The sequence below is a fragment of the Uloborus diversus genome, chromosome 1 (genome assembly GCF_026930045.1).
Source record: "Uloborus diversus isolate 005 chromosome 1, Udiv.v.3.1, whole genome shotgun sequence".
Classification (NCBI taxonomy): Eukaryota; Metazoa; Arthropoda; class Arachnida; order Araneae; family Uloboridae; genus Uloborus; species Uloborus diversus.
Genome location: NC_072731.1, coordinates 243,593,110 through 243,646,195, shown reverse-complemented (window position 1 = coordinate 243,646,195; position 53,086 = coordinate 243,593,110). Strand labels below are relative to the sequence as shown.

The following is a 53,086-nucleotide window of genomic DNA, read 5'->3' as shown; positions in this document are numbered from 1 at the left end:
TAAACTTTTCCAGATTCACCCCTGTAATTTTTTTGTAAAAACGATCTTGTTTACCTACTACCCTTCCCTTTCCCAGGTCCCTTTACTGACATCTGAAAAATAAGATAAGTAGTGGAATTGTTTGATGTTTTGAGATGGAGAATTAAAATTAATTATTTCCCTCACAAATTTTAATAGATGCTTTTTTATTTCAAAAATATTTTTTTGTAAAAAAAGGATTTTTTTTCTCAGTGAAAGGAAAGTACGGAAAAAAATGCTGCTGTGAGAGTTCAACCCTTCATTTTAAAATTTGTTATTTTATCTGCGTAAAACAAATGAAAATGTTCCGCAAAAAATTGCTGTGACAAAAATTTGTTTCCAAATAAATATTTTTTCACTAAGCGAGTAAAAGCACCTTTTCTGGCAAACGTTCTTTCAGTTTGGCGACAAAATGATTCAGTGGGCTGCGGCGTCTGCTTGTTGTCGTGGCCAGAAACGAGAAAATGTCCGTCTCGCCGCGCCATCAGTGAATCAATTTGCTAGCCGGGTTTGCTTGTTAAATTAAATGCGACTCTAATTTCATCTTGTTCAATCAAAAAATGACAAATCTTCAGCGGTATGATTCACAGCATTCTTTTAGAAATGTTCATTGTTGGGAAGAGTAACAAATTACAAGTGCACATCTTATTTCAACTGTAGTATTATTTATTACTCGAATCATAAAAATGGAATTAAGTCCGATGTCGATGAGCAATAATTATGAAGGTGTGTCTGGAAATTCTAGGACACCCTGGTATCGGAACAAGCGAATTTTGATGATGGCCTTTGCTGCAGTTGTAAGTATAAACATAATATTTCTTCTCGCTGATTCTTTTCTCTGGCACTCTTGCCGTTTCAAAACATTGACTTTGGCGGTAGTAGGGTTAACTGCCCGTGTTTGGTGATTAAATTTAGGCGCCAAAATCAAGGTGTTTTGCTGATTAAGGTGACAAAAACTTTAAACGTTACAAAAAAAAAAAAAAAAAAAGGTTCAATGCTTGACAGTTTAGTATTTGAGTTCAAAATTGAAATCTGAGTTTCAAAAAGCTTAAAATTTTTTTTAAATGTTATTTTTAGTATTAAGAATGGGGAATAGGTTTGAATGCATGAAATTCAACAACCATATGTGAAAATAAATAAATAACTATAAACAAATGCAACGCATTAACGCAGTGAAACACGACGTCTATCTTTGTGTGTGTGTAATAATACATGAGATGTTTTAAAAGAATAAAGTGCAAAAATATTGCAAACACTTGTTTTGGGGTTCCTAGAAACCTTTTTATCAAAAAACTAGCTTCGTTGCCTGGCTTTGCACAGGGTCTACTCGAAAATAAAAATTATGTCAAGTGACGCATGTTCAACAATCAGGTTTCAAGTGGAGAAAAAAAATTACTATAAAATATCCCGTCAAAATAACTATTCTTAAAGAAAGAAAACGGCAAATCACAAAAATTCCCGATTACATTTCACCAAATAATAATCAAAAGGGCAAATTTTTACCTCTAAACAAAAACAAAATTTTATTTAGTCGCAGTCGTGAAAAAAAAAAAAAAAGAGAAAATTAATTTGAATTCTGAAATTTTGAATTCAAATTATGTTTTTCGCAATCACGAACTGAGACAGGACCCTACTCATTGGAGTTATTGTTTTTAGAAACGGCTCCTGCAACAAAATATGTAGGGCCCCTCCCTTGTGACCAGCAGTGTCTATTTGTCAAGTGAATAAGTCTTAGTGCTAGTTTTTTTTTCTATTTTTTGTCTTCAATTTCTAGGGCCGTTAGCCCCTTTAAGGACGCGGGCCCCTCGCTCTGCGGGTACGCAGATCTGGGCCTGCTAATGAGTAAAGTTACATGTTTTTGGTGCAAGGGATTAAGAGATAGGACATTTTAATTTTGCCTTTATGAACTGGGAGAGTCACGCTTATTGCTCTTTGTGCTATAAGTTGTACAAAAAAGGCTTGAAAAAGAAAGTTAGTTGAACTTGAGATTAATAAAAAGTATGAAATATTATTATATTAAAATTAATCGAAAATGGAGAAAGCCAGAGAAAATTAGCCAGCACATATGGAATTTCTAAAACTGGTGTCTAATATAGTTAAAAACAAGGGAAAAAAAAACAAAATTATTTGAATAGTATTTTTAATTATTGTTTCACTTTCAATAATGTTAAACAATGAAAGTGAGTTGAACAGAAAGAATAAGGGTGAATCACTCAAAAAATGAATACATGGTGCTAGAAATGACAAAAAAATTTAAAAAATCATTACCGCCCTTTATAAGTTGACCACCAAAGTACTGCACTGCGAGTGATCAACTTACACGGGTTTCACTGTAACTATTATACTCCATCTGAAAGCATGTTGCACCCGGAAACATTTTCACTTGGACGATAACACGTACCTTGTATGAGAATACACAGTGCAAAATCAAATTAAATATTACTCTTTTTTAGCCTACTTTCCAAGTAAGTCAGACAATAAAGATAAAAAAGCATGGGGTGGGGTGCCTTATTGCCCCCCCCCCCCCCCGGAATCGCCGCCACTGCGGTAGCAGTGCCTTTCATTTTTGCGATCATGATTTTCGTAGAGGTTGCGTTTTCGCGATTGCGATTTTTGTTAATTGTTGTTATATTGTTCTAAATTAACACCAGTAAAAGTTTACTTTTTGCGTGTAACATTTATTTCTTTTTATATATTCATATAAATAAGTGAGCACGATCTGCTGAACAGAAAGTTCGCGAATTCGGCGTTTTGCGCACTTTTCACTCATTTGATCTTGAAGTAGAAACAAAATTTTTTCGACATTACGGCTCAACAAACGCAATTTTAAACAATATTTATTTAATGTTAGGGGAAGGGTATGAGATTCAGTAACTCTCTTTTACCTAAAAATACAAATTGAAGCTTTCTTTGGTGGATGTTAAACAAGAAGGGATATGGTTCTCTTCCGAAAACTGTTTGAAATTGAAATCCCCAACACGGCCATGTTTGACTACGTTAGGGAGAAGGGGCGGGTAAGGGGTTCTCCTCCAGAAATTAAGAAAAAAAAAATAATTCAGGAAATGGAATTGTAAATTATCTTTGGCGACATTCAGAAGGAGAGTCGGAGGCTTTCCTTCGTACCTTTTCCAAAACGGAAGGCCTAAATTGCAATTTTGGGCTTTCCAGTCTCGTCGAGGGGGTCATCAACCCCCTGTTTGGATCCGGACTTAGGCGCCTCATTTCTATTTGTATTTGTCCTCTTCAAAAGAGGCCCCCCCCCCCCCGACTAAAATCTAACAGTGACATTTTCTATGAGAATAAAAATGAACGGTCGTAAATGAATTTTGTGTAAAATTAAAATTTATTTTGGTGTATGTTTCAACAACGATGAAGGACCCTTTTAAGTAGTTTTAAATTGTTTTAGATGGATGTATTATATATCAAAGTTATTGAGCGATATCTTCGTGATACATGTTCCATTGTCTTCAGAAATTTAATAGAGAAATTACTAGGTATGTAAGATTAGCCTAATTTCCGTTGACCCGAATTCTATGTTCGTACGTACTTCGGTACAATTTACAGCAAGAACTGAATTCCGATTAAGAGCAGATGGAGAGGAGGGGGGGGGGGGGGTGATTCGCATCGGTAGATGCATAAGCGTAACCAGAAGGATGTAAGGGAGGCAGCTGCGTCCCGCCCAAAACAGAAAATATTTAAAATAAAACCGGAAAAAAGGGTTAAAATTTCGAAAAAAAAAAAGTTAGTTGACGGTTGCTTCAATTCCTTAACTTATCAATGAGTTCAGCTCCAGCAACGGTGGATGATTTTGAAAATGTACATTTCTTCAATGGGAGTTCCGTGAGAAGGGAAAGTTAAATGTAACGCAAGGTCTACAGCTTTTCAATAACTCCCCACTACAAAATCCAAAAATCGGTTATAACGAAAATTGAAAAATGCCTCCTCCCAGGCTCGTCATATCAGAATTTTCCAGGGGGAGGGCAAAAAGGATAAAATGCATTATATTAAGGAAAAGCAACAATATACATACACAAATTCATGACTGCGTTGTTTTGAAAAAGTGGTGGCCATCACGAAACTTTCTTCTATATCTTTCTTATGAATTCTGATCCCTCCCCATGCTTAACGTGAAAGCAATATTCCCAGCAAAAATAAAATTACGCACATAAAAACTTAACGACCGTCCCAATTTAAGAATTATCGCAAAAGCAAAGTAAAGAGCGAATATTGAAAGTTATTTTAAAAGAATTGCTTGAATTAATGACAAATATTTTATTTATTAACAAACATAAGATGGCAACAGTTAAAGATTTTAAATCAGTGAGATAATATTTCCGATCATTTTAAAATCACGCTAAATACGCAGTCTATTACGATTTATCTTTCATATTGTTGCTTTAATGAAACTATTTTTATTCGCACAAAAAAAATCAGCCCCCCCCCCTTGGAGCGATCTGTGCCAAAATTGAACCAACGCATGTTCAAATATTGGTTCACATTTATTCCAAATTTCATCCAGAACGAAATTTTAGTTTTTGAGATATAGCACTCGCAATGAAAACGAGAGGACGTTCGATTGTACCATCCCCATTTCAGCTCTTGATATGAAAATAGAATCAGCTTTTGTACCCTCTAAGGGCTACTTGTCGATAAATTTTTGTTTGATTCCGTTCATTATTTCTTGAGATATAGCAGTCACAAGTGACGACAAAAAACGTTCTATAGCTCAACCACCGTTTAAGCTATTGACACCAAAACTGAATCAGCACCTGTACATTTTAGGGGCAACATATGGACCACATTTTGTGTGATTCCGCCAGTTACTTTTTGGGGAATAGTGGGCACGCATAACTCAAGAAACGTCCCATTGCTTCACCCCCCTTGGAGGAATTCGCGCCAAAAACCAATGGGCGCAAGTTCACATAGGGGCACATTCGTGTATCAAATTTCGTTTGATTTAATGCAGTAGTTTTTGCTGTAGAGCGGCTATACAAAGCCGGTCACACACACGGACACACACTCAAAACGTTCAAATCCGTCAAAATTCGAAAATTTGCACGAATCCAATACTTTTTTCTACATATTAGATATAGAACAAAGTAAAACAGACTAGGGCAATTGACTCCTTTTGCCCAAATGACGATCTTGTCCCTCTCTAATTCCATTATGCCCTTGGATAAATGTGTTTTTAAAAGTACATTTAACTCCTTTTTGCATTATTATTTAGAACACTCAAAACTCAGGCTATTCAAATCCTATTCCAAAAGTTTCTAAATTTACTAGTGTTGTTTACTTGTGTGTTGTGAAATATTCTTTCAAGAAGTGGTATTAAGCCTTTTAAAAAACTAAGGATGTGCACGAAAAAAAAAAGGTACCAAGGCAAAGTGAGGGGGTGGGGGGTGGCATAAATAATCCATAGAAGTTAAAAAATGAAGTTATGTATTTTCTTTCTTTTTTCAAACATTGCTTCATCTTCATTTTGTTAAAATTTGGCGTTATAGGAAGCTTTCTTTCTTTTTTTCCCCAGATATTCATAATTTCAATTGGTGCTCTTCTAGCAAACGTAATTCCACGTTTTAAAGGTAAGGGTAAAGGCGATCCAGAAGTTAATTTTATGCGGCGAAAATCATCAAAATCAAAAGGTACATAAAATATATTTCCTTTTATGGTATAACTTTTTCTAAATCATAAGTTCATTAAATGCTGTAATATGTTCTTGCATGCAAATATTTTTGTTTTAGTTACTTCTTATTGTATTTTATACAAACGAAGCATGATAACTGTTGCATGTAAAAGTAGTTTTCCCTTTTCCTTTTATGCTCGTAATATTTTCAATTTGACATTAGGTTTAATTTATAATGTTAGACATCTTTTTTCTGTTTTTTTTTTTAATTAAATACCTCTGTAATAAACATATCTTTGTATTTATATTTGTTTATCTTTAAAAAAAAAAAGAAAGAAAAAGAAAACGTCAAGGAAATTGCGAAATTCTGTCTGTGGCTGGCCCGCGCCCAGGATACACCATAGCACCTTCAGCCTTTAAAATTAGTACAAAATTATTTTCAACCCCACCGGGGTTGTACCCGGGGTTTTATTTTTTTAATTTCGGGTTAGTTTTTTATAATTATTTTTAAAGCTAAAATTGCGCACGAATTGCCTAAGGATGAAAAATTTCTCACACCTCTTAATATCTTATGTCATTTGACAGAGACTTTTTTTCTGCGTCAGATTGAGCATATTCCAGTGTTCTTAGTTAATTAGAACATCATACGTAAGGGTTTCTAATTTAGCGGAAATCCTAGGCTCAACTCAATTTGAACCGGAGCTAAGAGTAAAGTATTGCTAAAGATCACGAATTTGAAAACGACTTTTCAAAACGAACGGAACGACCGCTTTGCTGCCTTAAGGAGGCCTGTATGCCGTGAAATATGGTGCAAGTTAGTTTGGACTCTATGGTTTGGACCCTGGCAAGGACGGATCTAGACAAGGAGGGGACGATTGTTTTTACTCTTTGCAACTTCAGTTTCTAAAAATTTTCGAAGAGTGTCCTGAATCTCCCATAGCATCCTTCCTTATGTAATCAAAGATGTCCTACAGCTGTATTTCTTTCGAAAAAAAATACAAATGAAGCCATTGAACCTACCTTTACTATCATCAAAGATCGTCTAAAATTGAGATTTTGAAACTTCAATTTCGGAAAAAATCCCATAGAAAGTTCCGGTCTCTATCCCCAAGAGATAGGTTACGATTGTGTTTTCAAGACTTCAATTTCGGATGAGTTCCGTGGAAGAGCCCCCTTTCTTCTAACACCATCGAATATTAGGTAATAGCGTTTTTAAAACTTTAATAACGAGTATATACGCGAAGAAAAAGTTCTTATCTCTCGCTCGGCTGAAGGAAGGGGGCGATCGCCGCCATCTCCCCTCCCTTGTATCCGTCCATAAACCCTGGAGAAGGGATTCTCTTTGAGACGTTTCTTTAAATTCTGTCTGTGGCGGGCTTGCGTCAAGGAGACAGCATAGCACCCACAGCCTTGAAATTTTGTACAAAATTACTTTCAGCCCCGTCCCCAGGGGTTAGCAACAGGGTTTTTTTTATTAGCTTTTTCCTAATTAATTTTTTAAGCTAAAATTTCACATAAATTGCCTATTAAAGGATTCGAGAGAGATTTTTTTTTTTTTTGCATCAAATAAAGCTTGCTCCAATTTTCTCAATTAATTAGAACGACAAATGTTAGGGTTTCTATTTTAGGAAAAAAGTCATAGGCTTAACTGAATTGAAGCCCAAAGCATTTTTTTTTAATACCTCGGTTATGCATATTTCTATTAAGTACTTTTTGTCTTCAGATGGGAAAGGGATTGTGTTCTAATTATGAGCTCTTCACTTATATTCTATTTGCTACGGGATGGAGAGGGGAATTTTAACTTTTGTTTGAAGCGGAACTCGTGTAACGCGTTTCTTATTTCTTTCTAATACAGGATTTAAATCTTTGCGAATCAAATATGATTGCGAAGCAATCTTCGGGGGTTGGTGAGCGTCAACGAGCAGTGGACGGAGCCCCCTAGTCTCTTCAAATAATAAGTTGCTTAGGGGGCAAATAATAAGTAAATAATAAGTAGCTACCCCCCCCCCCCTGCTCTCCAACCGCCCGGATCTCGATCGTTATATACAGTAGAAGACCGTTATAACACATACCTTGGGACCACAGCTTTTGCGTTATACAGGATTTTGCGTTATATAGATCATTTCACAAATTTTGAAACTAACATTCAGAATATATCTATATAATAGCACTTCAGAATGAGTTTAATCTGCAATGAATATTAAAGCACCAATACTACAATTAGTTATTCCCAAATAAATGTTTCACAATCAAAAGAAAAAACATTATCCTGCACTTCTGCTAGCTTCATGGTTTGCATAACAGCTGCATTTTCAAGAGCCATCTGGTATTTTCTGTTTATTATGGTTACTAATTCTAAATTTAAAAGCTTTGAATTAAGATGGAATGATGAAAAATTTTCAAAATTTAATTTGCCTAACAATTTTTATTTTTGCAAAGCAAAACAGAGTGATTTTTTAAGCTTCAAAATTTATTGTTTACTTCTGAAAAATTGTGCGGTTTATAGAGAATTGCGTTATATAGGTCGGCGTTACAACAGTCTTCTACTGTACTTGCTTTTCGAACAATCATAGGCTGGTCTACGGCCAGGGATGGATACAGACTGCAATTTTAGCGGAGTGTGTCATGCTGAGAAATGACCCCCCCCCCCTCCTTCCCTCCCAACGAACCTACGTTTTGAGTGCAAAAAATGGTTGAGACAAAAAAACTAATTTGAATTTAAAAAAAAAAAAAAAACCTAGGTTTAAATCCCCCGGGGGTGGGGCTCAAAGTAATTTGGTGCAAAATTTCATGACTCTAGGTGCTATGGGGGTCTCATGGACGCCATAGACAGAATTTTACGATTTCTTAAACGTTACTTTTTGTAATATGCCCCCGTTTTACGCGGGGGTTACGTTCCACGGAAATGCCGCGTAAATCGAAACCGCGTAAATTGAGAACTAATATAGCAGTGTTAAAATAAGGGTTAGGTTCCGTAGATAAAAAAATATTTCATTCTAGTGATGACTAATATTGTATAATAAGTTTACTGTGTACTTATATCGATTTTTATGCACAACATGCATAAAGGAAACATAAATTAATTTCGTGTTCTGTTTTTAAAGAGGAGCTGCTGGCTATGATAGTCTTTTGGCAGTCATTAAGAATTTTTCTCTGTAATTCATTGCAGAGCATTAACGCATCCGTGATCACTTGTGTCATTTCCATGATAGAATCTGCCTTCACTAACCAGTCAGAAAGATCATTTTTATTGTCTAGGAATGGCTCAAAATTCTCAATGTAAACGTTTTTGGTTGTGCGTCACCGACGTCTGTATCCTCGTTGGTTTTGGCCTCCTTTGTCACTCCTAAAAACTCTTTTTCCACTGAATTCTGAATTGTGTGAGTTTAACAACTTTTCTTCTGGAAAGAGCTATGGAACCAATCGCATGAAATGTCTCCAGTGACCCAAGCTCGATTATTAGCACGCCAAAATGCAGTTTATTACGTGTAATCTGCAATCTTTAAAAGTTTGGATTTTGAAAGAGAGGAAAATGTTATCTGTTTGCATTGCCGCATCCGCGTAAAACCGAAACTCATCCGCGTAAAATAAAATAAAGGTGTCAAATCTTAAACCGCGTATAATCGAAACCGCGTAAAAGAAACCCGCATAAAACGAGGGTCTACTGTACAGAGAAAACGTGATTCCTTTTTTACTTTCTTCTATGTCTAACATTGAAGAAAGTATTGCAATTTCCGAATTTCGACGGATTCGAACGTTTTGAGGTGTGCTGAGTCCGTTTCGACCATTTTTGGAAATGTCTGTGTGTATGTGTGTGACCGATTTTTTTTGGCCGCTCTACTGCAAAAACTTCTGCACGAAATCGAACGGAATTTGGCACACGTGCGTACCCCTATGGAAACTTGTGCCATTAGTTTTTGACGCAAATTCCTCCCGGGGGGGGGGGGGGAGATGAAGCAATCGAACGTTTCTTCTCTATTCTAGTGACTGCTATATTTCAAGAAATAATGTACGGAATCAAACAAAAATTTATCAACATGTAGCTCTTAGGGGGTAAGAGGTGATTATATTTTAGCGTCAACATCTCAAAAGGGGGTGTTGCAATCGAACCTTCTTTCTTGTTCATTGCGAGTGCTATATCTCAAGAAGTAATGCTACGTTTTTCATGAAATTTAGAATAAATGTGAACCTACAAGGGGGTGGGGCAGGCGCTGATTTAATTTTAGCGTCAATCGCTTCAATGGGAGTTGTTTTTTGTTCGAATAAAAATAACTTTTATCAATGCAACAATAAGAAAGTGTCACCTGCGCGGTTTTAATTGTTAGGAGGAAAATTTTCAATAATTTAAAATTAAATTAAATCTGTTGCTGATGGCAGCAGATAAAAAATTTTTTATCTGTTGCCATCTTATGTTTGTGAAGAAATAAAATGTTTGTGATTAATCTAAGCTAGGCTTAAAAATAATTTTCAATTTTCGCTCTTAAATTTGCTTTTGCTAGGATATTTCGGTAATGGGTCGTTTCCAAAATTTTAAAAGTGTTTTTGTTCTGAAAGAGCATGCTTGAAAACATAGAATCTGACCATTTTAAAAATAATCTGTTTAAGTTTAATATTAAAAAAAAAAAAAAAAAAAAAAAAAACTTAGATCGGAGCGCTTTTATTGTTTACGGCTTCTGTTGATGACATCACAAATGATGAAATGTCATTCTGTGTTGCCATTTACAATGCAAAATATTTAATTCGCATCTTTACTCACGTGTATTGGCAACGATATGGTTGATAGCAAGCGTAGAGAGCAACATTGATTTCGCTTCTTGATTATCATAACGTGGAAATGTGGTAGAAAGATGCGGCAAAGTGCATCATTTGTGACGTCATCAAGACCACGCAATGTTTGAACAATCGGACATTTTAAAAAATTAATCTAAAAAAAAAGTTTTAAAAATATTTTCTGGGTGTATGTTATTTTTTTTTGCTCATTCTATCCATTTCAATGACTTAGTAGTACTTTTGACTGTAGGAAACCACCCCATTCGGAAATTGCGAAGTTTTTGCGTTCGTAATTTTGTTTGTGTTGCGAGTATTGCTTTTCCTTGTCAGGCGTGGGGAGTGGGGAGGTATCCTTTTTTACCTGAGTCTAGTATTTTCTGGAGGTTACACGGTTTGCCCATTCATTATTAGCATTAAAATAGTGCCAAAAAAAAAAAAAAAAAAAATATTAACATTAACATGTCGATGTTCGAAATGTCGTCAAATACAGCTATCTTGGCGACATTTGGCGACTTCTCGCTTAATTTGACGCCAAAAATAAGTCATCATAAGTCTAGAGCCAACTTGTAGCTCTTAAATTTCTCGCGAAAATTAATGGGAAAAACGCTAGATTTCTACAAATTCTGCCAGATTACAACAAATTAAGTATATATTGAACATAAAAAATTGCTATTTGCAAAATTTTGTAACAATACGTTGGATACAAGAATTCATTCTATATAGTTTTGTATAGTATCGCTATCGTTATAGCCTGATCAAAAACGGCGTTTTTTGAGATTTGCTTAATTGCTTTGAATATCTTAGTAATCATATGGGTTACTTCTAAATTGCTGTGTTTTTAAAAGGATCGATTCGTATTTTTCAAAGACGGCCGATGTTAAAGGCGACTATAAAAATATATCAGAAGTTTTAAAATTATAACTTTAATTACAAATAAAAAAATTTTGAAAAAAAAATAGAACCGACTTCAAAATTGCTCTAAAAAGTGAAAAATAATTTTATTCTTTAAACACCATCGATAATGCTTTTAAACATAATTTTTGAAGTTGGCGCAAAAACAAAACGTAAAATCCAGTGTATCCATGCTTCGTTCATATTTTTTTTCAGAAAAGCATCCAAAGTTACGAACGAAACATTTATATCGCTGTTCAAATATGCTGTCATCAATGCATAATGTATGTGATAGTGAAGAAACTGGTCCTGGTTAAATTTCCAGTTGTATTTGAGTTATGGCTGTGAATGATTTTATCTATCGTTTTTGCGCCAACTTCAAAAATTATGTTTAAAAGCATTATCGATGGTGTTTAAAGAATAAAATTATTTTTCACTTTTTAGAGCAATTTTGAAGTCGGTTCTATTTTTTTTTTCAAAATTTTTTTATTTCATTCTTTTTAGTGTAAATATAGGTATTTCAGAAATAATAAGAAGTTACCATCACGAAACTTCACATTTTTTTCTTAAAAATGCTCCATACTAAAAAAACAAAAAAAAACCATTGACACGCGTTAAACTTTAAGCGATTGGCACTAAAAACTTATCTTTGTTCCTCTCTGGAAATCATACGTAGTTAATTTAATTATAACCATTTAAGTATTACGTTTTTCTTAACTAATTTACATTCCACAGCATATAAGTTGCTCATGATACAATCCTGTATTTTCTTACTTAGCCCCGAGATGATAACGATAAAAATACTACAGAGTAGTTGAGTCAAACCTAATGGTAGCATTGTGAAGGCTAAGCAGATCCTAATCACTGCATCACCTCGCTTCCAGGTTAGGTTTACCCCTACTATGGAGCAATAGCACTGAAGAAAGGAAGATTTTGATAATTCACATAGGTTTACTATAAATCAACAGGGTTACTAAAATAAAATTATTTACCCAAAAATGAGACGACAGCGCCAGATTCCCCATTATCGAAATATCCATTGAAGAAATTTGATGCTTGCTTCAGAGAAGCCTTCATTCAAAATTATCATTACAATTACTATTAATGTTACTGTTATAGGGCACCAAAGTTTTATAACAATGAGTTTCCTATTGTCGCGTAGATGAAGATAGCGAAGACAATGTGAAAGCTAAATGAAGCGAATACTCGTTAGTCTCAACTCGAGATCTTTATTCAGAACCATGAATGAACGTTACATCTCTTTATATACAACTTGAGAAAGTGCGGGAACTTTCCAGACTTGGAAAGATACAGAAATTAAAAGAAGATTCGAGAAAATACGGGAAACAGTAGAAACGAAATTTTAGTAAAATTCACTTTGTCCTAGTCGGGATTTGAACCCGGGACGCTCGTGTGGGAGGCGAGAATTCTACCTCTGAGCCACCGTTATCCACGGATGACAAGTGCGAACTTCGCTACAAAATCATTTAATAGGGAAATTGCATAAAATGTACTGTTTTTTGCCCATAACTTTTTTTCTAAAGAACAAATATGGTCAAACAAAGTAATGGGACCTAAGTTGAGCCATCCCCTATCCATTAAAAAAAGAATCATCAAAATCGGTTCACTAGGTGAGACGCTATGAGTGGACAAACAAAAAAAAAAAAAACATACATACGGTATGAATTGATAACCGCCTCCTTTTTGAAGTCAGTTAAAAAAAAGACTATTTTCATCTGTAGCTTGTATAATTTTTACTGTTTCATTTACATCATTTATTCAGATATGCAAGCTCTGTGACTTTTGGATTTCAGGATCTCTGTTCTTTTTAGTAGAATCTAGTTCTTATTGTTTAGATTTTAAACGAAGGCAAGTTAATTAAATTTTTACCTCACATTATTTCAGAAGCTAAGTTAAATTCACGGAATGCATTTTTGTACTTTCAAAATTTCAAATGTTTTAAGAAAATGACTTACATTGAAACGTTCTTGAGGATGTTGCATAATTATTTTCATGTTACATATATTGTTATAAAATTATTTGACTGATGATAAGAAGTTGTCAAAAATGAAATTTTTAGTTAAGGGACTGTCCACAAATTATGTCGCGTTTTGTGGGGGAAGGGAGTTCGTGAAATTGTGACACATTTGTTTTTCAGAATATGTCTTGAAAAATAATGTAACATGTGAAAAGTGGGGGGAGGGGGGTTGTCATGTGAAGTGTGTTGCTTTGAAAAGGGGGAGGGGTCAAAAATGTTGAAAAAAGGTGTGACAGCATTTTTGGACAGCCCCTAAAGTAATGTAGAATTCTCATGAATTTTACAACAGAGTAATGCAATTAGTCATAAAAAAAAATCTTTTAGTTTTTACAGCCCTGCCTTCAATTACTTGGAATGGTACGTGCCCAGAAAGAGCTGCAAAATGTCCATCTAGGTAATTGGTATAATAATAAGCTACTTCGAATATCTTTTTCACTGATTAATAATTTTTCTCAGAAATTGATTGTACTAATTTTGCGAGAGCTATTCAATACACACATTTGGAACAGTTACATTAAAATCAATAAAATTAAACTCTGGTGTGAAAGCAGAAAGTTTTAAGTGATTTTAGTACTAATTTGCAAAAAAGAAAATACTGTTTTTAATAGAAAATTGTGTAAAGATTATATATAACATTACTGACAGCAGAAATAAAATGTAATTTCTACTCATTCTGCTTTAGACTGTTTTTTTACTTCTTTTTGAATGTTTAAATCGATTGTTCTCTTTTTTTCTTTCTCTCTTAAAAAATATTGAATTTTATTTTCATAGTTTTCAAGAATCTCCACCGCTCATTTTGGTTTCCTTAGATGGGTTTCGTCCTGATTACTTGTACAGGAGCTTCACTTCAACCATACAAAATATTTCTGAATGTGGCGCTAAGGCAAAATTCATGTATCCTGTGTATCCATCCAAAACATTTCCAAATCATTACAGTCAAGTAACGGTAATATCAGATTCAATTTTACTCAAGGAAAATTAATTTCTTAATCTTACTTTCTCAACACGAAGTTTATTTTATAGGGTTTAAATCCCGCATCTCATGGCATCATCGACAATCAAATGTATGATCCGAAAAAAGGTCAACGATTTAAAGTTGGAGAATCAAGTATGTTGGCACCATATTGGTGGGAAAAGGAACCAGTAAGTTCATGCTTCATTTTTTTTTCTTATGGATCATAGATTAGGACAACTTGTGCACTACTTTTCTCCGCACACACCCCACCACTTAGCTGCAAGCCTTAGGTTCCACCATCCGGGGGTCCGGGTAGGGGGTCCCCCATTGGCGTAGCCAGGATTCCAGTTAGGGAGGGGTAAGCATAGGTACAACAAGATAGTGGTTTTTAGTTTTCCTCCCCCCCCCCCCACTGCAGACCTCAGAAATTGTTTGAAATTGTAGTCTTCCTCTTCCTCTAAAATAACATTCTACATTATAGAAAAAAGGGTTATGTGACGGGAAATTTTTTCAAATTGAAGTCCTAAAATTGCAATTTTAAACTACTGTAAACTCCAGATTATCTGCGGAATAGGGTAGCACATTGACAGCGGATAAGCAAAAACCGCGGATAATCCGAATAATTGGTAAAAAACGATACTATTGTATACTATCTAAAAAATATGAAGAGCACTCACAAATACATTTAAATTATAGCTAAACGCATTATTTTATCTACTAACATTGAATGTAAAAAATGAGCATATGTAAAAGCTAAAAACAAACAAGAACAACACAATCATAAGCTAAAGAAACATTTAACTGGCCATTTGAAAAAAAATAGTGAATAAACCCCCGGATAAACCGACCGCCGATAATCGGGAGTTTACTGTATCTTTGGTGACATTTAGATAGAACATGGGGGGGGGGGGGGGTTTCAGATGTTATCTTCTAGTGAGGGGCAAAAGCCTCCCTCTGGCTACACCCATGTACACTGGTATTGTATTCATACAATGCATTATGCCTAATTCATAAGTTATTTTATAAGGAGTATGAATAAAATGTCTTAATCAGGATTGAGGAGAGGCCATGTCAGCCTGGTCCTAAAATAGGGGCCCTGTTGTATGTAGGGAGGGGCCTGGTGACTAAACTGACAAGGGGCCTGCCATGGCTCTTGGTGGGCCTGATCTTGTAACATCATATCAAGTTGCAGAACTGTAGGCACTATTAACAGCTTGCCGCACAGCATCACAGCAGGTAAGAAAGGTTCACTAATATTTAAGCTAATTCACGCAGGCTTTGGCAGGAAACATCAAGCAAAAGTGTGTCAAAACTAAACTAAGCATCATTGAGGCATTCCATGGCAAGCGACCTCATTGTCTCCACTGACCATCTCTGATTTGGATGAAATTTTATAGAGGTGCAAGAATGTGCCTTTGAAACTAACCTACGCAAATTTTCAGCTTCTAAGACCCCATTACTGTAGATCTTCCTTCCTTCCTCAGTGGCACGACAGCCCTGGGTGGGCCCTGGCCTTCTCAACAATTTTCTGATCTGAGGATCTAGGACCAATAATAAAAAAAAGGCTCCAAAATCGTGAATCAGCTTTGTGAAACGAATTGCCATGTTTAGGCTGATCCCCCATTGAAGGCCATTTTGGAGCCCACTTTTTTATTTTGAAAGTACCCTATGTAATGTGTCTTGGAAGTTGAAAATTCGCATAGGTTAGTTTCAAAGGCATGTCTGCACCTCTAAAAAACGTCCTCCAAATTGGAAATGGTTGGATGAGGACCACCAGATCACATGACATAGAATGAATCTATGATGTTTAATTTTTGAGACCATTTTGTGTGCACCTTTGCTACCTGTTTCCTGCCAAACCCAGCGAGGTTTAGCTTAAACAATAGCGAACCATTCTTACCTCCTGGAGTGTGCTTATGCATATAAATTTTGGGCTTTTATACTATTTATAGGTCAGTCATTCATGTGTTCTTGGACAGTATTACAGTTTAAGACTGTTATAACGCACACCTTCGGACCAGAGCTTTTGCGTTATACAGGTTTTTGCGTTATATAGATCATTTCACAAATTTTGAAACTGATATTCAGAACATATCTATGTATTAGCACTAAAGAATGAGTTTTATCTGCAATGAGTATTAAAGCACTTATATTACTATAGTCATTTACAAATAAATATGTTTCACAATTAAAAAAAAGTTAATTAACCTGCACTTCTGCTAGCTTCATGGTTTGCATAACAGCTGCATTTTCAAGAGCCTACTGCTTTTTTTTGTTTGCTGTGAATACTAATTTTCATTTAAAAGCTTTGAATTAAGATGGAAGGATTAAAAACTGTTTCAAAATTTAATTTGCCTAACACATTTTATGTTTGTGAAGGAAAACCTTAAGGATTTTTTAAAGTTCAAAGCCTATTGTTTACTTCAGAAAAGTTGTGCGGTTTATAGAGAATTGCGTCATATAGGTCGGCGTTATAAAGGTATTCTACTGTGTTCACATTTTCACCTATCTATCCATTTGTTATTGTAATGATGTACATTAATTATTCACCTGTTTTGGATAATAAGATGATGTGAAACTTGATTTTTTAACCTAGATTTGGCTCACTGCAATGAAACAAGGAAAAAAGGCTGCATGTTTTTTCTGGCCAGGATCTGAAGTGAAGATAAATGGCATGTATCCTACTCATTACAGAAAGTATGATGGGTAAGAACTAAGGTGTGATGTTTATAAAAATATTTTTCAAGAAAGTGTGTAATAGCAATGCAATTTCTCTTAAGACTGACCCAGTATTGGCTATTTTGGGCAGCTGATTCAGGCTTTGAATTGAAATCAAGAGTTATGTTAGCATAGAGACTAAACAAGAGCAAGCAGATCCAGTTTCTTGTTTGAGAGGGCGTCATTTCCGGAAAGGGGGAAAGTCAAAAGGTTAATATTTTTCAGCTTAAAATACTAAGTTTGTGTTGTATTTTTCAAAATATGTCCCCAAAAAACAGCATTAGACTATCTTTGGTCAGTTTAAGAGGGTTCCCCATAATGGATGACCCCCCTCTGGAACTGTGCTTGAAACTCAATATTGATTGAATCTAGTATGTTTGTTATGTAATAAGAAAGAACTTCTCAGCATAAGCAAGCACACAAGAGTAATAATAGGTACCGTTGGCATTTATATTGTGCGTGATGTCATTGCTATAGGCTCTCTGTTGGTTTGGTGCCCTCAGTTGCAAAAGCAAAAAGGTATTATATTTTGAAACATGCTAACACATAATTTGTTGCCAAATTTGTCAATGCTTTTCCTGAAGAAAAAACATTTCTATATCTTGTTTTAAATAAAATTTTGTGTTTAACATTCATAGCCGAACTTCCTTAATTTTCAGTATGAATTCTCTTTTGACAATTTTGTTTTAATCTTTTTAAAGATTTTAATTTCTTCAAATTTTTACAGATCAATACCATTTGAAGAGAGGGTTGATCAAGTGTTGAAGTGGCTAGATTTACCTGTTGATTCAAGACCAAACTTTCTCACATTATATGTCAATGAACCAGACCATGCAGCTCATGCTTTTGGCACAAATTCAAATCAAGTAACTAGATTTATTTTTCATATTACAAATACAAATGTGATGTCCGGCAACTGGCTCTGGGCCCAGTTAGGCTGGTCCTAGTCAATTTACAATCCCCAGTGAAGATCAATGGCCCTCTTAAAACTATCTACTCCCTTGCTCATTACCACCTCTTCCAAAAGCTGTTCCAAGGTTCCACTACCCTGCTAAAATAATATTTTTTCCTAATATCCATGTTAGCCTGAGATTTAAATAGCTTAAAACAATGACCCTTGTCCCGTTTAAAGTGCTAAACTTTAGCCCTGTAACATCTTTCATTTTAATAAATTTAAACAACTGAATCAGGTCCCCTCAGTCTCTTCTTTGACTTTAACTTATTATTAATCCATTATAAGAGCAATAATAGGCTCTTGACCTAATGTTTACTGTTATGTAATTTTTATTTTAGGTTGCTATTACTTTACAAGTTTTCCATTTAAATATGGAATCCAGGCATAAAAGTCAATATGTAATCTCAAGCAAAAGGAGACTCTGAGAAAGCATAATTCAGAAGTTCATACAGGGTAACAAGAAATAACTTGGAACCCATGATACAATGTAATTTTAACGTCAATAAAAATATTACGACAAAACTTCAAAATTAATATGAATATATAATTTTGTCTAATATATTTACAAATTTTCAAAGGGGCTATTTTTAGCCTTAATACAAAGCTTTAAACGTGTCACAACATTTTTGGCTATGTGTCGTAACTCATTTACTGATGTTTTATCCCATTCCTTGCATAAAGATTTCTTCAGGACTCCAAAGATTTATGAGGTTTAGCACACACCCTTGTTTCCAAGAGGGACCAAAGAGAATAATCCATTGCGTTCAAATCTGGTGAATACAGTGGCCATTTTTGAGCTCCAATGAAGTCTGGAAAATGTGTCTTGCACCAATCTTGAGGGGCTTTACCTCTGTGTGCAGGTGCGAAATCTTGTTGGAAGGTTCATCTTTTGTTTCTGAACTTTTGCGACCAAGGTAAGACAGCATCTTCCAAAATGAGTTTGTGATATGTTCCTTGACCAACAAAAACAAGTGGTGCTTTCCCAGTAGCACATATCTAGGCTTGCCAGATTTCTGAAATGTTCAACCAGGACATAGGAGTGCCCCCCTCCCCCCAGCATCGCTAGTATTCAAAAGGGTATACACCCCCGCCTGATTTTTTGGAGTGTTTAATAGGGCAGTTTATTCTCAAATTATTATGAACCTAAAACATGGGTTATAAAAATTGACATAATCAGATAAAATCTGAACATTTAACTTCTTAGCTGTAAATATTTACAATTTATTTTAATTAGAAAAAACACTTTGAAGTTAAGATTAAAAAATTCAACAATATTTAGATATACTTTTCATTTTATGGGACTTTTTAGACGGTCTTTTTTGGTTTTATTCTTGTTGTAAAAATCCTCACAAGCTAATCTGGTAATAATTTTAGAACTCAGTTTTGCAAACGATGATGTAATTAACCTAAATAATCCTTTACAGTTAATTACTTTTATACCGTTTTGGTCATTTGTAATCAAATTTATCTTTTTCCGGGACGTGAAGTAAATCGGCCGGGACACTCTGGGATTTTGTCCGAAAACCGGGACGTCTGGCAAGCCTACTCATATCAAACTCCAAAAGATTGTTGATAACCTTCAACAATGCAAGAAATTCTTGAAGACAAGGGTGTATGCTAAACCTCATAAAACTTTATCATCCCTAAAGTAATCCTGATGCAAGGAATGGGATAAAACATCAGTAACTGAGTTGCAGCCCATAGGCAGAAAATTTGTGACACTTTTAAGCTCTATATTAAAGCTAAAGGTAGCCACTTCAAAAATTTGTAAACATATTAGACAAAATAATGTGTTCGTATTAATTTTGAAGTTTTGTCGTAATATTCAGTAAGTTACCGCTCTATAGCAAGGGCTAAGGCTATAAAGCGGTAACTTACTGAATATACCATGCCTTTCAAGGGCGCCCATATGCAAAATTTTAAGGGGGGCTCAGATATTTTTTCCATGGTTTAGCAGGATATTTTCCCCATAGAATCCGATTTCAGTACAGATTAGAGTTATTAAAGTTTGACATTTTCAATAAATTATTCATTAATGACTGAAGAAGAAAGGTTTTTACATTTTTGCAAAGAAAAAGTACTAAAAACAAGGAAGTTCCAAATTTTAGGGGGGGGGGGGGGCTTGAGCCCCCTCTTGCCCTCCTATATGGGTGTCCTTGATACCTTGCCTATCTTCGAGTTGAACCGAACCACTGCTTCGGTCACTCGTTTGATCTGTGCTAATTCCATATTAGCTACCAGTTTGTTTGGCTTTAACATTAGCCGTAGCATAGAAAATGCCAAAAATTTAGAAACATTTAATTTTTTCAGCTGTTTTCTTTGCAAATGATTATTTTATTGCAATGTGTATACATATTATTAGTTTATTTTATAATGTCTAGCATTGTTTTTTCAGTTCAATGTATTTTTTTAACCTCCCTACCCATACATTGGAAATTTGGGGGAGGGGATTGAGCACCCTCTATCAGTTGAAGTAAGAAGCAAAAATTATTCCAGTATATTGCTATCCACAAGTGTAAAAATATTGAGGGGTGTCCCGGTATCTAGGAAAAACATTTTTTTTATATGTATTTTTTGAACCACCCTAATGTACAACTGTTAAAGCATTTTTTAAAGGAAAATAATTTGAAACTGAAAAGTAGAGAAGAAGTGCAGCAAAGTAAAATTATGTGATAGTGCGAGTTTCAGTCATATTTCTTTGACTTGCATTTAAACTAGATGTTAAGTCATTTTAATTTTTTTTTATAGGTGAATCAAGCTTTGAAAAAGGTGGATGACATGGTTGCTAGACTTTTTTCTGGACTGCAACAGCGAAAGATTGTGGGCTGTGTAAATGTCGTTATATTATCTGATCACGGTAAAACATTATTTGAATTGATATGCCTTTTTTTACACTTTAGTACTTGTAGTATCATGTCTTGTGAGCCAAAATGAACTAATTAGATTTTTGAAGTGCTCATAAAACTTTTTGGCGCAATTAAAAGAAAAAAAAAAAAAAAGCTAAGAAAATTAAAAGGAGAAAAAGTGTAACTGTTGCAACCCGATAAAAACTTGTTTTAATTTATATTTGTGCAAACTTTTTAAATTTTCAAATTTAAACTTTCATTTTTTGATCAAATTCATTTTTTTAAATATTTTTTTCTGTTACTCGGAAGAATATACTTAATGAAAATAAAACAAATATAGAGATATTTTTATATTCACAAATGACATTAAATTACAAAGACTAAATTATGTAATTTAGCTCCTATAAATGTTAAACAATGTTAATAAAGCAGAATTAGATGGAAAAAAAAAGTGCAGACATTTGCTTTTGAATTACAAGGAAACTTAATCATAAATGCTACAGCTTTCTTTTATCTATGAACTCATGCATTGAAAAAGAGGTTTCTTCTAACTCCAAAACACATGCCCGAATATTTTTGGAAATTTTTGTGTTTATTAACATTAAATTTACCATTTATAATTTCTGCACAAAGATACTGTTTTTATTTTTCAAACTATCTGTTAACAATGTGTTGTTTAACAATGGTATTTCTTCTCTTTTCAATATGTTGTAAATAAAAAAACTAATATAGAGGTTCATTTGTTGGATTGATTATGTATTTAAATTATATTAATACCAATATATCATGGGATCAGCTGAAAGACAACAATTTTTTCTCATACTTTGAGAAAGTTTGATTCGTGTGATTTTGGATAAGGACTCAGCTTAAAAATTGTATCTTTCCATCACAGCCCAGATGGCTGAAATTGATTAGACCAAGATAACCACTTAAAAGAACATGTCCAAAAGCAATGTCATGGCAGTCAGAAAGAGCATGTTAGTTGAACCATTTTTTCTTCTTTTTGAACATTGTTATTGATTTTTTATAGTTCACTTAAACACTTGTGACTGGAGTGTCCCAGGTTCAATCCTAACCGAAGATCCAGTCTTCATAAATGGTGACTGGGGGACGTTAAATATGCTATTAGTCACAAAGTCCTCCAAGTGAAACTAAACCTCTGGAGATCAGTGGCGCACACAAGGAGAGGGTCGAGGGGGTCCTAACCCCTCCCATGGCCCTTGAGCTTTTTTAATTGACTATAATCTTATGCAAGTAGTGCATTAAATAATTCCAAGCAAAACTAACAATTTCAAATTCAATAAATGAAAAAGATAAAATTTATTTTCCCTCTTTCTTCCTCTACAAAATCGAACTGTATGTGAACATAAATTGTTCTAGAATGATGATTTTGCTTCGCTGTTTTTATTTTTAACTGTGAGAAAAGTAAATACATTCATTCTTATGCTTTCTGGTATTTTAATTAAGTGTTTGTTATACATAAATCAATTTTATTAAATAAAGCTAAGTATTTATTCAATAAATGTTTCAAATGTTTTTTGTTTCTGAAAATCAATAAAATCAAAAGAATGTGTTTGAATGCGTGTTGAAGTATGATATGATAATGGTAGACCTTCGATCCTGTGAATCTTTGAGAAATTCCTGTTTGCGTGGCTGCTGGGGATGCTGGATCGGGATTGCTCAGTTTCTGGTCAGGATCAAAAAATCAGAGCTGTGTTTAGAGTTCCATCCAACTGGTTAAACCACAAATCAGGGCATATTTTAAGGAAATTTGACTGTGTTCGCAACTCCAACTTCCTCGGAAGGGAGAAGGGATTGTAAATGTGCAGTTTATGTTAGTTGAATAATCGTCAAAAAAAAGTTGGGGTGTGAAAATTGGAATTAGGGAAATTATTGCTAATAGTCGTTTTGTTCGATGGGAAAAGAGTGTAAAGAACTTAAACGCTGTGACTCAGCGTTTAAAATAGTTCAAACAGTCACCGAGTTTTTGAATTTTTTTAATTTCATTCATTTTATACAACCATTCATTTTCATTTTAATACAACTAAATTCCAAACCCATTGTCTTTTCAAAAAAAAAAAAAATCATATAAAACCTTTCTTTGTAAAGTTCAGCTTCTGGTTTTCCTTCTCTTCAGTTTTTAATTTGCAGAATTTTTATGACGGGTGGCTGCGGGTTGAAATAGGCTGTCCCACAGCCATTTAGAGCAATATTCAATCTTTTGTTTATTGTTTCAATTGTCGTTCCGGCACGATGGTCCGATTTGACTATATTATAACTGGAAAGTACCCGCTCCACCTGCATCGAATAGGGGAGTTTAGAAACACATAACCAATGGAAAAATTTAGGAAAATGTAGGTGGGCAATTTTATTTGACTGTGGGGTCAATTTTATTTGACTGTATGGGAAATTGCCCCCCAAAAAAACCCATTAAAATATGCCCTGCCACAAATAGTGGTAGGTTCGGAGGACCGTGGAGTGAAAAGTGAAAAGTTCATGACAGATTACTGCAACAATGCTACATTTGCATTATGTGTAAAAAAAAGGAACCATATTTCTATCGAGTTCTCATTTCTAATATGTTTTAATTCCTACTTTTCATGATTTTATTTTTATGTGATATAACCTGAATGCTTAACATTGAAGACGTTTGAGGGTAGAAAAAGAAATGATGTTAACATAATTTGTATTCTTATGTCAAACTTTTGAATATGCTTTTCCATAAAAAAAGTATGATTTATGATATTAGTTACATCTGTGATTGATTTTTAGGTAAACTTTTCTATTTTTTTTTTTTTTTTTGAATTTTTAATCTTTGCATTATAACTATTTAAGTTCATATTCATCTTATTAACTTATTCATCAAAATGCATTTTAATTTCCTAGGAATGGCAGATAGTGATTGTAGCCAGGTAGTGGACCTCCGAAACCTCCTTGATATTTCAACAGTTTACTATATAAATGGCCCATTTGGTAGACTGCGCCCTAAAGGTTATTTCGATAAAAGTTAGTATTTATTTTTTTTTGATTATTAATCCTTAAAAATGCTGTTACAGTCAGATCTCGATTATAAGTTTACTCGCTTATAAAGTCACCCCACTTTCTAAAGTCTCGGCTTACTGAATAGGAATTCTTTGTTATGTCTTATGGGATATATGGTCAAGTCTTAATACATTAATGGCTAATAAGTCTTTCTGTCTGATTTCTTTAAATGATTTCAGTGCTTAATAGATTCACTTCCAAGAATTCTCCACGATATAAAATTCCTAAAAAAGTTAAAAGTCATATTCCTATTAACGTAGCATGTAGTACACCGAACGCAGTAGAAAGTGAGTATTATGACAGTGACACTAAAATATAATGCAATAACAAGAGCATTCAGAGTGTACATATCGCACTTTTTTACCAGCCATGAGAAGCCGAAGAAAATTTTCAGAAAACAATTAGAAACCATTGTGCTAAAATTAAAGAAAAAACCCATTAGTCCAGTATTACTGATAATTTTAAGTTAGGTAAGTTGCACATTAGTTCTCTGCTTGGGCATATTTGTAAGCAGGTTTACTCTGCATGAAGATTCTAAAAAATCATTCTAAAATTTCTCATTAATTCCAAAGGTTTTAATTGGTTCAAATCTATTAAACTATTATAATTTAAGGACTGATATTTTTGAACGTTTTAAATTTTAAAAAGAATTAATATATATATACATGTTTATGCCTTACAAACGTTATAAAACATATATGAATCGGTTATAAGGTCACACCCTGCTTATAAGGTCAGTTTCATGAAGTTATGAGAGGTGACCTTATATTGAGGTCCGACTGTATTTATTGTATTTAAGATTGTAAAATATTCCTTAAATGTTACAGTTACGAAGAATAGTTACATAGATTTACTTAACTTAAATTTTATATGAAAGGCTTTGCAACCAGAAGATTGTGCACTTTATTAATATGTTTTTATGTAGCTGAAAGTTTTTAAAAAATATTTTTAAGCATTAAGCATTTTTGTATAGCATTTTACCATACATTTCCTGAACCAAACTTGTAAATTTTAACCTATGCTAATGATTGAAGAACCTATGCTAAAAACTTTAAAGGAATGTAGTTATTCATAAAGACATGTGTAAAGAGTGTTAAGAGGAAGCATTTGGTATCGGAACAAGAATTTTAAATGTTCTATTTTCGTAAAAATTTTTGGAAATTGACCATTTTTTATCTTTTTTTCCAACCTTCTAGCTTGTTTCCCAGTACCTAAACCTTAATATTTTTCAAAAATAATATTAGAAATGAATTCCTAGGGGACAAATACAGTGCATCCCAATTGCGCAAGTCAATATTCAAAAAAAATTTTTTTATGACATACCCTAGTGTACATATCACACCAATAACTTTGCATAGGGCACCTTTGTAAATGCATCCTATAACTTTTCTAACACTTGAGATAAGTGCCTACACCTACTTAGCATTTATTTTGGTCATTAAATTGACTTTGATTTTAAATGCAGGATATGAAATTCTTCTAAATGATTAGGAAACATGCATTACTAATTATTAAATTTTTCTTTAAAGACAAGTTTGGTTTTAAGCTAATCATAAATCTTTAAAGATATCATTGGTGTTTTAGTAGAGAAGAAAGCCCAGGGAGCATCATTCCTCTAAGTATTTAGTTTGATACTTGATTGATCAATTTGTTATTGTTACAGTTATTGAATAATTATTGTTGAAAATTACTGTAGTATTTGATTCTTTTACCTATATTTATTGAAATCAGAGATTAACACTCACTCAAATTTATAGGTCATTGTCATTAGCTAATGTAATTGAGCGATTCATAGCTAGATTTGAAAAGAAATATGACTTCAAATTTTCATATGAAGTGTCATTACAACACCTTAAAAGAGTTTTTTTTTAAATTTTTTTAAAAACATTTTTAATGTTTAAAATTTACCAGAAAATTACCCAAAACAGGAAAAAGCTCATAAAAATCAAGTTTGAGTGCAATAACACACTTGAAAAATGATCTTTGGATTAAATTTCTTTTTTTTTTGCTAGATGTGCATAGAATGGGGGGGGGGGGGGTGATATGCCACTCTAATAGGATCCAAATGACCTAATATTTTGTGACTGAAAATTATGTGCGAAACAATTTTACTTCAGACGGTTTACTGCAAATTAACTCTCCAACTCGGGAGCTGGTTAGATGAGCATCTCACTCACATGTTTACAGCTTTTTAATTCTTGACTTTTATGTGTGTTTCTCACCTCTATTTACAAATAGAAGAGAGATGACAAGCTCTGGGCCTCACTAGGTTGTCCTTGGTTGACGACCAACCTCCAATGAAAATCAAGAGCCCTTTGTGATGTGCTCCTTTCCATGTGCCCCTATTGCTGGCCGACCTTGCTAGGTCACCAAGATTGACAGTCAGCACTGTCCAGTTTGAGTAGTGATTAGGCTGGGACACCGTTAGGTCCTTGGCGGTGTTGCACCTTTTAATGGCTAATTACAGGCCCGTGTCCAGGATTTCATAAAGGGAGGGGTTGAAACTTTTTCCCTTTGTAACTTACGTTGTCAAAGGAAAACTAACTATGCGTGTTGAATAGTTCATTTCATTTTAGTTTGATAACTACGTTTTTTTTTTATATATATATACGTTTTGTGTGTGTGTGTGGTTTTTTTTTTTTTTAATGAAATCTTATTTGTACAGTTGAACATTTTGTAAAAGGGGAAAAAAAGGCGCACATATTCCTTTTATGGCACCTAATGCTAGTTTTTTTTTGTATTTCTAGCAAATAACATTGAACAGAAATTTAATGAAAATACAAATTTTATGCAAAAAAAATGCTGTTTCGCATAGAAACATTTTTCTAATGTGTCAAACGGCTAATTCATCCAACACTAAAGGCGTACTATAAAAAACCTAATAGTAAGCAAAGTAACCATTTTCCCCGCCCCCAAGTTTTTTTTTGGGGGGGGGGGAGGGGGCTACATCATTGTTTAATATTCTTTTTGATAATTTTCCCCTGCATGCTTACAGCATTGCCAGATTCTTCAAACATTCATCCATCGTTAATTTTTTCAAGCAGCGAAGGTGCTTGGGAATCCTACAATTGAGGAAAATGTTAATTGTTAAAGATGGGGAAATATTAAAGAGGGTGAATACTGTATCAGAGTTTAACTCTAAAATCAATTAAAACTTAAAATACGTTTTGGAAAATCGTTTAATGATTCATTGTTCTTTTTCTTTTTTCAGTGGGAGGGGTTTAACCCCTAAAACCCTCCCCTTGGACACGGCTCTGGCCAATTATCATGGTCACGTGTGATCTTGTGCCGTGATGCGGAGTGCAGTGGGCGGGTGTAGACTTTTGGGTGCCTGTGGTCAAGCAAATCAAATCTCTTCCTGGCTTACCTACGATCGCAACGCCAAGAAGTCCACCAATTAAAAAAATAAAAATAAAATAAAGTGGCATGGGCACGCCTCTTGTTGGGTTTCTGTGCCAAGAAATTTTTTTGGATCGAGAGGCGATACCAGGACTCTGTGGTGTGGGGTTGAAAAAAAACATCAGTGGTCTCACGTACCTGGGGTACGGGACAAAATTTCTACAAGTGCGGAACTGTGTTCCAGAGGCACAATTGTTGTGCGGTATCATTATTTGCTTACAAACTGTTCGCATTTTCCTACGTAGTACTCCGCTTGAGGCAAAGTGTCGCTGAAGAACCGTGTATATTCGTTTTGCTGAGTACGACTGTAAATAGTGTAAATACTCGTATATTCGAATAGTCCAGATTGCACTAATAAATTTCTAGCCCTTGAAAACTGTGTTGTTACTTGACGATGCGTAACACAATCATTACGAATACGCCACACCTTTAGAAACATCTAACACCATTCCGAATAACAACCCTTTCCGACTAGCTATTAAATATACTTTTGCCCTTCTTTTAAAATATTAATTTCCCATCATTACTTGATTTGTGTGGAAAGACTTCAAGCAATGATCTCTGGTTCTGTCCTCTGTCAAAAAAGTGAGAACCAATATGTTCAATTCTGATAATGTCAAATATGTGAGAAATATTGACAATAAAGTAAGAGCTTCAAGAATATGTAGATGAGGTTGCTGAGTAAACAGTCAAGTGGAGAATCTTGTTCACTGTCGGGAAATGCTCAGTGTTTAATTGGGGTCAGTGAAGTAAAAATTTATCTTTTTGAGGGTCAAAAATAATGTGATTCAGTTATTTTTATTTGAATGGAAAACATTGATGAGCTAAATTTTTACACAATCAAATTCAAATCTAGACTATTATAGCTATTTAAATCTTAGTCACAAAGCTATTTAAATTCTTGCCAATTCTTTAAACAATGAAAAATTACTATTTAGAATAGTTTTCAAAATTGTTACTTACAATGCAGAGAATAGTTTTAAGAGCACAGTTGATCTTTATTGGGTACTGGTAAATTGACTAGGATCAGCCAAGTTAAGCCCAGAACTTGTTGCTAGTTCTTGTATTTATTTATTTGATGAGTTAATTTCTGAATAATGCTAACTATGAATCTCAAAATGAACCTATTTTCAGCTAAGATAAGAGATACTATTGCTTCATCTCGATGTAAGAATGAACATATGAGAGTATATCCCAAAGAGCAGCTTCCAATCAGGATGCACTTTTCAGATAACAAACGAATTGAGCCAATAGTGTTAGACCTAGATACTGGATGGAACATTGTCAAGTGAGTATAACTGTGGCATAACTATTGAGACAGTCTATCTTGTTAGCCCTTGAGACTGATTTGCTGACCATTTGGAGATACAGTTGCCTCTCTGTCTAACGACTTTCAAGGAACTACAAAAAATCGTCCTTAAGTAGAAAGCCTCCTCAAATAGAATGCTTTTAACACAATAGTGGACCACCTGGGACCGGGAAAAGTCGTTGTTAAATAGAGAAAGTCATTAAATAGAGCGTCGTTAAACAGAGACCCAACTGTATCTTGACAACTTTGGCACCAAGAGAAAGATTTCAAATCAGTGTTAGCTTGGTGGAGTTTGAAATATTTGTCCCATTGTCCTTAGAACCCTGTAACATTTGCTATTGACAGCGGGTGAAAAGATCTTTTTCCACTGTACTTTCTAGGTATTGCAGAGGTACCTTCTGTCTAAAAATATTGTATTTATATCTTTTAACAGATATTCAATCATATTACTTCCTTTTGATTTTCTAGTGCATAGGCGTACATGGGTTGAAAAGGTTGCATATCACTGATTTTAAATACATTCTGTCATTACTTAGTACAAGTGCAGATGCAGGGGGGGGGGGTCCTACTCTCTCCCATCCCCCAAGTTACCAAATATTGCCTAAGCTGCATTTTGAGGACTTGTGTTTCGAAAATTTCAGCCCAAGCTCCCAATTTGAATCCTAAATTTGCATTTTGATTCCCTTTGCTGATAATGACCCCCTGCAAAACCAGAATCTGGATCCACCCTTCACTTTTAGCTGTCATGGTATGCTTTAAATGTATAAAAATAAAATAAATATCTAATCATATTACGTTGAGAAGATTTTCTCATTTGTTTAGTATGTACTTAATTTAGTTTATGGTTTTTATTAAACTTATATTAAAAAAAAGTTAACTTACACTAATAAAACTAAAGGTATGAAAATGATGATATATTGGGAAAATTAAATATTTAATTTTTAATTCTTACTTATTTTCATCATACTTTTCAGCAAGGATGTGAAATCAGATCCTAGAATTTGTACTGGTGGGACACATGGATACGATAACCTGTTTCCAGACATGAGGGTATGATCAACATTTATTTAAATTCTCCTATATGTGCTCTAAAAATTCTTTGCAAGCTGGCGAATATGTGCATATTTTCTAGCTTTTAGAGAAGCAGTTGGGGCTTCTTTTGTTTTCATGAAATTTCTTTCATTTTTTGTTGGCTTTTCAAGTTAGAAGCTACAATTTCTACTACAGGTGCAGCCCCGATGATTCTATGATTGCCAGCAGTAACTGCGTGAATTGTTAGTCTTATTACACTAAGATCTGCTTGAAAAATTCTTTCCATCTAGGTATATCAAAAAATATAATTTGGAAAAAAAAACATAAGTGTCATTTTGAAAATTTTCCAACTAGATCTCCTGCACAATTTGAATTTTTTCCTCACTTTTCACTATGATTAAAATGTCAACTGCATAAAATTTATGAAGAGTTTCTCACACGCATTCATTTAGTGAATATTCAACAATCTTTTCAGATTTTGTAAAGTCCACATATATTAAAGTATCATTAAGCTTCTTATTTCGATCCTTTGGTGAGCTTTCGGCAGCATACCTAGTGTTTCTATATTTTAAAGTTTAATGTATTGGATCAAGACTGCACGTTTCACATTAATTTGAGTTAACGTCATATTGATATCTTTATTTGTAAGAGCTAACATGATTCTCAAAGTAATTCATTTAACCACCGATACACTCATCACATATATACTTGTCATTTATTTATTTTTCATTATTTTCCTCATTAGACTTTTGGAAAATCTGTCCTTAAGTTAAGTTCACACACACTCTTTTTATTATAATTTTCTTTTTTTAAACATAGAATCGTGTTTGACATTTTAGTTTGAATCAAACCCTATTAGCAAAATTTCTTGCATCAACCTTGACAGATCTTGATATTATACTGACGGCGTCAATATTGACGTGTTTCATACTGCATAAAGCTTGCATAAAGATTAAAAAGTAATATTACAATAACAACACGTATGTAACATTGCATTCATCTTAAAATATCAATATTGATATTACCTTACAATAACAACATTGCATACATGTTGAAGCCGTCAAGATGATATTGATTTCATGCTGTCGCCGTCAAGGTAATTAGTACACAATAGAACAGGTGGACCTTCGTCGATACTTGCGCATGCGCACAGTTCTTTCTACCCAGCGTCCTTCGCATTGCTGGTGCATTTTCCTCCTTCGACCTTCGATTCAGTCGGTTCAGAGCACGTGGCGTTGCAATCTTCAGGCTTCGTTAAGTTAGTTGCTTAGTTATTAGTGTGGAATAGTGTTGTTTTAGGAATAACTTATAAATGACTGATAACTGCATTTGTTTATTAATGTAGTACTAAACAAGTCATATCGCAGACGATGTGCAATCAATGTTAGAAATGGCCGAAAATAACTTTTTTCGTCCCTAGACTTTGAAAAAAAGGACATGAAGTCCAGAATTTTGTATTATCACTTCAATCTCAAGAGTAAGATTAATTTTATTCAATGATTATTTATGTTATTCTTTATGATAAATTCATATGTTTTGTCCATGGATATTTTTAATGCTGACATCTATTTGGAAATGTACTTTATTGTATTTATTTATTATTTTGCTATCTTTACTCTTAAATGTGCTATAAAAACTTCCGCAATTATTCCTAACTAGGCATTTTATGTCTTTATAATACAATTAGAAGCATGAATTTAAAAAATAAGTCAAGTATTATGCATAATGAAGAAACTTTCATTCTTTAAATTAAATTGCGAGTACTATTAATACCTTTATATGAATTTCCGATCAGATGTCAGCTTTAAGAAAATATTCTTAGGCTAGAAACTATCTTGAAGAATAACAGAAATAATTAAAGAATGAAATTTAGTTCTCGAGTTTAAAGTGAAAATAATACAAATAAATAAATCGACAAGACACCTTGCAAACGGGCTGATTTCATACTGTCATGTCAATGTATCCTTACATTTTCCTGTCATATCAATACGTATGCAATATTACAAAAGCAAAGTCATCTTGCCTAGACCTTGATTTCATGCTGTCATGACAACATCTTGATATTATCCTGTCATATCAATACGTATGCAATATTACAAAAGCAGCCTACCTTGTTATTTTCCTGATATTATGCTGCATACACCTTGTCAGTCAATATTGTGGCAGCCTGCTGACAGCATAAAGGGAGTAACATAACAACATTGAGGCAGTATTAATGCAAGATGATTTTTCTTGCATGTCAACCTTTATGCAATACTGAGGCAAGATATTTTGCTTACTGGGAAGGTATTTAAATAATTCTCATTCACATTCTACCTGCCTGTGGCGTGCTATAAAAGTGTGAATTAACATTCCTATTGATTTTACATTATAAAATCCCCCAGATGGCAGCATCACAATGTGTAGGTTCATAATCTTTGATGCTGTTATGTGCCAGATACTGTCACATCTTAAATTTTGTAAGTCGGTGAAATAATATTAATTAACATTTTAATTAGTATCTCTGCTAATAAAATTGAAAGCATAATTGGTTCCTCGTAAAATTTTGAATCTTTTAATATCTGGTTTGACTCTCATCTCCCAACCATTCTGGATATGATTGGACACACAGATCAATTTCCCAGATTTTAATGGGATTAATGTAATTATCAATTTTGAGTTTGTGTTTAATTTAAGCAATCAAATTGGAATGTTTAAAAATTTCTTGAATATTTTCCATAGAATACTTGTATTATGATTTGGTTTTTATTATCAATTTATGTTTTAGCGAGTCTTTGTGGAGAGTGGCTTAGGCTTTTTAAAAAAAGTATCTAAAATACAATCAAAGTTTTTATGTCTCTTTTTATTTTTTCCTCAATACTAATGGAACATGCTATCTTATACTACTTTTTACACTACAGATATAGTTTATAATGTATTATGAAATGTAAAGCTAATGCTCTTATTCAATTTAAGAGTTATGTAACTTTATACTAATAAAATTTCATGATAATTTTTGAATGTTACTTTGCTTTTCTTCAAACTAGGCAATATTTATGGCCCATGGACCAGCCTTTAAGCAGAACTATGTTGGGGAACCTTTTGTGAACACTGAGCTGTATGAAATGTTTTGCGGTAGGTGTGTCATTATTTTAAATTTAGCAGTATTATGTAGCTTGACTGAGGTACTGATTAGGTAGCAGTATGAGCAAGTGAGAAGGAGACATGCATGATACGAAATATCTACTTTTGCAGTGTGAAAATGTTCAAATGTTTCTAATGTGTATCTGTCAATGTAGTGTCATGTTTCTACGCATACAACTTCTTTAGATTAAGTGCTACAAGTTTGATAGTTTAACTGATGTTTACAGTGGTCACTGTAGTTTATAATCAAAGAATATTGACCATCTGCAGATCATGCTGTACATTACTTTTTTTTAAATGTAAAATTGCCTTTCTTCTCAATATATTTTATGATGTAAAATTGTATTTCTTCTCAATTGCTGATTTTGTTTTGTTTTTCCATAAATTGTAATCACATTCGTGCAGCTTGGAGAATTTTTCTCCTCTTGCAAGCCAAAAAGATGCGCCAAAGAGCATCATTTGTGACATCATCAAGACCATGTCTTGTTTGAAAAATCGTACATTTTAAAAAATTAATTGAAAAATAACTGTTGAGAAAATGAAAGTAATGTTTTTTTTTGTGCTTATTCTATCAATTTCAGTGACAAAAAGTACTACTTTCGAGTGAAGGAAACAACTCCATTTGGGTTTGAGAAGGTTTTTTGTTAAGCAATTTTCATCAGTTTTAAGATATTTTTGATCAACTTGATTCTTTAATGAAAAATTTAATAATTTAAATTTTAATAATTTAAGATTTTAAATTGTGCTAGATTCATATAAAATCTCTCCTACGAGAAGTTGGAATGAGTATTGCTAAAGCTTTTGCTTGTTACCAATTTTCAATTCTTTGATGTTTAAGGTGCAAATTTTTGAATAAATCATTTACAGTGTTAGCTTATTCAGTACAATACACCTCTGGTCGCAGTGCTTGGTTCTGTTGAGCCCAACTCTCCTTCATTTCATGTCAGCTTATGCATTATACAGAATTCATAATTTTTGCTATCAAAAAGAAGGTTCTTTTGCCTTTATATAGAAGTTTGGTAAGACCTCATTTGAAGTATGCTGTTCAGTTTTGGTTCCTTATCTCAAGAAAGATATTTCTCTATTAGAAAGGGTTCAAAGAAAGGCTATTAGACTAGTGAGGGGACTTTCACTTTCAGACTTAGATTATGATACCAGACTAAATAGGCTTAATATATATAGCCTGGAGCAAAGGAGAGTCAGAGAGGACATAATTCAGTTGTTTAAATTGATCAAAATGAATGATGTTAATGGATTAAATTTGTGCACCGAAAGCAGGACAAGGAGTCATAAGTTTTAAGCTATTCAAATCTCAGGCTAACCAGGAAATTAGGAAATACTATTACTTTAGTAGGATAGTGGGCACTTGGAACAGCTTGTAACGGAAGAGGCGGTGATGAGCTAGGGGTGGATAGCTTTACGAGGGCCATTGATCTCCATTGGAGACTAATAAACTGACTAGGACCAGCCTAATTGGGCCCAGAGTCCGTTGCTGGTCGTCACATTTGTATTTGTATAAAATATGCAGTTCTGTTTTCCCTGTATCGAATCTTATTCTGTTTTCAGAGTTATTAGGCATTTCTCCAAATCCTAATAATGGCACCAGAGGAAGCTTGCATCACATGATGACGTCACCTCGTTCGCTTCCAAATCAAGCAGAGCCACCATCTCCAGCTGTTCCAAAGCTTCCCAAAGATGATGCAGAATACGAAACGAGAGTAAGCACTGCTGGCTGTTTAGGAAATCAAGTAATCTTTTATTTTCATTTCTTTTGATGCATAATGTATTTATTGTTGTTGGATGGGAAGGTATGATTGAAACTAACTCTTGCCCAAACAACGTAATACATCTAGCAGAGTGAAATTGGAGTTCGTGAAACAGTATAATTGAAGACTAATAGCTCATTAAACATCAATTAATTTATTAAGAGATTAAAAACAAAGTATATGGCTTTGACAAAAAGTAAATAAGGATAAGTATATCATTATTGCAAATACCCCGTTGACCTAGACTAATAAGTATTATCAGTTGACCCGACTATCGTTCATGAGGAACGAAGTCTTCAATGGACAAACGTCATACTACTTCAATTAAACAAAAAAAGGCTAACAGCCTAAGCTTGCTGAACAGACAGCAAGTTGGCTTTGCCTGACATGAGCCAACGCGTCTAGGCTGTGCAAGAAGTGAGAGAGAGATCAACTGATAACAGCTTTGCTTATATTCAGAATCTCATCAGCATATCTTCACTTCAATGCTACCTGATCGTGATCTTCAGTGGCCAAGCCCGAAGCGTGTGTACGTGACGTCACATGTTCAAGAAGAATCGACGTTAAATTAGTCACGTCATGGGCAACGCCCACTACACGTGCCGTTCTCTATTCCAAGACTAGTTACGTCACGGATTCTAGCATTCATTAAGGAACAATGATATGAAAACTGCAAATATGTAAAATGTTATCTAACATACAAAATGATAATAAACCTTCACTTAGATTGACATACTATGTCTATCAATTGTACAGGATGTCCGCGCATATGGAAAGTCATGGAAAGTCAGGGAAAGTCATGGATTTCGAACATGATCGAAATTGGTCATGGAAAGTCATGGATTTCGAACATGATCGAAATTGGTCATGGAAAGTCATGGATTTCGAACATGATCGAAATTGGTCATGGAAAGTCATGGATTTCAGTGTAAAATGTCCAAAAGTCATGGAAACTGACTGTTGGTCATGGATTTCGCGCTCAGGACTATCGTATGTTTTCAATATCGTATGTTTTCCCATTCCGGAGACTGGGGATTTTTTTTCGTATCATAGCTTTTCTATAATGTTTAAAAAAAACACACATAAACAGTAGAAATAGCAGTTTGAAGTTTCTATATTTAATGGTAAGCTTGCTTTTGTACATTACAATTGAATAATTATATCGATCGTATCCAGATTTGTTACTTACTTATCTTTTTCCATGATGACTCTGGAATTGAGTATTTTGAAGTTTTTTTTTCTGTTTAATGTATGAATGCATTTACTAAATTTGTATTTTACAATTTCACACTGCGCTTTGGGGAGATAATGGGTTATTTTAGATTTTAAATGTTCTTAAATTCTCGTACTTATTTTTTGTCTCAATAAATTGTTGCATCATTTATTTTTCATATACATATTTAATTGAATATTTTTTGCTGCATTTGTTTAAATTTATTTACATAGCTGAGATAAAAAGGATATTTTCCTAAAACAAAGTTATACTGCTTTATAGTCTGTATTTATATTTAAACGCAATTCTGATGTCATTGTCAAATGAAGTAACTTGCGTAAGTCATGGAAAGTCATGGATTTGAAGAACGTGAATCATGAAAAGCTACGGGCAGAAGTCATGGAAAGTCAGGGAAAGTCATGGATTTCAAAACTCAAAAAGTAGCAGATACCCTGATTGTAATTGATAATTATTTTAACTGAGAAAAATGAAAACATTTTCAGCAACTATTGCAAAGTTTATGAAGAAAAAGGTTAAGGCACTTAAAAGCAATTGATTTTTTTTCTAAAGTTTTAATCACAGCACTGTCTGATTTCGAAAACCGCTCTTATCATTACCGAACAATTCCACATTAAAAAGCGGTGTTAGGTTGAAAATGTGCACTTGCCCTACCATCTTTTTAAATGTAACTTTTTGTTTTTAACTTGAATATTTCTGTTTTGTTTAATAAGCTTTAAAACATTTCTATTTATTCTCCATATGGCTAGTTCAAGAAAATATAAAATTTTGAGGAGTGGTGCTGAAGATTTTATACAATGTTGTTAAATCTTGTGATCAAGAGAAGCAGAAAACAGGCATGTAATTTCTGGGGAAGAGAGCAAAGGTTAAAACTTTAAAAAGGTTTTTAAAAACTAGATGTTTGAAAAATTTAAGAAAAAAAAAGCCTGTTTTATTCCATTTTTTTTATCATCAGTCATTTTATTTTATATTGTTGGAAAAAAAACCCTGCTCCATATGTATTTGAAATTCAAACTGAAATGTGTTTTTAAGAAAGCTGTAAGGCAGCATTTCTTTAAAGTCCTATAATATTTTTTAAGATTTGATAAAAAATGGCAATTTATAAAAAGTATCAAAAAAACCACACGTTCATCAGTCCTAATTTTAATAAGTTTTAAATTCCATCATTACTATCTCTCCTTATCACCCATTTTTACAAAATCAGCACAGACCTGATGCATATGTAAATTCACCGAAGGTTTAACCGAAGAAAATCAGATAGTGCAAATTATATATATATAACTAGGGTACACTTAGAAGAACTGAAGGTAAGTTATGGGTACGCTTGCCCTGAAAACATGTTTTTCTTACGTTTTTAAAACAATAAAATGATTTGATATTAAAATTAAAGATTATTTTTCAAATAAATTTACATTTCATGTCTATGAATTTTTGTCTTTGTTATTAATATATATATATTTTTGTTAATTTAATGTAATATATTTTTTTAGCCTACCAAGATGTCTGAAGTAGATAGTAGTGCTGTTACTGAAAGACGAAGTTTGCATCTGCCATTTGGAGTGCCATTTGATGCCCAAAATAATGACTCCCTTCGTTTGTTGTTTAATAATGATTATGTATCTGCATTTGATGCTAAATATCGTATGCCAATGTGGACCTCCTTCACTATTACCGGACAGGTATGCAACAGTTTAACTGGAGAATTTACCCATTAAATGCAGTACATGTTAAGTTCAATAGCTCTTAATATTCCAGAATTTTTTTTTTTTTAATTTTTTTATTGTTAACAAAATGTCCTCAGAATGAAACATGTTTTTTAATATATCATGTTTTGGTGTTGGATTTATTCTTTCATACAGAAGCGCCCCCCTGCAACTAAAATTTATAGAAAGGGTTAAAAAAAATTCTAAATTTGCCAAATGAAATTCCAATTTTACTGAAAGATAAAATACAAACATACACATGTGTCATAACATATATAACATCTAATGAGAAGGAATATTGAGTATCAGGGTTGGGAAAAAAACCGTTTCTTTTAGTTTAAACCAGGTTTTTTTTTTTTTTTGGCTTTAACAGGTGTTTATTTGATTCAAATGCTATTTGTAAGGAAAACAATTTGATTTTCGAAAAGTCATGAAATTAATTGGTCATAAATGTTTAACATTCCCATCTGTACCCAATTTCTTGATAATTAATTAAATAACTAAGAATAAAGTCTAGTAATTTCCTCATAAGTGGAAATCTCTGTAGGGGAAATATTGTTTGAAAAGCTTTGACTATTAAAATATGTATATACAGGCATCCCTCAGATAACACGGTATTTCTACAACATGGTTTAGATATTACACGGTACCAAATTTGCGATTATTATAACAGTTTCAATATTACCCGGTACAAAACTTTATTTCATAACTACACGATTTTGATGTAACATGAATTTTAAAAGAAGGATCCCTGATTAAGGGAAGGGATGGGGTCAAGAGTTGTCCCTCAACTTTTTTACATTGAAGCTTGAAAAACGCAAGGAGGATCTTCATTGGTGTTTGGGAAAGAGCTCAAGCTCGTGGACTCTCCCCTAGGATTTTTTTGGAATTGAAGTCCTAAAAACGCAATTAAAGGTCTGCCTGTTTAAAGACATTAGGGGAAAGCATGAGGTTCAAAACTTCCCCCCGGAAATACACCGATATTAAAGTTCCAAAAACATAGTTTAACATTTTTTTGTGATGTTAGGAAGAGGGGAGGTCCCTGTGGAAGTTTTTTGATACTGGAGTGTTTAAAACGTCATTGTATGGTGACTTTGATAACCTTAGGTAAAGAAATGGGATCTAAAAAAAATTTTCCGGTGATTTTTTTCGAAATTGAAGCTCCAAAAATTCAAAATTTTTGACGATCTTTGATGACATTGGAGAGGGGTTCAAGGACTCTCCCCTGGCAAATTTTTGGAATTAAAAGTCTAAAAAATATAGTCGTAAGCATTTTTTTTTTGAGCAATCACATTGCTTATTGTTCTCACTTGACTTGGCGTTATGCTGATTTTATTTCCCCCCCCCTCCCGCCTTCCTCTGCAGCATCACCATCAATCGGCCCCTCCCGATGCTGCTCCTCTAGTAAAAACTGTCTCCAGGTTGCGTCCATTTCCTACACACACACACACACACGCATGCAAACATACACCTACACACAAATACCCACACAAACACCCTTACATGTACACACTCGTGATTGCAAGAAACATTAATTTGAATTCAAAATGTCAAAATTCAAATTATTATTATTTTTTAGATGTGTTGGGGGGGGGGGTTGTTGATCTTCTCTTGGAAATTTTTTGAATTTACAAACCTTTTGGAGAGGGGATGATTGACCGAGTCACCCCCTGTGGATCCTCCACTGGTTTCAGATACAACTTCCGATTCATGTTCTACTGTAAAACAATAAAATTAAATAATTTTTTTCTTTCAGTTTAAAAGAAAAAATGGTAGAGTAATTTTATTTTGTTTTTATTAACAAAATCATAGTAATGTGACTATAAATGACTAAGAAAATCATTCTAATATTTTTGTAGATGCACATACCATTAATTTTTAAATTAATTTAATCGCTAATTTTTATGAAATCGGTTATATTGCGTTTTCGGATACATCACACTTTTTTTTTCTCTCCCGACAAGCACAATATTTCTCAAGGGGTTACTGTATTTAAATGTTGCAATTAATCTAACGTATGTTTATCTTGTAGACTATTTTCGGGATTTTCAATTTGCATTGCAGACTGCTGAAACAAATTCTTCTGCTCGATTGTTAAATATTAAATTTCTCACTCTTAGTACTTTAATACCTCTGCTCTTGTAACAAAGCAATACTAAGCAAAATTTTAATGACATTTAAATGCACTTCTAGAAAGAAGTTACCAATGCAGATACTATCATTTGGAAAGGTGATCCAAGAATTCTTCCGCAAGAAACATCACGATGTGAAGACTATGCTTCATCTCAATTCAAGGAGCAAAGTATTCTACAGAGACCACTCTATCCTCCTAGTAAGAACTCTTAACAGCACTTGGAATAAAAACATCTTTCTCGTTTATAGTCATTATACAGCTTTTTAGGGCCATTATCTGCAAGCCCAGTCCGATTTCAGCCCAAATGTTTGTTACATAATTTTTAGCAGGATATCTAACTGGACTAATTCTGAAACATTGTAGCTTAATTGAGTTCTGCTTTAATACCATGCATAGCTCTTTGGACTGTTAGTATTTCTAATGATTAAAAATTTTATTTTTCCATAAGTTTAATTACTAAAAAAAAGATTTTTTCATTTAACATTAACATGACACAGAGATTATTTTTGCTCTTATTTACTCAGATTCATACTCTTATCAGCAAGAACTGAACATCACAATTTGCTAAATGTTTGTGGATGCATGAAATTCTACACAGTGCATTTTTGAATTGCAGAAAATTTCAATATAGTTCTTTAATTGCATTTCTGTCTTCTTTGAATTTTTAAAAGCAACTATTTTAACTGCAAAAGTCAGTTTTAACATGTTTCTTTTGCAGACATCATTGAAAAAAGGTATGACTGATTTTAAGCTTTTTACCTGGTAATGTATGATGATATTGATGTAGTTCTTACATTATAGGGGAAGGTGGGGCAAGATGGAATATTGGGGTAAGATGAAATACTGAAGCTCCTAGCAAGGTGGGTGCTATTATCTAGCGGAAAAGTAGTCAAGTAGTTGCGTTGGGAGAAGTAGAAACCACGTTGGTCGAATCAACCAGGTTGTGCACTGCATTTGCAGTTTATAAAGTTTTTCTCTCAATTTTCGTGCTTTTTGCCGTGCTCTTATTTTGTTGGACCATCTTTCCAATTGTAGTTTGACGAGTACGATTTTACTAATCGTTTGTACTCTTCTACAATTGTAATCCGCAACTCTAAAGGATAAATTTACAATGATTTAATGTAATTTTATTTATAACCTGAACTTCAGTCGACAGTGAACACACCAAATGGCGTCAGTAGGGCAAGACGAGATATTATACGAGGGGTGTGATGGAATACTACCTCATCTTACCCCACATGTATTGCGATTTGTTTTTTTATTCTTTTGAGAATTCTTAAGATAGTGAAAAGAAAGACGAACATGGGAATTTGGTAACTAGAATCGATGCAACATGCTATTGAATGCAGTGAGTGGAAAAATGGGATTTCAGAAAGCATCCTGAAATTATAATAACCACGGGCTACACTTCATAGAAAAGTGAAAGAAACTAAATAACAGCAATTGGACAGAGGTGTTTTTACGGTTTCGACAACTGGAAAAATTTATTCAAGTAATGAAACCACAAGTTTAGATCTAGTTAAGCCTTTGGGCCCCATGAAAACTAATTTTTCTTTGGAAGAACGAAACCATCTTGCGGACTAAAAGAAAGAAACTTTTTGTGGTGAAGACTCAAAAGGAACGGAAGAAAATAAAAAAAATCTAAGCAAAGAGAAGAGAAGAAAATGGAAAATTTAAGCAGGAAGAGGAGAAAATCGAGGAAAAAAAGAAGAAACAAAACGTGAAAAGGAATTTGGATGACATTTTTTCATTTACCCCATCAACTCGTACAGCAATGAAAGTTGGCCAGTCAAAAGATAAAAACAAAAGAATACAGACTGGAAAATTAAAAACAAAAACTATACTTAAAGGGAAACCATCCGAGTCTTCATCATCATCTGAGCCTTCTGATGTCGAATGCCTTTACTGTGGACATTTATATTCCCAATCGAAAGAAGGATTATTAGGTGCCGCGAATGCAAGAAATAGACTCATTGATCGTGTGCAGGAGAGGAAGATGAGGACGATGAAGCTGCTCATTTTTGTGACTTATGGCACACATTGAATCTCATCTTACCCCACCTGGTAGGGTAAGATGGGATTTTGACTCACCTAATTTAAACATGCGTCAAAAATTTTCTGTTGGAAATAGGACATTGAGTCAAATTTTATACTTTTATAATATTTGAGAGATAATGACGACATAGATTTTTAATTGATTTTTGAGCTTAATTTGCCCCCACAACTGTTTTTTGGTTAAGTATCTCATCTTGCTCCACCCTCCCCTACCTATACCAGGATGTTAATTGATAGTAAAATTAATGTATAAATAAAGACCATTCTATGCCACCACCATACCTGACGACTTTTAGCCGGAATGCATTTGATGCTTACTATTTTTTACATTTCTGTGCAGAAAATGTCTTTACTTTCATGATTTTGAAGAAATTTGTCATCGACTTTTTTCTCATATCCTGTACTGTTTCACCAATAAGAATGCTAACTCTGAATTTTACCACCAGAATAGCATTGTAAGCGGCTTCATTGCGTAGCCAATGGCTACTTTACTCTACCTAGACCCCATATTTATGACTATCTCTTGCCGTTCAGAAATTATTCAAGGGCAATGAACTTTAGCGGGCAGCATGAGAGATTAAACGTTATCCCTACATTTGTTATTTGTCTTTCTGTACATTCAACCTTTTTTTTAAACTATCTTTATTGCTGTTTTTTAAAAACATAATGTGCATAATTGTTTTTTCTGCTCATAGCACACTTTGTTACTTTTAGAGCCTAAACATTCTCTTTTTTGTTTATCCAGGCTTTTCTTCAGGAGCAGCCCAGGAAGAAGCTAATTTTATAACCAATTCTGTTCCAAAGTCTTTAAATCATACAAATCTTTTGGAAAAAACAATGAATCAGATTCTCAGTCACACTTCAGAAGAAGAAAGTCAGTTGAACATAGTCATGGGACCAGCTTTTGATTTTTCTGCCACCGCTGTAAAACCTGATGTTAAAATAATGAAGTAAGGCTTTCATTATAATATTTTAGCACTTTTATCGCATTAATTTTGATTTGATCAAATCTGTCATTTTTCTAAGTATATACTGTATTTTATTTATATTTATAGAAAAGTATTGAGGAGAGGAAATACCTTATTTAAAACGAAAAAAAAAAAAAAAGCAAACAAATCAAAGCATTTTCATAATGTTAAGCAAAAATTTTCTTTTAATTTCACTTCTATTGACTTTATTTTTTGTTTTGTATGAGCTATGCAGTCTTATTTTTATGCAAATGACACTAAATACTTAACCTCTATTTAAAATTAATTTCATAATGCAAAAAAAGCACACATTTTCCTTTTTTAAAAACCAATTTGTGCTTTTTTACTACTTAATTATTGCACTATTGCACATATGTTGAAACTAATATATTTGTTCACTAATACAAAATGTTTATATCTCTATAGGAAAGCTCAAGAAAAAAGCGGTCCATTGCTTGTGCCTACTCACATTTATATAATAACAACATGGTGTGAAGACAAGAGTCTCACTCTAAAAACTTGCCAGTCAACAAAATTAAAAACATTAGCTTACTTATTACCAAATTTTCCTTATGCGCAGAATTGTGAGGTAAATATTGTTCATTTCTTATATGTATGCTTTCGAGAAAGTTTTATCAGTCGAATATTTGTTTCGAAGTACGATATAACCTCAATTTAACAATTATCAAGGGACTGGAAAAATTTATTGTTAAACCAAGGATATCCTTAAATTGAGGAGCATATATATTCAATGCAGTCAAATTCGGACCAGTGAAATCTATTGTTAAATTGAGGAAATCGTTAAATCGAAGTTATATTGTTAGGGTTGCCAACCTTGGGAGAAACAATTTAAGGAGCATCTGTGGTGATTTTGAGGAGCAATTTAAAATTTTGTGGAGCAGTTTGGTATTTTCCGGAGAAGTTTTGGTATAAAAATCAGTTAAAATAATTAAAACCACTTGTCTAAAATTGTCTATTGCTTTAATAAATCATTTTAAGCATGAGTATAAAAATAATTGTTTTTAAATTAATAAAACAGCCTTAAACACTATTTCAATCTTTGAGCATAAGCTCAAAAGTATTTCAATATTTGAGTATTTAATTTCTCAGATTTAATGTTTGTTGTGACAAAACAGCAAAATTAAGGTTTGAAAACTTTCGGCTGGGAAATGGGAAGCAAAAGAACTTCTTTGCGGAGCCGAAGAGTTTCGCCACTTTTGCAGAGCAACTCCACAAAATTCGGAGCAGATGACAACCCTGTGCTGTACATTTCTCTATCATTAATAAATTTTTCTTTTCATGAAAAGAATAAAGGAGAAGAAAAATAGCACAAATAAATTTATTCCAAATTAAAAATTGTTTTAAAAATCACCTTTTTGATGCTGCTTTTAAATAAATACAATCTAAAATATTAAAAAAAAATTGTAATAATAAATCTATTTTCAGTTAAACTGCAGTTTCATATGTTTTACCCAAGTTCTACTATGAAAATTCTCTGATATAGCCTTTATTGTTATCATATTGGCTTATTTTGTCAACCTCACTTTCAGTGTAATTCTAAGCTTTTTCTTTTTTGGTACAGTTTTTCTGCTAAGAGTTTATTGCCACAAAACTTTCTTGGTTTCATTTTCAGCAATTTTTCACTTTTGAATCGTAATTATGCATTTGTGTATGTAATTTCATTTTTAGGGGAGAACCCTATACTCAAGGGCCCTGCGCCCTGTTCACTGGCTCTTCAGCCCCCGAAGATTGTTCTATATCGGTTATTATATGGTCTGTTTAGCCGATTAGATTTTAAGATGCATTACGATTGCAACAAAGTGAAAATCCTACTTCCACCCACTTCCCTAGAAAATAGAATGTAAGGTATATAGTACGCTATATATATTTGTAAATACCTGTAGGTACTTGTTTTTGGTGAATAAAAAAAGGGGCAAAGTCTTTTTGATTTACGCAAGAGTGCTGAAAAATGTTTGAAATTCTCAATGTTTTTACCTTTAAAATCACTGTTTTTAATTTTTTTCTAAATTTCTTTGTTCTAGCCCGGTTATAGAACTATCGCAAGAAATGCTGCTAGAGTTGTTGACATTGAAAACTTAACTGGAATCTCATTTTTTACTGGACTTCCTATTTATGATGCTATACGCTTAAGAACAGCGATGCCAGAAGTTCAACTTTTGTGATGTTTTTAACTGCACTTTTAATCTCTTTTTGTTACATTTTTAAATATTTGAATTTTAATAAATATTTAATATTTAGATATATATTAATATGATGTTGCAATGAAAGTCTATCAATGTATGTATTGCAAAATAAATATGTTTCAATTTTGTATTGCTTTGTATTTCTAGTATTTCCGTGCACAGCAGCATTATTTGAAAGAAGCCTAAAATATAATTGTTCAAAAAAGAAAAGCAAAAGTGGTATACATTTTTTTTCTGCCAAGTAAGAAAAATAAAAACTTCTAATTGTGCAACCATCGTTCACGTTAAGTAACAATTGAAGGCATCAATTGCATTGATTATTATTATTATTTTTTTAATTATAAACTCAAACACATGTACAAAAATTACAGTGATTGACCGGCAAAAGGTTCTGGGCACAGCTGGCATAAACTTGTAAAAACCAGAAAGAAAAATAAATAAAATTTCAAAAATTGACATTTTTTGAAATTTGAAATAATTTTTTGAGCATTATTCAGTAACTATTGTCAAATAAAAGTGTGCTTGAGCTCACTTTCCAAAAAAATTTGATTATTCAACAAGTTGAAAAAGCAAAAAAGTTTTTGACCATCCTGCATGCATTAGTTCTACATGTTATGGAAAATTATTCTGTGAATTTTCGTAAAAGTCATTTATATTTACGCAGATTTAGGTATTTTGTTTTGTGCTCCAGCCTGCATTACTATACTTCCGTACACACTAGTGGTACAAAATCGATGCAGATGTTTCCGAAATATCGATGTCTTTTTTTTTGTAAAAGCATCAGTTTTTTTACCATCGTTTTTAAAGGTACATGTTTTCTCTGACATTAATGCTTTGCTCTTGATGTTTCATATGTAAACCAAAAATATCCTTAAAAAATGTGAATATGTTTGCAGTTTGCTTTATTATTAATTAGTTATTGCGAGATATATTGCGTTATACAGAGGTTTCTATAGTTAGTTTTTTGCAGAAGTGATTTTTTTTATATTGTAGAAAATTTAACAATCCCGTTTTTCAGCTTAGGAAGAAGATTAAGTGTTTCTTAAATTTTCCAGTTTCCCCTACTATAAACATGAGTATTTTTATTAGTTTTCCTCTAAGACTTATATTATTGCCCCCCCCCCCCTTCTTATAATATGTTGTTGATTAAAAAAAAAATATTAAATGTACGTACTTGGTATGCATTTCAAGCATAGGCGCCCATATGGGGGGGGGGGCAAGCCCAGTGGCGTGGCTACTCTTTCTGCCACATAGGGTGGTTCCTCGATTTGCCGCCCTTTTGATGAGAAATAGCTAATACATTAAAAGTATTTTAAAAAAAAATAAGAACTTAATTAAGAAGAAAGGAAACTAATTTTTTTCCTTATTTTTCTTGCAAAAGAAAAAAAGGAGTCCCCCCCTCCCCAACAAATTCCAAAAGTTGCGTCGAAATTCCATGTTTGGCAACGTACTAATAAAGGAGGCTTAGGGCTTCTGCTACTTTTTTTTTTTCACTAAATTAAAGTCAGTTTCAAGCTTTCTTTAGTGAGGTTAAAAGATGAGGGTCTTCTCAAGGAAATTTTTCGAAATTGAATGGTTTAAAACGCAGTTTTAGGCTATCATTGGATGCGTTAAGAGAATGGGGAAGGTTCGTGGTATTCTTCGGGGCGTGACGTTTTTTAGTCTGAAATGTGAAAATGCATTTCTCCTAATATCAACAAAGGCAGGATTCTCCTCCCAAAATATTCTCAAAATTTAAATCAATTTTAGGGTTATCTTTGATGGAAAGTCTTTTTCTGGAAGTCTGAAATTTTGGGAAAAAAGCTTAAAGTACGTTTGGCTGTTAATAACACATCCAAGTATTTTTGTGAGTTTAAGTTCATTAAAATTTGTGTAGCATGTAAACTCGTGAAAAAGCGCGGTGGGGATTTTTTTTTTCTTTTTTTGATTTAAGATTATTATCAATTCTGAACAAAAATAATTCAAAGCCCATGGGTTAAAGTTGCAGAGCTTAATTATCTTCGTTCTTCAGGCAATTGGACTCAAGACGTAAAAAACTGCTATTCATTTCCTGCAGCAAAGAGGAAAACTACCAAACTGATATATTTCTTTTTTAATTGACCACGATCAATTTCTTTTTGATTAACTTTTTAAATTTCAATACTATTAACTGCACTTTTTAAAATTATTATTACTATTATTATTATTTTAATTTTGGCACTAAGTATTTTCTAAGCAGTCAAAAGAGACAAAATTTGAGAATTTTCGCATCCGTCATCCCATAATTTGTTACATTTAACACTGTTGAATATCTATGAAGGAAAAAAAAAATAAATAAAAGAATAATAAATTTAAAAAATAAAAAAAATAAAAGAGCTTAATTATCTATTTTCTAAATGATATTTTCATCTAAAGTGGTTAACAAAATCGTTCAAGGGAAAAATAACCTATTTTGAAAGCTCTGTAGCTCAAGTTTTGTCACTTTGCATATTCTTTTCTTTAAGACCATTAGAAAAAACAGATTTTTCCTAACAAAATAAGTTTTTTTCCCCCCAATGGTGCTCTTTCAGATAATCAGATGAGGGTTAAAAAAAAAAAACTAAGTTCTGTCTGCTGTAACAAATTGCCTTGTTTAAGCTAAGGTTGCTGAAAATTTTATCTCACTGGTGGCCTGAAATTTTAGGAGTAAAGTAAATTTGGTTGTAAATACACTCTAGTATTTTTGTGGGTTTAAGTTAATTAATTTTTGTGCAGTACACATGCAAAATCTTGACAAAACGCAGGGGAGAAGGTTTTTTTTTTTTTTTTTTCTAGATTTTAGAGGGTCAAAAATTCTAAACAAAATTATTCAAAAGCTCGTATTTTGTAATTCTATTGTCAGTACACATGTTTTTTAATGGGTTACAGTTTCAAAGTGTAAATACTGATTTTCTGAAAGATAGTGTCATCCAGGGGCGGACTGGCCACGTGTGAGATGTGGAAAATTCCACATGGGCCGTCCTTAACTCGGGCCGTTTTCTGTGTATTCAATGTGTACGTGCCGTTTTTCTCAATTTTATTAAAAAAAAATGTTTTCAGCTAGGCCGGCCGTTCTTGTGTCGAGGGCTGCAGCCAGAACAGCTCTTTTTTGGGTGGGGGGGGGGGCGGAGGGAGAGGAGAACGGCCGCTCCTTTTCCAACGGTCACTCTCAGGACGTTACTCTGTTCTTGCCTAACTATTACCGTATCTTGTTACGTAGGGGACAATGTCTTTGTTGGGTGGTCTTCGTCCGAAGCGAAGCCTTCAGGGTCCATGGGTGTCTCTCGTATCTGTTCGGGATTGATGTTTCCTGGAATTCTGGTAAGGAGTTTTATTGGGTGTGGGGATCTTTTTTTGTGGCCATCTGAGACGATCTGATCCGAGACTGTCTGGGAAAAGATTACATTGAACCTTTTTCAAATGAAATAAGAGAAAGGCGCCATCCTAAGAATAGAATGAATAGGAGCAAAACGTCTGCTAAAAAGCTTTTTTTTTTCCTTTTCATCCTTCGTTTTTTTTCTTCTGTTTCCCAGCCCTTAGCAATAGATAGATCCACGACTTTCTCAACCAATTAGATAATTTTGAGAACTCCACAATTTTGTCTCCGAGGTAAAAAAACGAGTCATTTGTTATACACCGTGTTGACTGCTCAATGGGATTGCATGTGTTTTAAATTCAAGGGTGACAAGAATTTTTTTTAGGTAAGTTTAATATTTTTAATCATCATGTGTTTTTTAATTTTTTTTTGTCATCAGCACTTTAAATAATAAGAACTTGAACTGTCAGTTATAATTATAACAAATTGACGGTGTTACACAAAAATGGGTCAACCCACCAAGCAGTACTTTTGAGTAAATTGAGTTCTAAACTGATCTTCATAGATGGCATATTAATAGAAATCGTCTTTGTATCCCCGTAGTGTATCAGTTTATCTGCCAAGCTATGTGAATAACTCATTATTTTTTTGAAAATTTTTGTTGGATAACTCATTTTTGTATAACACCGTCCAATTCATCTATTTTCGTTTAGCAAAGATAAAATTTATAAAAGAACAAACAGTATAAATATTTAAAACAGTGATTTAAAACATTTTTTTATCCGTCGCCCCCTTACCTTTTTCCTTGAAAAAAGCAAATTTTAGAGGAACGTAAAATCGATATTAGGTATTTTGTGCATACAGTGAAACCTGTGTAAGTTGACCACTCGCGGTGCAGTACTTTGGTGGTCAACTTATAAAGGGCAGTAATGATTTTTTGAAATATTTTTTGTCATTTCTCGCACCGTGTATTCATTTTTCGAGGAATTCACCCTTATTACTCTTTCTGTTCAACTAACTTTCATTGTTTAACATTATTGAAAGTGAAACCATAATTAAAAATACTATTCAAATAGTTTTATTATTTTTTCCTTGTTTTAAACTATATTAGACGCCGTAGTTTTAGAAATGTGCCAGCTAATTTTCTCTGGCTTTCTCCTTTTTGAATTCATTTTAATATTTCATACTTCTTATTAATTTCAAATTCAAAACTTTCTTTTTGAAGCCTTTTTATGTAACACTTACAGCCCAAAGAGCAACAAGCTCGACTCTCTCAGTTCATAAAGGCAAAATTAAAATGTCCTATATCTTAATCCCTTACACTCGAAATAAGCCAGAAGGGCTCTTTAGCAAGCCCATATCTGCGTACCCGCAGTGCGGGGGGGGGGGGGGGGGCTCACTTCCTCTAGGGGGCTGACGGCCCTAGAAATTGAAGGAAAAAAACTAGCACTGAGACTTATTAACTTTACAAATAGACACTGGGCCACTAGGGAGATGCCCTACCCATTTTGTTGCAGAGGGCCCAAAATGTACAGATCCGGGCCTTAGCACAATTCCAGTATTGCCACAACCTATTGCAACTGAAAGAAAACACTTTGTACTTTTCTACTGACATCTATTTTTATTGAACAGAGTACAAAAAGCTATCTCAAATAGAACAACAATTGAAAAACAAGTTTGGAGAAAAAGAGCAGCATTAGCTGAATGCTGCTGTTTAGTTAGTAAATTGCTAGTCCGTCAGCAAAGCATTAAAAACATTCTTAGAAAGCTATCAAATAATTATACAATAATAATAAATTAATGAATAATAAAATAAAATAATTTACTGAAGAAAGTAAAAAAAAACCAAGTGATAAACTTACAAAGGTTTTTTTTTACAATGCTCCAAACCAAATTTGGCGTACATTAGTAGTCAAGATAGACAGGTGGTCAAGTTACAGAAGTTTTCCTTCATTATATAAGATAGGACTAATTCCGTTCCTGACAAAAGAGGTCAACATAGACAGGTGGTCAACTTACAAGGGTGGTCAACTCTACAGGTTTTACTGTACTTAATTTTAATTTAAAGCCTAAATACTGTACCACTTTTATCCAATTATTGTTACACACATTTTTTATGTCTTTTTTTCAAGAGTAATTAATTTTTGAAGGGAGATAATAAACTAAGATTATTAATATACTTCTCAAAGACAGCAGAACATTTTTCTCTCCCCCCCCCCTTTTTTTTTGGTATGAAATTTAGGATTTGGAAGAATAATAAACTTGTGCAGTTTAAAATTGAAGAAAAAAAAGAGAGAGAGAAGGGTTTGTTCCGGTATCCAGAACCTGCCCTGAGTACAATTCGTATGCTTGTCCAAGATATGAGGATGTGCATGGCCCTCCTGAACTTAATTCATTTCTTTTTTACACTCATGATTTTTTGTTTAACCCTTTCTCAAGAAAATTTAGAAGCTCTCATGTTGATGTCTTTAGAGAAGGACATTTTAAATCAAATAGATTCAGAGGATACCATTGATGCTGTTGCTCAACAAAGTAGACTTTTTTTTGTAAGAAAGATTAATGTTGTAGAAATGTGTTTTTTTCTCGCGATTTCTTTTATTTTTATCTTTAGTACCAAGTAGTCTTTAACGGATATTCATAATCTATTACTTTTAAGGAAAAAAATATAAGTTACATGCTTTGAAAGAAATTTTTTGATAAAATTAAAAAGGAATGTTGAAAAATTTAAGTAATTATTATGTCTTAAATACTGTAAAATTTTGTTTCCCTATCTTTTAAAGGGATACACTGAGTTATAGAAGAAAAAAAAAATTAGGTTCTTTAACCATATTTTAAGTATTTAATAATATTTCATCAAATAATCTTTATTTTTGAAGTTTTTTTCCTGTTAACTGATTTGTAATGCTAGTTTATAGATTTTTCTTTCTTAGCTAGATTGATAAGTGTAATTTCTTTAAGTGTTTTTGCCCATTTTAATCATAAATAATGTATCTATTTTTACTTATATTTTTAATGTTACAATCTTAAAAGCAAATCTAAAATTTCCGAATCTAAAATGCAGTATTCCCAGAAACTATTAGTTTTTAATTTATTAGTAGCACTACCATATTGCAACTAGTACGAAAAGTACATTTTTAAAAATCTTATCATCATATACTTTTCAATTTTAATGTTATTATTCAGTGTCAAATTGATAAATGCAATGTTGAAATTCGTTAAATAGCATACTTTCAAATTTCGGATAAAATTTTTCCGGATAAAATGATAAGATTTAGCACTAATTTGAAATTTACAAAGTTATTATTAGATTTTTCAGTTTGACGAAATTAGGGCCTTGTATGAAAACATTTTCACTGATTCTTGAAGAGTAATATTAATTTTGTCATTTTTAGTTTATTACTCTTGAGTAACTTTTTTCAAATATTATTTCGTTTTCATTAATTTCGTTTAATTTATGTCATTAAAAAGGTTTAAGTCGGACCATTTCTGTGTTGTGCTTTCTTTTGTTACTCGATTATTATTTATTTTCAGCAAGCATGTAAACTCGTACAATAGAAGTATAAATTGTTATATTTTTGGTTTAAGCGGTTGAGTTTCACTTTGTTGAACATCTTCGTAGGTTAAACTCTAGTTGAACATATTTACTTACGAAAAAGAATACGCACATCTTATTGCTTTTCCCAATACATTTCTTCGTTTTCACTTTAAATCTTGGAAGCTGATAAATAAATTGTTCTTACTTGAAAACGTTGTGTCAGTGGAATATTATTATTAAAGGCAAGTTAATATGTAGCATAGGCCACACATATACCATAAAGCACAAGCACTGCCAGAACTTGCTTTCTGTGGAGAGGGGAGGGGAGTTTGGTCATAACCATCTTTACATGCATATAAACTACCGTATTAAAATTATTGGCAGTATAAATCTACGTTAAAACCAAGGGCCTTGGGAGGAGACCGCAATCCCCCCACCCCAAGTGTATATCCCATGATTTTCACTTTAGTTCTTAGAACCTGACAAATAAATTTCACTCACTAGATAACATTTTGAGAGATACTTTGAATATCAGTTTTCTCACTGAGACAAATGGCGACTTTTTCGGACGAATTTTTTTTTTTTTTTTTTTTTTTTTTTTTGTAGATTAATTCGGGCTTATCCGATATTTCCGATCAGTTCTCACTGTCTCATGATCTGTGATGTATTCATTCTGAACGGATATATTACGTTTGGTTTACATGAAAATTTTCATTAGTTTGAATACGTACAATACAATTTTAAGAAAAGACTTTAAAAAAAAAAAGAATTTTTTTTCTGAAGGGTAAATAGTACCGCTCATGGCCATATGAGGTAGTGAGAAGCAAGGGATGCAAGAGGAAAATTTGAAAATTTGGAGATAACCAGTACAAATGGTAGGTGGACCACTCCTCTGTCTTGGGGCAAGAGATAGTACCAGCAGCCCTGGTAGGTGCCGCTGTACAGCATGATTTAGAAAAAAATTCAATGAAAGCCTACCTAGGATGTATACGAATTTTACTCAAAACTTGAAAATGTCTGCTTACACCCCTTTGCTTCTCACTGCCTCAAATGTATTACGTTTTGTTTTAAATAAGATTTTTATTCACTTTTATATAAACGAAATACTCTTAAATGCGGCTTTTCAAAGAAGCCACACAGTTTTCACAGTGGTTTTTTTATTGCGTAGAGCAATTTAAGCTTGCAAATATTTTTGAGAAAGTTAGATCCTTGAAATATCATCTGTATATTATGGGCGTTTGCTGTATGCTTAGTTTAAATCAATCTGTCCACTAGTTTGCTTGAAATGAAAAGTTAAATAAGGATTTCTGAAAAAAAAAAAAAATCTAGGTATTTCAGCGGGGGGAGAGAGGTGAGGGCTGCTGGGGGGGGGGAGGAACCTTTTTTTTTTTAAAACACACTAGAAACTTTTTAGGTTTGGAAAACTACAGCCAAACGTTTTTGGATGGGGCCGGCATG

General features: G+C 33.3%; 1 protein-coding gene across 1 annotated transcript; it reads left to right on the top strand.

Annotated features, from left to right (window-relative positions):
* Positions 1-451: 451 nt before the first annotated feature.
* LOC129219694 (venom phosphodiesterase-like) lies at positions 452-44,910 on the top strand. The gene is made up of 18 exons (XM_054853979.1): positions 452-815; positions 5,546-5,660; positions 13,665-13,734; positions 14,112-14,286; positions 14,364-14,483; positions 16,892-17,001; positions 17,741-17,879; positions 20,717-20,825; positions 23,701-23,820; positions 28,390-28,543; positions 29,539-29,614; positions 32,623-32,710; positions 34,286-34,467; positions 37,207-37,395; positions 39,613-39,751; positions 42,354-42,558; positions 43,003-43,165; positions 44,619-44,910. The coding sequence occupies exons 1-18, from the start codon at positions 705-707 to the stop codon at positions 44,757-44,759; spliced, it is 2,406 nt and encodes an 801-aa protein (XP_054709954.1). The 5' UTR covers positions 452-704; the 3' UTR covers positions 44,760-44,910.
* The last annotated feature ends 8,176 nt before the right edge of the window (positions 44,911-53,086 follow it).

Bases quoted from the DNA above. Each gene is read 5' to 3' on its own strand.
- LOC129219694 (XM_054853979.1), top strand. From the start codon at position 705: ATGGAATTAAGTCCGATGTCGATGAGCAATAATTATGAAGGTGTGTCT. The intron at 5,661-13,664 runs GTACATAAAATA...AAAATCTTTTAG, and splicing joins AAAATCATCAAAATCAAAAG to TTTTTACAGCCCTGCCTTCA. The intron at 20,826-23,700 runs GTAAAACATTAT...TTAATTTCCTAG, and splicing joins CGTTATATTATCTGATCACG to GAATGGCAGATAGTGATTGT.